Consider the following 72,089-nt stretch of genomic DNA (forward strand, 5'->3'; position numbering starts at 1 on the left):
AAAAATGGGATTGATTCTTTGATTTTTCTTTCTGCTGCTTCATTATTGGTGTATAGAAAAGCAACAGACCTCTGTGCATCGATTTTATATCCTGCAATGTTGCTGAATTCCTGTATCTGTTCTAGAAATTTTTTGGTGGAGGCTTTCAAAACTCTGCTTTTAGAACTATTTCCCATACCACCAGAATGTGGTGTATTTAGTTCTGTTCAATTTCAACATGAAAGGTATCTGATTTTTTGGTACCAAGACATGCTGAGAGACAAATTCTGGGAACAGGTCTTCTCCATAGTATGTTACTTATGAAACACCTTTCTGTAAACTGTTCTGGGAGTGAGGGGAGAGAAGTGAAGAACAGGTAAAAAAGTAAGACAGTTACTTCCTTGAAAGGAGCCCATGATGTCGAGTCCACGATGTTGAGGGAGAGCCAGATATTAACACACACTCACTAATACACATAGAAAGTGATAAATAAAGGAGACAATGGGGAATGGTGCTGAGTGTGAATTGGAACTGGAAGTGTCCCACGTCAAAGGTCATATATGGAGTTACTGATCTTCACTCCTTTTTCCCAGGGTGTGGCAGTTGAGTAACATTAATATGCTATTTTCTTGCCTGTCTACTTTTACTAGTCAGCCATCTTCCTCCTAGCCTGCATGACCTTCGGTACCATCTACTATGCAGTGGAGTTACATGGGGTTCTGAAAGGTTTCTAAATGTGAGGCTTATGGATCACATGCCTGAGAGTCACCTAGGACACCCGTTGAAAATATAGCTTTCTCCTACTCCACCCCAAACACATGAATCACTGGGACTCTAAACCAGTGTTTTAACATGTTCTCTAGATGTTTCTAATGAACACAAGAGTTTACAAACTGCACTAAGAACAGCACCAGACTAAAATCACTAAGCCCTCATTTAGTTCGTATCTAAAATTAAGAGTTGGATTAAATCATCTCCAAGTTAACATCCATCACAAATACTTCATGATTCTAGGTTAAACATTCCTATTGTCCTGTGCATTTCCTTTGGATATTTTGTATATTTTTTCTTGGTTTTTTTTCCTCCAGTGTTTAATTCTGTAAAGCTTTTATTCCCTCTCATTTAGGATGTCTCTTAATTTATGATTATGAAAACAACAGAACAATATGGTTTACTTTGGACATTTGGATAACCTTATATGTAACTGATTTAAGGAATAATGGAAGCACACTGGACTCTGATGGAAGCATTACTCCTGAAAAATTCATTTGGTTTAAACCCAAAACAGTAAATTTTCAAATGCGGAACAGAAGAGGAGTTTGTGCTTATGCTCTATTTATTACTAACCCATCCCTCCAGGACTTGTACTTTATTTGCCCTTTGTCTAAAATATGGGTCCTAAGCACATCATTAATAAATAAGAGATGTTTTTAAAGCAGGTATTTTAAGATGTCTCGTCAGAATTAGCTCTGTTCTTGTTAAGCTACAAGACTACACATTCCACCAGACAGGATACTCAATTTAAACAATTAAAGGTTTTCTGAACAAATGTTTATTAATTGAGCCATAGCATTGCAGTGAAGTCCTTTGCACTTCCTCTTGTCAAACCTACTGAGGATGCAAGGCAGAGCTATTTGGCAGGTGGCCACACTGTAAAGCAGCAGGACATATTTGGCAGATTTATAAGTCGCCAGACTTTTGCCATTTGGCTTGCTAGCACACTTTCTATTTTTTTCCTCTTTCCTTTTTTTGTCCTTCACACAAAAATATGTTTTTCCCCTCAGCAGAACTATAATTCATAGATATAATGAGCATCATGTTAATGATCAGTAATTAAATCAAAACATGACTTTACAAAATTTTTGCAAAGTGCACAGAATTCTTTCAGGAGAATTCTCTCAAGATCGCATAGGGTAAGCTTCAACAAGAAGGTGCGAGTATTGATCTACAAATATTAATTATACATGTCCGCATTCTGTGCACAAACCCCATTTACCTCCAAAACATTTCAATGTTACTTTACGTAAATGCAAATTATATAATTATATCTATGAAGCAACCCAAAATTCCTTTTTCTCGAACCTAAAGGAAATCCAAAGTGAGTTTGACCTTTTCCATCCTTAATATATGTCTTGACTGAATATGACTGTATGTTGGATACCAAAACTGATTTCTTAAGCCCTCTGCCTCATATTGAATAACAAACAAAACAAGAAAAACAAGACTCGGACCTGAAACCTGAGCAGGAAGGGCCCCTGCCTTGGGCCCTATATTTTAAAGACTCTGCATAGTACAAACAGAAAACAAAAATGCGTAAAGGAAAACCTGATGCCTCCGTCACTCAGGATGCAGAGCTCAGTTCCAAAACTTGAGCTACACCTGAAACCCTAAACACCTGCTCTCCTGAATACCACTTCAAGCCCCAGGGCAACACTTCATCACATCTTTCGCTCCGTATCCTCAAAGGTCCGTGAAGTGTGCCATGAAAGATACACACTGCTTCAAAGTACAGAGATGATTCGGAGGCAAACACATTTAGTAAGAAAAAAGACAAATGAATTCACTTACCAAATCCTTCCTCTCAGCATAAATGCAATGAACTTTGCATAATGAAATATTATTTCCCAGGAGTGCTGACAGCATCCTTTTGTGCTTCTTTTGTGTCCCAATTTGTGGTTTTAAGGTAATTGCAGATTAGGTTACTATACACAAAAGTTGCGTGTGGTAACATTTGCAATAATTTAACAATATTAAATAATTCCTATTACCCTTAAATGCGTATATACGTGGTCCGATAACATGCCTAAGGCATAATATTGAGTCTTTATATTGGAAACTAGATGGGTACTGAATGCTTGAATATCTTAACAAAAAATATTTAGCAAGTTTCAATTAACTTTTTTAAATGAATTTTTTAAATAAAATGTAAAATAGTTAAATAATTTTATTAATACATTTCATATGTATAAATTTAAAATGTGCATTGCCTTTAATTTTAATTAGATAAACTTAATATTTTAGAAGAAAAATATACTTTCCTAAAATCATATATGAAGACTACTTTTAATACTTTACATTTACTTTCATTTACATCCTGACTACCATGTATTCAAAGTGTACACTTCTAACCCTTTAGATCATTACTGTCAATACACAAAAACAGCTTAAAAATTTTGATTATAGCAATATAATTAGAACAGAAATGTTCTGAAATAAATACTTTATGTACTTATATTATTACCCATCAAAAAACCTGATTCATAAATAAAATACTTAAACATGTGCAAAACTAATTAAATTCAGTTGTCTTTCATATTTTCTCAACTTTCAATATATAAAAATCAGAGCCTTGAACAAATTCTCTTTTGGTATGAAAGTATATTTGAAAAAGTAGGAGGGTTGAACAAATTTAATCAAAAGTATGATACCTCAGATGATATCTTTTAAATATTTAGATATAGAGTGTGTATTTAATATATTATTTTATTCTTGCTCTTACCTCTCCAATATCGGGGAAGGTCTGTCTAACAATGTAAATGTTTACCACCAATGGATATGGAGTCCCAAATCAAGACCATCTTGTATAAGTGGAATGCTTACCCATGTTTATTATTTCATTCAAAGTAAGTGCATATACCACAGTAGCTTAAAAATTAAATCATGGAGAAAAATCACAACATATAGTACTAGTACAATTTATTCCTTTAGTACATGTTTTATGGCAAACACTCATAAACAGTAGACTTGAATTATTCCTAATAGACACAAATACTATTCAAAATCATGAAATTAGCAGAAAGTTGAAGCTTGGGGCATCTGGATGGCTCAGTTGGCTAAGTGTCTGGTACTTGGTTTCGGCTCAGGTCATGATCTTGGGTCATGGGATCGAATACCTGTGCTCAATGCAGAGTCTGCTTCAGATTCTCTCTACCTCTCCCTCCTGCTTGCTCACTCTCTCTCTAACAAATAACAAAATCCCCCCCCCAAAAAAGTTGGGGCTTAAAAATTATTTTCATAGCATTTGTGTCTGAAAGACTCTTCTCAGTTAACCTCAGTTCCATTTTAGAAATCTTGGTATAGGAAAAGTCAGTTAACTGGTAAATAAAACATTTGTTGGCATGTTTAAATTTCATAAGAAACTCTTATTCCTCCATGTTATTATCTGTCTAATTATGCATGGTCATCTTTTCCTCTACCGTCTTTTTCATGGCAGTTATAACTTCCAAGGCATTAGGTTAATAAAAATTGAGACTTTAAAGTCAGATTGGAAAAAGAACCAGAAAACATCACCAAGCTTTTCACCATAGAACAGCATTCTTACAAAGATATCCCATCATTTCCTCAAAAAATGACTGCATTTGCAATGACTTAACAATCCAGTAGTGGATCCCAACAGATATAAACTGATACAGGCACAACAACCTGAATTGGGTAACTTTAAATCAAAGCAATTTTTTTCAGAAATTAAGAATAAATCCTGATAAACCACAAAAGACCCCAAGTAGCTAAAGAAATCTTAAAAAAGAAGAATACAACTGGAGGTATCACAATCCCAGATTTCAAGATAAAACTGCAAGGATGTAGTAATCAAAACAGTATGGTGCTGGCACAAAAATAGACACATAGGTCAATGGAACAGAATAGAGAGCCCAGAAATAAACCCACACTTATACGGTCAATTAATCTTGAACAAAGGGGGCAAGAATATGCAATGGGAAAAAGAAAGTCTCTTCAAGAAATGGTGTTGGGGAAAACCAAACAGCTACATGTAAAAGAATGAAACTGGACCACTTTCTTACACCATGCACAAAAATAAACTCAAATGGATTAAGGACTTAAATGTGAGACCTGAAACCATAAAAATCGTAGAAGAGAGCACAGGCAGGGAATAATTTCTCTGACATCAACCATAGCTATATTTTTCTAGGTATGTCTCCAGAGGCAAAGGAAACGAAAGGGAAAATAAACTATTGGGGTTACATCAAAATAAAAAGCTTCTGCACAATGAAGGAAACAATCAACAAAACTAAAAAGCAGCCTACTGAATGGAAGAAGATATTTGAAAATGACATATCTGATAAAAGGTTAGTATCCAATATATATAAAGAACTTCTTCAAGTCAGCACCAGAAAAACCCAAATAATCCTATTAAAAAATGCGCAGAAGACATAAACAGACATTTTTGCAAAGAAGATATACAGATGGTCAACAGATACATGAAACGATGTTCAACATCGCTTGTCATTGGGGAAATGCAAATCAGAACCACAATGAGATATTACCTCACACCTGTCAGAATGGCTAACATCAAAAACACAAGTATCAACAAGTGTTGGTGAGGATGTGGAGAAAAAGGAACCCTTGTGCACTGCTGGTAGGAATGCAAACCGGTGCAGCCACTGTGGAAATTTTGAAATTCCTCAAAAATTAAAAAACAGAATTATCATGTTATCTGGTATTCCACTACTGGGTATTTACCTGAAAAACACAAAAACTATAATTCAAAAAGATATATGCACCCCTTTGTTTAGTACAGCATTATTTACAATATCCAAGTTATGGAAGCAGCCCAAGTGTTCATTGATAGATGAATGGGTAAAGAGGAAGTGCGATATATATACAGTGAAATATTACTCAGCCATAAAAAAGAATGAAATCTTGCCATTTGCAGTAACATGACTGTATCTAGAGGGTATAATGCTAAGTGAAATAAGTCAGTCAGAGAAAGACAAATACCATATGATTTCAATCATATGTGGAATCAAAAAATGAAGAAAAATGAAATCAACCAGAAAACACTCTTAAATGTAGAGAACAAACTGATGGTTATCAGAGGGGAGGTTGGTAGGGTGACGGGTCAAATAGGTGAAGGGGATTAAAGAGTACATTTGCCATGATGAACACTGAGTAATGTACGGAATTGTTGAATCACTATATTGTACACCCAAAATTAATATAACACTGTATGTTAACTATGCTGGAATTAAAATTTTTAAAAGAATAAAATATGTGAAAAAAATAAATCCTAATAAAAACAGAGATCTCTGAAAGCCATATTTTAATATGAAATCATGAAAATATCTACAGGCTACCTAAGAACAAGTGATGTGATTACTCAACTCTATGAAAGAACACACACACACACACACACACACACACACACACACACACAAAGGTAGTGTACAGTTGGTTATTTGAAAATAATCTACTATGATTATTCACTCAATCCAACAAATTATTTTTTTTTAAGAGAGATTTTAAAATCTTAGACCAAAGTTAGTGTAATATTCCTGGGTTTTACTTTGTTTTGTATATCACTTCAGTTCATAAGAAAGTAAAAGTTTTAAAAGATATTCTCTTCATCTGTTCACAAGTGTACTTTTGTTCTGGCCCCTCTGTTTCAAAACACCCCGTGAATATATCTGACGTAGGTAAGAGGTTGGTGGCTTTATTTTCTTGATTTGCAAACTCTTTCTTTTCTCTAAATCCCAATATGAATCTGTGACAGTTAATTGCCAGAAAATACTCTCATTTTGCTAATAATCAGATTTTACTATCATTGGAAAGAATAGGAAATGATGTGAACTAAAAAGAGATTTTATCTTAAACATTTTGGAAAATAAAAGAAAACTTCAAATGACATCTTCAGAGAGCTGGAAAAATAATGTCATGTGTTCATCTTGGAAATGTTGATAAGTGTTACATTGTTGAATGAGGATCCTTGATATACTTTATAGTCAACAGATAAATAAAGGTACTAGAACTTCTATCATTATCATTATTATTTTAAAAGTCCTCTTCAAATGACGGCATATAATTTCTATGAATCAAGTAAGTTTTTTCAATATTTATGCATACTTAAATGAATTTTCATGCTATCGTTTATTCTTAAATTTGCTTTGAGAGTTGGTAGTGACTGTAATATACCATAATTCATTCATATGAGCATGTAAGTTTAGCTTTATGATGTATACACACGTGAAGAATGCTCTTTGGGAAAGATAAGTAAAAAGAAAACATTTTACTTCACAGTATCAATATTTTTTCTTCAAATATTTCAAATGAGATTACAATTTTTAAAATGATTAGTGTTTTTCTATAAATGTACAATATTTCCTTTCTAAAATGAACACTACTGGAAATCAGTATGAGGATGGAATGATAATGACATGTTTTATAGAACAAGATAATGTACAGAAATTGGCATAACACTGAGAAATTATATTTCTTTGATGGAATCAAAATTAAGCTTTGTCAGGATAGCTTTTATATCTGCATTTATTTCTTCGGTTATATTCAAAGTCACGATCTACCCACATAGCTCTGCTTATACTGCGTTTGCAATCAATAAGCGCTATTCTTTAACTATCAATAGGCAGATTTTGTAGACTTCCACTTTCATTTCATTTCATTTCACCTCCAAGGTTCTTGGTTGTGTTTTTATATTTAACTGAACATACCTAATATGAACACGAATGGTCTGCAAATTATCTGGCCCTGAAGAGACATATTTATGTTAGTTCAACATCAGAGTCTCACCCAGGCTTATTAGATGAAATTACTGTTCATAAAGAACTTATTATGTTTCTGGGTTTTATCCTACATTAGCCTCAAAAAAAGTGAGTAACGCATCAGAAAACAGGGCCTTCAATTTCCAAGTTTGTACTGATACTTATCATTTTAAAACCAATGATTCTATAGGAAAACACTGACCCAGTTTACCTTCAGTGGAAACGCAGTATGGAGGGACTCACCCCATTGACTTGAACCACACCAAAAAATCAGGGAAGATGTTCTATGAAAGAGCCGGATATCTTCACTTAAAAACAATATTGACAAATTGCAAAGTTACACTGGCCTCCTTTTCCTCAAAGCAGTCTTTGAGATTCCTCACCACTCAGACCAGCATCCACTCCCTCCAGGCGCAGCACTCATCCGAAGGCACTGCTACAGGTAGTTGGAGCAAACCTGGCATAGTGGTCACTGCAGGGAAATTACCTTGTCCCTGTGATGTTCCTACGTGCTTCTATGTGCTCTTTGAATGATTTATCCATAATCAAAGACTGGTTTTCTATAAAATAAGAGTGTAGTGACTTTAATAACTAAAAATGTTCTCTGAAGAACGACAGGAGCCATTAACTGGAGACTTGCTATTCAAAGTGTAATCCCCAGGCCAGCGACATTAGCCTCACTCAGGAGCTGTTACAAGTACAGCGTCTCTGGCCCTGTCCTAGATCTGATGAATCCGAATCTGGGCTTAACAGGATCCCGAGACGATTCATTATGAATATTAAAGTTTGAGAAGCACAGAACTGGAGCAGTTTTCTCAAATTATCTGTGGGTTTTATTAGTGATCTCTTTACAATCTATATTTTTGTGAACTATAATAAAAATAAATTACTAGAATAATGAAATAAAAGATACAAAGGCATACAAACTACTAAAACTATGATTTTTTATTGTACACAGACAAAAGAGCATTCTATCACATTTGTAAGGTGTTTGGTGATAACTTTTCATAAATGTGCAATATCAAGATTGTCACCCACTTTACTGAAAATTGTTGTTTCATTATGCAATCATAACCTATAGGAACTCTAGTCTTTCAAGCTTCTAACTTTTATTTTTGCTTCTCAATTTTATGTGCCATTGGAAACAGGTTGCATACTTTCCCTGAATGCATGCAAGTATTAAAATCATTCAAAAAACAGAAACAAATACATTAGAAGGACAAGAAAGTCCAGGAACCAATTCCCATCTTCAAACAGTTTGGGACCAAACCGCTTCTTATTTTGCAGATGCACAAAGAACGTCTTTCATAGTTTAAACCTTCTTGACAGACATTTTCACCCTCTTGCCTCAGCATGTAATAATAGTAGTCGATAATCAATTTCCATATTATCTCATAATAAAGAAAATAACCTCTAATTTAATGCATCAGACTTTACATAATTCATAATTTTTACTATATTGCTGGGGGCACTGCTTAGTGCTGCTGTTTTTTTGTTTTAATAGCAAGGCTTCCTTGTTGAGGAAAGCGGTGCTTTGCTTGCATCCTAACCTGACTTCCTCAACCTAGATAACTACTCCAGAACATTCTTTTGTCATAGCCAGCATCAGAACACATCACACACCATCAGACCATGTTCCTGCACAAAAATTAAACCCCAAACTACATTCGTTGATAGTGTCATCCTTCAGTTTTCTTCCTTTTATACAGTTCAGAGCTAGCATTCCTTGTCAGCTAGGTCAAAAGAAATCATTCTTCCTATACCTCCTCATGTTCATATTGCACATACATGAAAAGAATGTTAATGATATATGTGCATCTGTCAAGTGCCATAAAAAATATCCTGCTAGTTTTGCTTGTTCTTTGATTGGTCTTCTGTAGAACTAACCAGTTCTTGAAAACATCAAACTATCATGTCGTTGGAAACAGATGCATAATCTTCTCCTCTGCAGGCTTTCCAGTATTTCTAGCAAAGCATCTTTGATCCAGCCTTTCACTGGTGCTTCAGCATTGGAAGATGTCTTCTTCTTAACAACCCAAAGTGCTACTTTACAAAAAGACTGATAATTACTAATATTTATATGTGAAATATGAAACTCCTTCTTCTGCTAGCTTTTGAATTTAATAGTCTTACTGGTAGACTCTTCTTTTTTAAACCTGTGGTCAATGATTTCTACATAAATTACTCTTAACTTTTAATGGTATCTTTACTTCACTAGCCAGTACCTCTTAGTTAATAACCAACTGTGATTTTAATACCCGCCATCAATAATGGCTACAAAGTAGAACTTGCTGTATGAATGATCATAATTCCAATACAAGCAGGACAAACTCCTTTGTTCTTTATTTTTTTGGAATCATCGTTACCATCATTAGCATTTTGTTTACTTCTGTATCCATAGTTATTAACCAAAAATAATCCAGTGGAACTTATTTTGCCTGTATTAATTAGAGATGGAAATAAATAATACATGTTATGTCTGTTATTTAATAATATTAAGTTATAAATTTAATTTGATTAAAAAATAATGATTGGGGGAAGGCGCCTGGGTGGCTCAGTCGGTTAAGTGTCCGACTCTATTTTGGCTCAGGTCTTGATCTGAGGGTTGTGAGATGGAGCCCCCCCCATCAGACTCTGTGCTGGGTGTGAAGCCTGCTTGAGATTCTCTCTTTCCCTCTCCTTCTGTCCCTCCCCTCTCTCTCCCTCCTTAAGAAAGAAAAAAAGGATAATGATTGGAAAATTACAAGTTATAAGAATAAACAAATGCTTATGTTTTCTCTTATCTGTACATGTCTGGGTTACAGTTCACCAACCTGAAAATAGCACATGTTGTAAAGTATTCTTACTGTGCGTGATTCTCACGCGCCTCATGCCGCATATGACACCATATGAGTTTGGCAGTGGTCCAACTGGCTTACACTCTGTTCATAGACAAGTCAGGAGCTTGAATATCACAACAATATTAAGTTGCAGTACAAGTTCCGGAATGCTTATTCTGAACTTCTGTATATATCTCATTGCAGAGCATCAGACACACCATTTGCAAGCTGGTACCATTTGGTGGACCACATTTGACTAACACTGGTCTAGTCTGGCTTTCAGTTTTGTTGGATTTATTTCACGAGGGATCTATTGAGCGCTGCGCCCTGCTATGAGTGGAAGGTAGTTAAAGCATGTATGTATACTGGAGATGCTAAAAGTCTACTTAAGGAGACAAAGAATTAGATGGTATTTTTGTATATGTAATCACGTGGGGTTTTACTTAGAGTATCCAGAGATGCCACACAGCTCAAACAGAGGCTCAGGGAAGCGTTCCTAGAGAAGATAATGCCTGAACTACATCTATTAAAAGATGAATGAGTAGCGATAAAACATGGGAAATTTTTGCATGGAGAGAGAACATCTTAAAGAATAGCATGGCCTAAGTATGTGCTGGAGGAAAGGGTAGGAGGAGTGAGGACACAATGAACACTTTGGTGCTTCTGAAGGGTAAAGTATAAGACAGGTCATGACAAAAGAGGGAACTGCAAGGGCGGGAAGTTCACTTTACAAACCAAGGAGCTGGACCCGTGATGTCCCCTGAGAGATAAAGCAAACTGTTTTCTTATGTGTGCTTTGTTTCATTTATGAACATATGGGAGGCAGGCACAAAACCACCCCATTTCATTGATATCCAATCTACTATGCAACCCTCAGCCATTGTGCAGGAGCTTTTTCTTACGGTCTTTAAATGCTTCTGTTTTTCCTGTCACCCTAAAGTCTCCTTTGTAACTATGACCATGAGTCCTTCATTTCTCAAGAACCGATCATCCACTCAGGTGTTATTCCAGAATGTTGCTTCTCTCCTTCAAACTAAGTCCTTCTCTGATCTATTGCTCTATTCATGAGGCCAAGAGGATGAAAAGAACAGGTTACACTGACATTGGATAATTTTATCACACATAGGCAGATAGCATTTAAAAACAAATACAGACAAATTGCAGGATGCTGAAGGAGGGGTTGGGGACAGGGGTGGGGGGATGGACAAAATGGGCAAAGAGGGTTGGGGGATATGGGCTTCCAGTTATGAAATGAATAAGTCATGGAGATGGAAGTATAGGGAATATAGTCAATGATACTGTAAAACGTTGTATGGTGACAGATGGCAGCTACACTTGTGAGCATAGCAGAAGGTGTAGAGTTGTTAAATCACCATGTTGTACACCTAAAACTAACGTAACATTGTGCGTCATCTGTACTCAAATAATTAAACAAACAAACCTTAAAAATATAGAAAAATATAGTAGGGAGATACAAGTTGAAGGTTACTAGAAAAAGAAACATTGACTTTCTTTCTATATTTTTCATTTAAATATGTTTTTCAACAATAATCAAAATCACTACATTGTTAGTTTGAATTTCCATTCTAACTTCTTTTCATAAGCCTATGGACTTTAAATAGCTGTCTGCTTCTTATGTTCTGACTCTCCTTTCATTTTTTTTTTTGATTCTCCTTTTAAAATTCACTTTGTCCATGAACCCATTCACTTACTGTGAAAATAATTTGATCACTCTGAAGTGCTATTGATTTGCTCTTACTTTATGTCCTTTTTCCATTTCATCAGGATAGGAAACTTGGTGTTACTAATGTGTTTCCAGTTATTAATGTGTTTATCCATGAAGTCACATTACTTAAAGGTGCAAGCATACCTTTTAACACAATATGTTCCCGGAAGCTGTATCAAAAACCAGATTATTTCAAAATGGAACCCACTTTTTTTTATAGAAATACATTTAAATCAAGAGATGTGTTTTTTGTTTTAATTTCCTTCATTTGCTTAGGTATCTGTTTTTGCTGGCTCTAGCTACTCAGAATAAGAGAAATCGAAAATAAATTTATCTTTCATTTTGTGAACATACTTTGGGCAAGTAATATTTTAAAGGCAACCTCTACAATAGTTTTTTAAAATATTTTATTTATTTATTATTTGAGAGAGAGAGAGCAGGGGAAGCAGCAGAGGGAGAGGAATAAGCAGACTCCACGCTAAGCAAGGAGCCCAACACAGTGCTCAACATGGGACTTGATCCCACCACTGTGAGAACATGACCTGAGCCAAAATCAAGAGTCCAACACTTAACTGACTGAGCCACCGAGGTGCCCCCACAATCATTTCACCTTCTAAGGCAATTCTCTTACCTTGAATAAAATTGATGTAAATGCTTGCTATAAAAAAGAAATTGACACATAAAAATACAATTTTATTGACATACAATAGAATAGCTATAACTATTCATTACTTAAATACTTAAAATAATTATTTTGTTTTCTGATTCAGAATCTGGAATAGCTTCTGGACTGGATTTGGGTGTCCCCACCATTTGAGATCATTGTCCAGGGAAGTTTGAATTGTAGTCTTCCTTTTGCTTATACAAATGTCCTCATCAAAAGAAGACACTTTCACAATTGTCCCATAGACCTTAAAACATTTTCAAGGTCCTGAAACAAGTAGTTGGTATTTTTACTGTTGATCTAGTTGACATTTCTTAAAATAAAAAAACAGTTTTTTAAAGTAAGGACAAAGCCAATACTTTCCCCATTTTCTTCCACTATCTTAGGTAACGTTTCTGACCTGAAGTTTCTTGATATCTGCAGGGGTGTGATATCTGCTTAATAACTTTTAATAACTTATTCTGCTTAATAACCATCAGAAATTTTAAGTGCTGTTACCCTATTCATTCTTAGTCACCCTAAGGCCATTTTGAGACATAGTTGACAGTTGTCACTGACCTTAACACTTCATTGGAAAAATTAAAGCTTTATAAATAAGTATTCAATATCCACTCTGTCTTTTCAAAAGAAATTTTAAAATTGCACCCAAAGAATTGTAAAAGCTGGACTAAGTGGTGCTAATTTGTGAGTATTTGCTTGGGGTTGGGAATGCCAAATAGCAAATAAAAGGCACTGTGAGCTGTGGTGTGAATGTTAATTGGTCAGTAAGAAACGAGAGATGTGGTGAAGTTCGAAGTTGTAGGAAATGACCAACCCTAAGCAGCAATCCAGCAAAGTACTGAAAATCACATGCTCCAAATTCACTGTCTGCGGCCTCCACTACTTCTTCCACAGAACTGCTCCGACTCTCTAGCCCAAGAGTAGAGTAAATAAGAGGCAGCAATTGCTTGTGTTGTTTCCAAATTGTTTCCATTTGTATGCAACAGCTAACCATTGCTCAGATTCCTTCATTATAAAAGGAATTCAAATATTTTGGAAAGGATATCAGCGATTTTTATCAACATCGATAATGAGAAATTTGACTTTGTATCCTCTGGAATTCTCTCATTTCTCTTATATTAATTGTGTAATTTGGATTTTTCTAAATTCCCTCTTTACTCTGGGCTTCCCAAAGTGGAGATCATTTTATGTTGTATTGTCCAGGCTCAGAGTCCCCACCCCCCAGTGGCTACATAAATAAGATGCTCAAAAATGTGTGTGGCATTGCTTTCTTTTAAATCCTATTCCATTCCACAGATACAACCCTTTCTATTCCATAACTGCCCATTCCTGTCTTTATTTGATTAATTAATTTATTAATTTATTTGTTTATTTTGGTGTTATTTCCTCCTCCACTCAAAAGTGATGAAAGTTAAAAATAACAAAAACCTACATGCTTTGTTTTTGCAAATAAGCTCACGAATGGAGTTCACATCTTTGATCTATTTCTTTTCTTTGTTCACATCTGTTGTCCATTTTAATAAAAATTCTCTTTCAGGGCTTGAACTGCAACTTTGATCCACCACCATGCTTTTGTCTACTGGTCCTCAGCATGAGGCATCAGGCACCAGAGATTTTCACAGGAGGAAAAGATAGAACATAAATCCCCAGGGACCTTCTGAAGAATGGATTTAATATTTTGATTGTACTTTTCTTTAGAGTACAAGGCTATTTCTAGGGTAGGTCAGACACTTAGAACTGTTTCGAAGAACTACTTGCATTTTGTTCCTATTCAAGAATAGGTAATGGTTAAACCTGATATTAAATGTCCGTGTTTAAAAAAAAAAAAACAAAAACCAACAAAACAAAACAAAACAAAACCTCTGGATTAAGACATCACTGTGATCAGATGACAAAATGATTGCCAAAATTAGTTATTCACGTTCAAGTGTGACATCAATACCATACCAAGTTGGGTGGCCTGCATTTTTGTTTGTTTGCATGTGTATATGAGAACATGAGTTATGAAAGGAGAGAAATTAGTCAATTAGACATTCAAGCAGAGCAATCTACTTGTGGTTTTATAAAGGAAACAGCCACCTAACCAGTTAAAACTTTTACTCTCCAAATAATTGTTAAAGCATTATATAAATATATCTTATGAAGAGACTCTGATTGTGTGCTTTGAAAAGCTATTTAGACTTGGTCCTCCAGCCCCCAACTTGCTGTTCACTTAGAAGATTCTTTTTTCGTTGCATTTCTACCAGCTCCCTTGTGTTTTTATATACTGTATGCTTATATAATTCTCCTTGATAATGTGTCCTTATTAATTTATTTCTAAAACAAGAGAAAATGGCCCCCAAGGTCTTTATTAATCTCTGAGATTTTCTTTCTCATTTATCATAGAATATTAATTCATTTGAATTATATCCCAATCCCTTCCTTTAGTAACAAGAGACTGTCCTAGCAATGTAGTGTTTGTGAGAAATGGAACAGGGGAGGGAAGAAGATATTTGTAGGTAAATTGAAGAAGCAGTTTCATAGGGGATTACTTTTTTTTTTTTTTTTTGAAGGGTTATGTTCAGGGTTTATGTCGAGAGAAATCTAGGGAAGAAGAACCATCAGTTGCTGTGATCTCAGTGCATTGCCCAACGTCTCTTAAAGGTACCCTGAGATAAGCAACCCTATTTCTCCAACACAAAGCAGGATGGGAAGGTACCTCAACGCTGCTCAGTGGAGGAGGATGGAGAAATAAGTCTCCTCAGTTTCTTCTCCACTACCTCCCTTGACTATTTGCCCTCTTAGACAAGGATGAATTGACCCCATTACAGCACTCTTTTTTGGCTGTCGTACTTACTATTTCAAAGCAGAAAATTCTGTGTATAAAGGTAGATTTTTCTGGATTTCTTCATTTCAAAAGAGGATCATGAAAAACACAATTGAGTATAATTATTCCACATTCAGATTTATTCATATGGTTTGGGTATAACATGGTGCTACTGTGAACTTTCCACAAGTTCATTGTGATCTGACCATATTACCTTTACGTGAATGAACATTCTTCTCGCCTTGGCCAGCTCTCTCGCCAATGTGTGCTATTATTCATAGAACCATTACACACATGTATTGAGGAAAACTCATCTCCGTTATCGGAAAATCAACTCAAAACATACATCCTAGTTTAAAAATAGACAGAGTAAGTCCTATTCTTTTAGAAAATCAATTACTAAAAAAAATGAAAGCATCAGTTTAGATATCCTCCTTTTTTTACTTTCTATCATCCTAGAAATTGCCTAAATACATATAGTTGCCTCGAAGAAATTGTGAACCTTAATAAATCCAATTTAGCAGTAATATCATGCGGTCCACGTGTTTAGGTTTAAGTGTAGCCGTGGTATGTTTCTTGCAGCTGGTATATATGAATACTTCAAAGTACTTGGCTCTTGACTGATGAAGATTCCATGTCTTACTGATTTGGTCTCTAGAAAAGTAGGGGATTTGTTATTTTCTATGAGCTAGTGGCATTTGAGAAACACATGTGTAAAAGACTCGCAAAATTTATATACACAGGCAAGTGGGGGCACTTTTATTGATCTCATATGAGGAAGTAGGATCTCTAGGTTGACGTTTTCTGTGGAGTCAGTCATATTATAGAACTCTCTCATTTGCTACCTATAGCATACATGGTAGAAGAGTAAAATAAAATATTTGTTTTTAAAGCCAGATGGAAAATTGTGCTGCCGGAGAATACAATGTCTTCTAGAAACACACAAAAAAGTATAGCAAAGATTTCTATTTTGTTGAAATCATTTTAGAAAGAAAGCAAAGATTTCTATTTTTTTTAAATCTTTTTAGAAGAAAGGAAATTATTTTTTGAGAGATTAGGATTAGTGAGTATTTTTTTTTTCTTTCTTCCTTTTTGCAAAGGAAAAAGAGAAAGCTTGCCTGAGACAAGACTTTACGCTGCCAAATGCTAGCTGCTGAGGGCCCACAGTGAGGTCTAAGCAGAGTTCAAGACTGAAATAAATGTCTAAACACAAGACAAGCATAGTTTCTTTCACCACTGCAATGCTCCATGTATTAATCTGAACGCTGGAGTTCTTTTCTGCATTTTTGGTTTCTGTTTTTATAAAAATAAAAACCCTCAATATAATGAGAGGAATAATTCCTGAAGCCACTAATGTGTTTTTCGGAGTCAGCACACATTAGTCTCATTGGCACTGTTGCCTTCATCGTGTGTGTTTCCACACTCTCAACCCTAAATCTGCAGACTTTAAAGTTTTTTTAATCTTTCAACATACAGAGTAGAAGTTTCATCATTATGTATTTTGCTGCTTGTTTTCAGAAGGCAGTATTTTACAATGCAGTCTCGATTCTCAACTATTTAAGAAGGTCAGTATTGTCCCCTAGGAGTCAGGCCACCAGAGTTCATGATGTCTTTTGGCATCTTTACCTTTTTGAGTTTATATTATGACTCATAGTACTTTGGTAGACATACTCATTCATGCTTTCATAGGAAAACTCATTAGTATCCACTGGATCTTTTATTGCAAATCATTTGTTTGTCTGTGGCATTGATGACAATAATAGCCAATATTCATTGAGAGCTTACTATATACCAGGCGCTCTCCTGTGCTTTATACAAATTTATCTATCACTGTTAGAGTTAGGTGATCTCATCAGATCAAGGATACTGAGGCACAAATGCCTTAGTTAAATAACTTACTTAAGGTCACTGAACTGGTAAATGGTGAAGCCAGAATTCTAATCTAGGAAGTCTGTCTTTAGGGCCCTAACACTTAACTGAGACCCTGTGGACATGGATCAATCCACTGCTGTTATCATTACCCCCGTCACTAGGTACTACTGGCCTTGACAAATGATGGAAGGACCCATAGAAGCCATCGTAGGGTGGTGGTTGATGGGACAACGCTTTTGGGGAGGACACTCTCTATACTGACCCATTGACCTATATCGTGTCATTTCTCACATAGGCTAAATATAGAGATTTAGGAACCAGGGAAAGAAGTGGGGGGGGGGGCACTTTTTACACCTGGAAAAGTGATTCCTGGGAAAATTTCAACTGACAATCCCAAGAAAATGGGCTCTGAGAGATTAGATCTGTACCATCCAATATGGTAACTAATAGTCACATGTGGCTATTTAAGTTCATTTTAATTAAACATAAATAAGATTAAAAATTTAGTTCTTCAGACACACTTCAAATGCTCAATAGCCACATGTGACTAGGGGTTACTTGTTGAGTAGTAAAGATACACTTTTTTTTTTTAAAGATTATTTATTTATTTATATGACAGAGATAGAGACAGCCAGTGAGAGAGGGAACAGAAGCAGGGGGAGTGGGAGAGGAAGAAGCAGGCTTTCAGCAGAGGAGCCTGATGTGGGGCTCGATCCCAGAACGCAGGGATCACACCCAGAGCCGAAGGCAGATGCTTAACAACTGAACCACCCAGGCGCCCCTAAAGATACACTTTCATTGTCATGGAAATGTCTACTGTACAGCACTAGTTTCAGATCTAAAGGTAAAAGGAACAGAGGGTCTGGCAGTGATGGCTGATGCAAGTGTCCAGAGGTGGCTGTTCCAGGGGCACCTTCTTAGCCAGATCGCTGCCAGCTAGACCTCAGCTGTTCCTTTAGCCTAATCATGACAGGTCACTGTCTGTTTTCTAAGCCTGATTCTGGGAGCCACCTACACTCCTTCCAGCAAACTTCTTTTCTGTTTAAGTTAACCGCGGTTGTGTTCCATTAGTTCCCGCAAGAACTTTTCCTAATAGAAGGTCCTTTACTTAGCATTTCCAAAAACTGAAAAACCCACATTTCAGGAAATTCTTGATATTGGGTCTTAACACAGTAACGTAATTGCTCTTGAATGTCAGAAGATAATTACATAGAAAAAAAGCAGGTTTAGGGATAGATTTATGTAGACCTGAGATTGGTGTGACGGTTAATATCTTTCTCTCCTTTGGTCTAGTGAATTTTGGACCCCAGGATCCTTGGGTGGTGGATTGTGGCCGCTACAGGAAGAAAATCAGGGGCTATACGGGGTGTGCTTTGTGAGAGCTCCATGGTTTGCAGGCTTCAAGGACAAACATATAACAAAAATCCTAGAATCCTTGATAAATCTTGTTGAAAGCTACAGCCGGTGCTATAGAGAATTACACAGGTATGTTGTTCTACACCTGGGATGGATGACAAAAGGAAGAATTGTAGCTCCGAAGTAGTAACCGTCAGTAACAGCCAGCTGTGTTCAGTAGAGTGGCCACCTTACAAGGACCATCTGGGTTTAAGCCAGTAGCGTGGCAGATTGATAAGAAGACCAGAGTGAAGAACTGGGCTGGAACCGAGGTCATGTGTGAATCAACAACCTGGGGGAAATGGAAAAAAAAAAATTTGAGAAGCAAACTAAAAACAAAACAAAACAAAACAAAACAAAAAACCCTCAATTTCTTGCAAGGGCCTATAGGGACTCAAAGTCAGCATAATTTGGGTTTTAATGGAAACATAATCTTACAAATTTTCCGAGGCTGAAAAGATGAATGGCATTTGAATTATATAAGGAAGAACATTTTCTTGCCATCCGATGTATTCAACAATAGAATGGGCCGACTTGTGCACTAATCACATACTTACTAAATCACTGGAAGGACTCAGCTAGAAATTTGATAAACTGTCAGACAGGCTGTGGGAAAGATTTCTGTACAGGTGGGATTTCAAAAGCTTCTTCTTACCTAAAGGTTTTGTGAACCTCTGATTCTAAATAGGCTAGCCTGTAAAAACTAATGTGATTTCTGTTGCAAAAGTAGCAAAATTTTCCTTAAAACGCAGGGAAAACCAAGAACATCTATTAAAATACTTGGAATTTTGTGGCTGGGCTTTCCAGTTTAACTCTCTTAATGCCTGGCACTTTCCATTTTCTTCCTATTTCCTTTATATGTAAAACAAACTATAATTTTGCATGAAATGGAAGCCATTAAATTGTTTAAGTCGTAAGGTAAATGATTCTTAATACTATTAGGATTTTAATCAGAATATGGTGAACAAATCTTGGGAAATCCTAACTCTGTTTGCTACAAAGATTAAAACATTTCTCTGTAGAAAAACAATCCTATAACTCGTTCTGATTTCTTCGGTGTTCTGCATATTTATGTTTCCAAGAACATTTCAGTCAGGGCCTGAGCAACTTGGGGAAATAGAATTATGGCTGAGTTTTCCAGGACATTCACATGTGCGACCAACTCTGTGGATATGCTTGGAATCTGTTCCTGGCCCAGGATCAGATACATACATAAACTCCTCATAAACTCATACCACATTTTCATACTATCTGCTTCCAAGACTAATTCTTCACAAATGCTGGAAGCCTGCTTTATGTTTTACTCATTTATTAATGGCCCACATAATCTGTAATTTTTCATACCTTTGGAGACTTCAGGTCTACCTTAATCTCTGCTTGTTCTGTTTTTCATATTTGTTTTTTTTTTCTTTTAAGTTGCCTGCTCTCCCAGTATAGACTATAAAGGAGTATCAAAATAAACAATCTTAAATGTTACCAACTTTTTTCACAAACTCATTCAGTAAACATGCATTTTAAAAACCCATTGTCTGTAGATGTATGTGATTTGCCAAACAGTAAGTTACACCACGTGATATTGCCTGCCCTGTGGTACACATTCCTACTTCTAATTTGTATGCGTTCCTATTTCCTATGAGTTTTGTACTTTGCTCAACAAGTAGATTGGAAGGTCTTAGAGGACAATGTTACCATTTCCTATATAGTCTGATAATGTCTTGAACATACTAGATATGCAATAATATTTTGATTTTATTTTTAATTATAAATATTTTTATATTAAACATGACAAAAGTCAACAAAAAGAAAGCATCCATGAACTATAATATTAGCTAATAACTCGAGGACTATGTGACAGTCACTTTTAACTGCTTTGCATGAATTAACTTATTTAATCCTCACAACAACCCTTTGACGTGGGTATTATTATTATTTCTCCTTCACCCATGAGCAAAATGAGACACAAATAGTTACGTAGTTGGCACAGTGGCACACAATACATAAATGGTGAACTCAAAATTTGAACTCAGATCTGGTGGCCCCAGAGCCCGGACTGTCCACCACAAATGTGTGCTGTCTCCAAAGATAGAGAATAAGTTGAAAGACTTAGAAAATGCAAGTTTTCTTTCTTTTCATTAAATCTTCCTTTGGGAAGATCAGTAATCAAGGTGACAAGGAATCTGGATGCGTACCTTCCCCTCTAACACCAGCACCAAATGAGCATCCTCTACTCCAGTACACGGGGAGACGGCATCACATGGAGGACCGCCCTGCACCTGTCCTAATAATAGCTTGAAAGGTAGGGAAAGAATATGGGCTGCTGAACCCTATTTATTACACCTGAAAGAACATAGTTCTACATGCCACAAAAATAAGCACAAATTCCCTCTAAACATTTCTTCCTGGAGGTTTTCCAGTGATAAGAATCTTGCCTCAAAACTTTAGGATTGCTTTATATTTCTGCCTTAACTTGAGATAAAATTATACTGAGATAAGATCATAGATCAGTCTGGTTTCCTCCCATACACAGTTCTGTGTGTATCTGAGACATGTTCATTCAGTCATTTATTTCTTCAATAAACTATTATTTGACTACCTTTCTATGCCAGACACTCTACATGATTGGGGCTATAAAGACAAGACAAAATTCCTGCCCCACATGGAACTCACATTTTGATCACAAGATAGATAATTGACATCCAATTGCATAGGGAGGGGGAAAAACAGCCTCTCTTAAACAAGTGAAATAGATCCTGTTCCTACAAACGTTCACGCATTCGTTCAAACATGTATTCGTTCGAGAAGCATCTACAAAGACTATAATATGTACCGGGTGCTGTGCGAATGGTAATTTTCTTCATAGAACATGTCCCAGAACTGAACATATCTTCCCAGACACACTTGACTATCGTAGAGTAGCACAGAGCTGTTTGTCTACCTGGTTCCAAACCCGAGGGTCAATTTATATTGAACCGTACTTGATATTGTGCCCTCATCCCATATGAGGAATACTATGATAAACACTTCTGCAAAACCTGTCCCCAGATTTCCATAAGGATATTTCCATGAAAGCCTTTCTGGGGATGCCTGGGAGAAACCCTCTGGCTGCATATAAGGCACAGTGGTGCCTCTTGTAGATACCTAGTTTGCTTTAATAACATGGACGTTACATCTAGCATAAGTGATTCGTGTCCTAGCTTGCTGATGGAAAATATAAATCATTATTTAGGAGTCCCTCCTCACCAAACCTTACTCAACTCTCCCTACTGGTCTGCCCAAGCATGCATACAGGTCATATATGTCAGGCATGTTCTATGTACATTTCCTTTTATTGTTCTGTGCTGATTTCCCCTTTGCTTTAATTTTTATTGATTTTTTGCACTTATTTTATCTCGTAATAATGTATACTTCTTTGTGAATTACTTATATCTTGTTAAAAGTGAGATTTGGAGGAGAGATAATAACTTGGTATCTAGACGACAATGACAATGAGAGAGAGAGCAGATTCTTTAACATTCCTTAAATTTGATAATATGCTTCCATCACTGCTGACTAAAATGTCACCTGCTTCTAGTTTTCTGTCATCACTGTCCTCTACTTTCATGTGTTCTTTACCACTAAGCCACTACACACCTAAACTACATTAGGTCCCTTTGATTTCCCCTCTTGTGCGTGCCCCTCGTAAACTCCCTTTTCTCTCTAGCCCCCTTTCCTCGGTCCCTGTCCAGAATCTATGGCTGGATTAAGGCCATCATTCATCCCAATATTCCTGCGGCAAATTCCGATTGGGGTGTCTGTCCCATTTACAGTGATTTGCATAGTGACTGTTTCTATGATATACCCGCTCTCTCCTTTGGTGGAAAGGGTCCCACCCTATTGTATATGTGTTTGAATAGCAGATGCCAATTTCTTGCTTGACCTTAGCTCCCTGGTCACAGTATTCGACTAGAAGTACTGCATAACACTCAGAAAGGCATTTGGCTGCAAGTAACCAAAACTGTTTAATAGTAGCTTAAGGAAACCAAGTTTGTTTTTCTCACACAACAAGAATGCTGGAGGTACGTAGTAGCTCCATTAATTATAGTGGCTCAAAAAATTAAGACCTATAGTTATGGCAATTCCCTTGGCATTTCCACATAAATAGCAATTCATGGTCACTAGTTGGCTACTATGGCTCAAAGCATTATATCTGTTCTAAGGCTAAGAAGAAAAGCAGGAGGAAAGCGGCCCCCTTTCAAGTCCAACCCCTTTCACCAAAAGAGCCAATGGGGGGGGGCAGGCAATGAGTTTTTAGAAACTCCTACAACACAAGAATCACATTGGAATGAAATAGGTTTTGAAGATACCTCCAGCGGCAACAAAATAAAATAAAATAAAATAAAATAAAATAAAATAATAAGATTGAAAAAACAGAATAAGATTGTAACGCTTAGCTTAAACTAATTGCATGATGCTGGGCCCACTACATCCCTAACAAACTGAGGGTTCTGTTATCAATTAAGAAGCAGAAACTAGGTATTGGATAGGCAGGTGAGCCCCAAGCCTGTCAACATCCCATCCTGTGGCCTCAGTGATTTTTCTGTCGATGAGCACATGACCCAAACCCAGCCAACGGAGTCCTTACACAAGATTTTTGAAACTCTCTAACAAGACAGCTGCCTCTAGTCACAGATCAAGCCTAATAAAGAAACTTGTATGGGAGAAGGAAGCTGACATAAAGAAAAGTAAAGGCAAGAGTTAGAGAAAATCCAAGTGGCACTCGGCACTGATCCTTATGGAGCCACCGGTAAGGGCGGTTTACCCATCTCCCTTGGGTATAGGATCCAGTCAATTCTCTGTGATGTTCAAACTAGATCGTTAAATTTCTGTCCCTTGCGACCAAAGACATCCAACTCACCCACTTTTTTTTTTAAATAATCTTTTTTTTTTTTAAAGATTTTATTTATTTATTCGACAGAGAGATAGAGACAGCCAGCGAGAGAAGGAACACAAGCAGGGGGAGTGGGAGAGGAAGAAGCAGGCTCACAGCAGAAGAGCCTGATGTGGGGCTCGATCCCAGAACGCCAGGATCACGCCCTGAGCCAAAGGCAGACGCTTAACCGCTGTGTCACCCAGGTGCCCCAACTCACCCACTTCTTAACATCTTTCCCTGCTTCGGTCAGTGTAGCACTGAGCTCTTCGAACTGGTTTTCTCAACCATAAATCTAGTGACTCCACCTATTTAAAATTTGTAATGTTTTCCCATCACCCACAAGATGAAGTTCAAACATTTTGTTTGTAAAGCTTTTTGCAACCTGCCTAAACACAACTCACCAATCTATGCTTTGGCCATGTCAATCTTTTAATATTCCTAAAACATGCCTTCATTGCCAGGCCATTGTCTCCTTTATCTGAGATGTCTTTCCCCACACGGTCCAACTAGATAACTCCAATTAATTCCTCAGGGCCCAACTCAGCGTAACCTGCCTCTAGAGCTTCTACTGACCTGTCGAAGTCCACCCACACCTAAACATATGCACACACCTGCAAAAGTCTCACTCTGCCTTTTCTCAGCTCCAACAGTCCCTTTTACATATCTTTATTATAATGTGGGTTGCATTGTAGTATAATTCCTTCCATCTCTGAGTGAGTCTTGCAAGGGCAGGGACTGGGAAAATTCAATGAGTGTTTGTTTAATTGAAATAAGTGAAATATTTGCACAAGTGGAGGAAGAAAAGAACTCCGAAAATCATCTGAATTTTTCACACATTTGGCTTGTATTCAATTACATTCCTCAGTGCTTTGTTTGTTGAACTGTTATTATAGTCACCTCCCATCTTGTAATAATGTTACTGATACTTTATAATTTGAAGAATATGTCTGTGCATAATAATATGTTTATGTACAATAAACCTGGTATTGTGTTTTAGCTCAGTTTTACAGATGTAAAATATTTTGATGATTGGCTTCTATAATTGGAAGCTATCCTCCCATACTTATGTGTGGCTTTAAGAATTATCACTTCTATATTTCTACAACATGTATTGATAATATATGGAACAGGATAGAATTTAGAATAGAGTGGGACACCCACTAGGACCCTTATATAAACTTGACATTGATCTACGACCAAAGGTCGTTGTGCCTAATTATCATTTTTTTAATAATTGAGGCATAATTGACATAGTCTCATTTTTTATCTTACTGTGAATCCATTTAACTAGAGTTTTATCCAAGCCACAGTTCTTAATCTTGTTCTCAAGAAACCAGTAATTTTGAAATGAGATTGAAAATACATGAATAAATATGCTTATTTTAGAGATGAAGAAACCTAGCTTCTGAAAAACCGTGTGACTTGTGAAACTTATAGAACTGATAAATAGAAGAATCAGGTCAGTTTTTTTATTCTAAATCCAATGATTGCTTTTATTATACAACAACCACCTCAATGGAAACTCTATCAAGTGTCCTACTGAAATAAAACACTGTACCTGTAGCATTTTTTTATCTACTACTCAACCAAGCTCATTTAAATAGGAAATGGTGTTTCTTTGGTATGATTTGTTCTCAACGAACCCATGGAATTTCTGAACAATCATGGCTTCTTTTTCTATATGCTTACCAACCATCTGTTAATAATCTAGTTTAATCCTAAATGTCTCTTCTGGTTATCCAAGACGTCTCTCGTCAAATTGTTTGCTCAGCTTCTTATAACCCTCAAAACTATAAGACTTCTGTAGATTTTTCACTTTTGGAAACATTTTTATTCAGGAGTTACATAATCCAAGAAGGCTGAATATGACTAAGGAAAGATCAGTGAACAAGCTTAACAACCATAATTCTTCTTTCTTTTTTAATCTGGAAAATATTCCCTTCTCAGCTATTATCATGAGTAGTTTCAGCATTACTATATAAAAAGAGCTAACAGGCAAAAATCCATTTTGGAAGAAGAGGACTACATGTTTGTCTTGAATTTGCATGCATAGCAAGCTCACTGTTTGTTTTGATTTAGATTTTTATGCATTTGGTATGTTTGGAGGGTATGTTATGGAGATTGGGGTAGGGAACTAAAGCACTGCCCCCAGCTACCTTTGGTGTTGTCACTGGATCCAGGCCAGTTACTTCACATGCCTGAATTCCTATCTCATCCAAGTGACATGCTTGCTTTGCAGTCAATAGGACCAAGGACTGAACAGAAGCCTGCTAATTGTCCAGACCACTCGTGTCTGGTTGCCAGTTGGCAGTTGCCCCTGGAACAGTAGTACATTGCTTAGTGAGAGAAGTCATTGTAGACCAACCTGAGACATTTCCATCCCCCAAGGGGAGCACAGCAGAAGGACTCAAAGACTTTGCCAACCAGAAGTCTGAAGACTTAATTTCTCCAGAGAGGAGCAGCCTGCTGTGCAAGCCAATAAAATCACAAACCAAGAAATCCAGACTATAAAATACCTCTTCATAAAATTCACACTGCAATGGAGGAAAGGACTAGATCTATCCTCAAATCTCCTTACTTTGATTGCCAATGAAAGAAGAAGAAGAAGAAGAAGAAGAAGAAGAAGAAGAAGAAGAAGAAGAAGAAGAAAGTAAAGAAAAGAAGAGAAAAGAAAAGAAGAGGAAGAAGAGGAAGAAGGAGAAGAAAAAGAGAAGAAGAAGGAGGAAGAAGAGGAAGTGGAGGAGGAGGAGGGGGAGGACAAGGAGGAAAGAAGAAGGGGAGGGTAAGGGGAAGCAGAAGAGGAGAAGAAGAAGAAGAAGAAGAAGAAGAAGAAGAAGAAGAAGAAGAAGAAGAAGAAGAAGAAGAAGAAGAAGAAGAAGAAGAAGAAGAAAGAAGAGAAGGAAGAGGAAGAACAGGAGGAGGGGGGAGCAGCAGCAGTTTTACAAGGTAGACTGAAAAAATTAACAATTAGTTTTTAATGAGAAGTTCCCTGGAGAGCAAATAAATGGTATATCCAGCTCTGGTACATATTATACTTCTTTCCTGAGTTTGCCTCTAAGCCACACAACTATACATTTTATAGACACACACACACACACATCTACAACCTTGATTTAGTGAGGAACACAACTTAAACATAGGAACCCTGTTTCTCGGCTGTCAGGGCAATGGGGCCAAAGATTACCACTCAGTCTAAACCAACCTCCTCAACTTATGAGCTTAAAGGGATTTCCTTCACTTGTTATTGTCAGGGCCAACTCTGGGGGTAAGGTCCTAGGCAAGTATTGTTCTGCGTGCCCATTCATAATGAGATCAAGTTAACATAGTATTTTGAATGTTGGAATTCCTTTCTCTTGAAAAGGAATATAGATACAAAAGTCACCCCTAAAATGGGGACAGTGAAGACCTGGGAAGGAGAAAGACTCAGCATCATGGCTTTGTCTTAATTTGATGATGTTAGGATGAAGTGGGTAGGCCGGTTTCGTTGTCTATATGTAGATCCCAAGTACTTTGTCTCTTGGTAAGCCAACTCCCTTCTGCCTTAGAAGCAGTCTCTCAAACACCCATGTAGGGGTGCCCTTAAAATGGTAATTTCATAATCTAGGGGCACACCCAGCCATGACTTTTAAAACTCATTTAAAATAATCAGCTATTTCCATACTTTTCCTTGACTTAGAAATTACATTATTTGATTGAATTTATTGGTCGCTGAAAGGAACAGTACACCAGCCATTGTTAACTTGTTTCTAATAAAATTTTTAAGTTAATCATTTTCACATTTTCTTGTTTTGTCTTTATTTTCTGAAATCGTTCCTATAGTGAAACGCTATCGAACTCAAGTATTCATAGAAATAGGTTAAAATATTTTATTTCCTGGATAATTACCAACAAGAATGCTATTAGCCTGTGTTGAAGGGAAGCTGTATCCGCAGTGTTAAGCCAAGACTGTTTTCAGAGGCCGGGGGCTTTTCTTAATGTGAAAACTAAAGAATTAGCATTTAAGACCTTAGAGAAGACTTTCAACTCTCAAAACATCCTTTTTTTGTCTGCCCGGTAGGTTTACCCACAGAGTTAAACACTTGGAAAAACATTTTGCAAAGAAAAATGTGAAATGCTTGTTCACGGGAAATCTTTACTCCACCCAGGAAAAGATAAATGTACTTAAGAACTACTCTTTAAGAGTGAGATGTTTATCGAAATAAGGGAGGCTAATTGTCAAAAATGATGAGAAACAAATGTGAAAAGCCCTGCGTTTGGAACTCTGGCTACATGGAGCACTTAAACAAGCAAATGCTGTGTTTCAAACGAAGAGGCATAGTTTAAGAAGTTGCCAGTTTCTGAGAAAAGTGTTCAGTGTAAGAGTGAAAAAAAGAACATGGCTGCCAAGGAACATGGAAGAAGAAAGAAGAAACAGGGGCGCTGAAGTTCACTTCTCCGAGCACTGGAGCACTGCTTCCACAGCAGATTAGCTTTTTGATAATATTCAGGGACATCCCAGACTAGTCCTGCTGGGGGTATGTTCTAGAGGGGCTGATAAGTGAGAGCCGCTGGAGATAAGACAAAATTCTCTGAGGAGATGAGATGTATACCACTGCTTGTCCAAGTTCTCAATCTTTCCAAGGGTTTGGTATTCGTATCCAGAGTGTCTAGAATAGGGTTTCTCACACTTGGCACTACTGACATTTGGGGAGATGAATTCCTTACTGAGAGAAGACTGTTCTGTACATCGTCGGATGTTCAGCAGCAACGGGCAACGCTCACCTTGGGGCACAACATGCCGGTAGCAGCTCCCACCCTGCGGAGACAACCAAACAGGTCTCTCCCTGGAGAGGGAGGGGGTGTAGGAAATTACCACTGATTAGAATCTGCCGCTCTAGAGGATAAAACATTGATTAGGGTTCTCAGATCAACTCTGTATGGCGCATTTGCAAATGCATTCAGCAAAGGTGCAAAATTCATGAGGACAAAATAACCCTGGTTCCCACTGGGAAAAGGTCAGTAAGTTGAGGATCCATCTATTCTTGTCAGGGAGTAAGGATTGCTTCTGGCGCCTCCACGGGTTTTGTTCCAGGCTGCATCGCTTGCCTCTGGGGTGGCCAAGAACTTGTTATCTGACTTTCCTAAGCCTCGGTTTTCCTCGTTGCAAGATGGATCGTTGTAAGGATAAAATAAGAAGCCTATTTTAATACTCCCACGCGGAAATCATTTAATAAATCACCGTCTGTTATTGCATGGCACAATTCATATTCAGATTCAGGTCTGTCATCTTTTTTTTCTTTTTTTAACCACGAACCCAATCAGCATTGACATATCTCATTAACTGGAACAAGTTTAAATAATCATACAGAAGACCTACAAATAATTGGAGCTCTTTCCAGCTTGTATTGCCACTTGCCTTTAGTCACCATCTTGGATGCCTATTAGTCACTTGTCGCCGTGCTGTCGGCCCGCAGTTTCTGTTTTCAGTGGGAGTGCCCAGTGAAATAGCCAACATCAGCTTCACTGCAGTTTGACAAACCACAGTTTCAATAAACACACCGTGTGCTGAGCTGTGTGCATGTAGGAATGGGTGAATGTTGACCAAGAATATCCTATTTGGGGGTCCACCCGGGCATAATGCAGTCACAATATTCCTGCAATCACGGAGGGACTCCGATTGCTCAAAGCTTCACTTGAAACAGAAATACACCCACACAGGAGAGAGGATGAGGACTCCCAGCAGGTAGGAGCAGACAATGATTTAAATGACAAGAAGAAACAGGCGCATCTGAGGGGCCTTCTGCTCCTTTTTGCTGAAATTTTTCCAAAGACCACACTTCTCAGGACTGTGCAAGGGGACCAATGATTATTATGAGAAACAAAATATTCTTCTTTACAAAAGCTTTCCGAAGGGATTAGGATGTTTATGACACTTGGACAATAGGTAAGCTCGTGTAAATTCCAGCACAGCATGGAGAAGTGATCAAGTTTACAACCTGTGGTCTGGACGTAGGGCAAACATGCCAAATAGCTCCCCAAGAGTGGCATTATCCGGAGAGCTCTTTGGGGGATTCTACAAGGGAAAGATGATTCCTCTACAATCACCTCCATCTGGGAGGGTCTCTCCTTTAACCAGCTGTGCAACCTCAGGAAGCCTCCCCCAGGAAGATGTCTGGGGTCTTGACCTTGGCGTGACCAGCTAAACCCAGAAGCAACTGCTATTCCCACCCCCTTTCCAGCCTCATCTCCGACTCTGTATGTTGGTGCCTGTTCATTTGTACGGGCAAGATCTCCATAGGAGCAAGACACAGAAGTACAGCTCACACCACCCTAGGCCAAAGACCAATTTATTGACTCAATGAAAGAGAGTTGACTCAAGAAAAGAAGACTGTCAATCAGATGAGAGTGTGCAAGCCCAAACCCTGTACCACGGGCGAGTGCAGGGTGAGCATTTCTCAGAAGGGGGAGACTGCCCCTCTGAGCACACAAACCCAAAGTCGTCTACTCCTACGTTCGGTTACTTCCCACGGGGCATTTTGATGTATAGCAGTGTCGCTGCTTTGCACCAGGCCCACTGCCTGCTTTTGTAATAAATAAAGTTTTATTGCATACGACCAGGCACATGCATTTATGTGTGATCTATGGCTATCTTGGCCCCGCAATGGCAGAATTAAATAGTTGCTAGAAAGACTGTGGTGCCGACAGAGCCTGCATCCACTGTCTGACTCTTGGCAGGAAAAATGGGCTCACCCCTGCTTTAAATACTTCTCTCAGAGATTATCTAGATTTAAAATCTGGCTTAAGGAGATCCAGAACGGTTACAGGTTTGACAAACCTTTCTAGTCCTGAAATGTTTTCTTTGAAAGAAAATTGGTTATGTATTTATCCCTGTACTTACCCTGAGACATTTCTACCCGCTTTTTAAAGGCTAAAAATATGAGGCCACATATTTACATTTTTAAACTTGTCTTGCATTATGTAGTTTGGATAATTTATGAACCCCAAATAACTAGGCTTGCCATCATCCTAAATGTGTAAGGGTCACGTGTAGTGCTGTTATGATTTCCTACTTCAACTGCTTTTTCCTCTTCAAATAACCAACTAATTTCAAATGATAAACAGATAAGAAAGATCCTTTCATATATTTAAATCTCTTTCAAAGTCCACAAAGTCTGAACAAGATTTGATGGAAGTAAATGCCTTTATTCTTGCTGATTTAATTATTAATGATTAAAATAATCTTATTTTTCCCAGGCTTGACTCAGACACTCTGGGACTTGTCTACAACTCAAGATTTCAAAAAAGACTGGTGCTAAAGGCTCTGTAAGGGACTTCCTTTTAGCCTTCATTTTCTCTCCGTAATTGCTAAAATTGCCTGGTAATCGAACTGGACTATTAGTTCGTGAGAAGGCTCTTATGGGTTTCCTAATGAGCTAGATAGGCCATGCCCTATTTCCTCTGACTTGTTCTCATATTCTATGACTTAATGAGAAAACAGAGGGAGGGAAAAAAATACAAAATAAAATTACAAAATAAATAAATAAAATTAAATCAAATAGGAAGAACATTCTACCCTTTTTTTGCCTCTAAAAATTTTCATGGGGCTGCCTGGCTGGCTCAGTCAGTAAGACATGTTATTCTTGATCACGGGATTGTAAGTTCAAGCCCCATAGTGGGTATAAAGATTACTTAGAAAATTAAATCTCAAAAATTTTCTTAATGCTCTAGTTTAGGTTATTAATGACTTTTAAACAATGGTAAATTTAACATAATGGGAACATAGTGTAGAGAATAATTATTTCCAACTAGGCGGGAGGCAACGTGTCTAGAAAATGTTTCCCAGACAACATGCATTGGAATTCAATCTTAAAACATCTGATATGTGTGAAAGGGTGCTGATGAGGGCTCCGGTTTACTGTACTTAGAGGAGAGATAATAGCGTGAACAAAAGCAAAGAGATGTATGTACATCTTTTAATCACTTTACCATATTGCATTGAGATTACTTGTTCATGGGTCTGCCTTTCCCACCAAATTTTAAGTTCCTAAGAAGGAGCCACATCTTCTTCATCATCTGTGCTACCAGAGCTTCACAGGTAGATGCCCCTTGGATTTAGCAATGAATTGGTCATGTGATCCAATCTGTGTCTTCTGTGACTTATTTCAGTTGTAATTTGTTTTCCAAAATTAAGCTTTAAAACATCTGTAAATTGTAATCCCTGCCTAAATCTTACCAGTTTACCAAGACCCTCTATTTATCCTCTCGGATACTGTTTCCTAATCTACCAGTTGGGAACAACGGTGGGGTAGGTGGCCAGGGAAGAGCTATGATACATCACAGAGATCAAGATAAACCAGACAACACATATCAAGACAATATATACACCCTAACTCCATGTTGGACCCAAGAGATAATTAATTTGGCTTCATTTCTTCTCTCTTAAAATGAAGGTCAGTAATGGTGATTTCTACATGCTTAGTACTAACATAGAAATTTCTAAAACTATGTCCCAAGGATCTATTTCCCCTGGGAGCTCTTCTAAAAGTATTCTATAGTTGAATGCATTTGGGAATGTTGGTAATATAGTCCTCTCCTGGCCAGTTACAGGCCACATCGGCATAGTAAAGTCTAAAGTAAGTCCTACAGTAAACAAGTTTAGTTATTTATCTCAATGTCCTTGAAACTTATTTGACCACAGATGTCTTCCCCATGATACTAGCATCTATCAAGACAATTTATGAACTCAGATCTAAAGAGGACATTCTTGGCTCACCACTGTCATTCTATCACCCACCTCACAAATATTCTTGCCCTTATACACATCTTATTGCATAAGTAGACATTGCAGGAAGGTAGTATTTTTTTTTTATTGTTCTTTGTTTGTTTTGTTTTGGATCTGAATAGCTGTTGTACTAAGTCATGTGTCCTGTTTTCTTAAGCATGACTTAAATAGTCCTCCTTCTATTAATACTGAGCGTTTTTTTTTTAATCAAAGCAAAGTAATTAAAGACTATGTTATTTTAAGGCTTATACTTTTCTCTCTTTTTTAAAATCTGCACTATTTGGGTTTATGTATTTATTTTTAATGCAAAGAAAAAGAAAAGTTTCAGGAAAATCTCCTTAGTGACTCACGCCACCCATGGCTATCTGGGCTCCTCATTTCTACCCCCTGCCACTATCCCTGAAACCAAGCCAACACTGTTATCATTTGTCATTCAACACCAGCTAATGTGTCTGTGTGACGTTCAGTCCCTCTTTCATCAGTGTTTCACTTTTTACTTATTTTGCTTTCGCTATTAACCATTAGTCCCAGCCTGAGGATATTTTCATCTTGCAAAAAATATATGTAATAACGATACCTCTCCTCTCACTTTGTGAAATTAGAGAACATAGAAATATCTGTTTCATAAGCTTAAAACTCTAGTTAAAAAAATGCTAGAAGGCTTTTATAAAAAGTAGTAAAAGACAAGAGTAGATTAGCACAAAATACACAAATACATTTTTAAAAATTTGGAAAATATTTTCACCTTCCCTGCTAGTTTCCCACACTAGATTCTAAGTTCCTCAGCACTGAAATAACATCCAACTTATCTTTTTACCCCCAGGGCTTAGTGTTGTGTCTTGCACATAGTAAGATCCCAAATATTATTTATTGAACTGAACTGAATTTATGTCTTTAAAGACTTAATTTTTCCAGTGGAACTTGTTTCCAAAAACACCTGGATCTTTGAAAAGTTATGAATTCTAATTTCATATCAACTTTCTGAGTCTTTACATGAGCAGAATCTGAATAAATCAGTAGGAAAAACAAAGACCAAAACAGTGGCCCAATGTCCTGAAACTCAAACCATTCTTAATACTTAAACACTCAAGGAAAAATAAAACATATTTTACATTTGTGTTAGAAATTCTCTTAGTTTGATGATTCACATCTTGATTATTCAGAATTTACAACTGTGTGTTATCTTGCTTTTCTCAGCTTCAGGACAAAGGGGTAGGAAAGAGAGAAAGAAAGAGAAAAGAGATGGGGAGAGAGGGAAGGAAGGAGGGGGAAAGGGAAGGAGGGAGGAATGACTGAACAAAGGAACAAAGGAATGAAGGAAGGAAAAGATGCTATTATTAAGGATGCTTGTTTATTTCAAACAACTTTGACAGTTTGTTCTCCGAGTGAGTCTAAATTAAGTTTAATTCCTATCATTCTTCCTCAAGCTTCAGTATTGTACTGCCACCCTCAAAAGGGACAATTTTGGTGATGAACTTACCTTTACCATCAATCCATTATCAATAAAATTCAACAGTGAACCCTAAAATAAATGTCAAAAAAAGAATATCAGTGAATTTTAAAAATCTTTCACTTATATTTGCTTCTGCATTTATTTCTATTGAACTTTTACAAGCTTGTTGTTCACAAGCAAAAAGATCCACACCTGACATTTGCTCACAGCCTAAATATTGTGAGTATGAGGCTAAGTGGTTCTGCACAGGCTCTTTTCAGTTGAACTTCTGCCCTATGTGCCAAGGGAAGGTCCAAAATTCCCATTACTTCTCTCTAAACAATTATGGTAAAACCATCTTTTGCATGGGACTCCATGATATCATTTTGCCTCCACATAGCAAAAACATTATTTATTTATGTGATAAGACCACTCCTATTATTTTCCACACTACTCTGAAACAATAAGTACCCAATTGCACTTTTATGGTGTCCAATCAAAAATCTCAATTCCTTATATAACTTAAGAACATTTCTGTCATTAAAACTGGCAAAAGAAATCCATCTCAATGGCTATCTTAAGACAAATGTTGTTTTGACGTTAAACTGGACAAAAATCATTAAGAATTAAATACTAACTCAGCATTGATACAATAGGAACACAAATAGAGACCCAGGTCTATACAGCAGCTTCAGGTGATCTGGCCCACAATACATATATGTTGTTTAATTCAGTGAAATGAAAACACAAAATAAGAAAAAATTCTCATAGAACTAGCACACACTGAAGAAAATACCAGAATATTTCAATTTGAAAAAAAATGCTGTCATAGATCTATTGTCTTAAACATTAAATTTATTTTTAATTTTTTAAATTTTTTAAAAATAATGACCCTTAGATATTTTTGGACATTTCAATTATCAAAGAAACTCTTGATTAAACTGGTTTTATTTTCCAAGGTAGAAATGGTAGAATTTTGTTGTTGTTGTTTTTGGTTTATTTTTAGAAGTTTTTATAAAGTAATTTTTTAATTAAAGGAGTATTTTCCCCTTAAAATTTTGTTTATTTTGAAATTTTAGTTTATCAATACTCTCCATTTGCCAAGTCTTCCCCCCCCCCCCACTTGCCAAGTCTTGTAATTCAGTTTCTAAGTAGTAAAATAATCCCTCCAAGACCTGATAACAAGGGAGTTCTTTGTAACACTTGGAACATTCTATAATTATTTTGTATTTCTCCTAACAGTTTTTTTTTTAAATCAGTTTGTAACTAATAGGATCTTTCTTTTCTTTCTTTCTTTCTTTCTTTCTTTCTTTCTTTCTTTCTTTCTTTCTTTCTTTTTCTTTCTTTTTCTCTTTCTTTCTTCCTTTCTTTCTTCTTTCTTTCTTTCTTTCTTTCTTTCTTTCTTTCTTTCTTTCTTTCTTTCTTTCTTTCTTTCTATGTGTGTGTGACTAAAAATTTTCCTCTAAGTCATATTCCCTGACTTTATATTGCTGACCATTTCCTTTTTTTTTTTCCAAGTTGGATTTTCACTAGGTGGTATAATCATTCTTTCAGGATACTATCACTTTATCTAAATATGCCATCGTTCAAAATGTCTATGTCCATAAAGGATTGAAAGTAGAACAAAGTATCAATGTGCAGTAAAAGAACTAGGCAAGTATTTGGAATCTGTTTTTTCTTTGCAGAAAAAGCAAGTTTGCTTTCCAGAACACCACCCAGATAGTACCAAATCACATTAACTAACCATATGGACACATTCCAGAAAACCAATTTCAGAGTCACTGGGTTTTCTGACTTTGAACAAGATAATGTCATTTCTATTGACACGATTTACTGAAATTCAAATTTAATGCAACCTGAACTATGGTCATTACCCATAACTACCTAGAGTTATTTCACATTAGGAGATCTAGCATAATTTCTGTTTTTCTCTGATATGACCAACTTTCCTTTCTGGGATGTTAATTTATATGAAATGGTACATTTAGAAATAAATATGAAAGTATCCTTGAGGCATGAAAAATTTGCTCCTCTTGAAGAGTTTCTGATTTGGTAGTACTTGGTTGGTTTGTTTTCTTTTTATTCCGAGTTAACACAAATCAGCAGTTTGTAATGCCCTAATTGCAACCAAGACAAAAAAAGTCAATGCCAACAATACCAATAAAGCTACTTGAAGAAAATCGTTAAGTACTAGGCTAACTGTTAATGGTGATGATAATCATAATAATGATATTTTATACCTCTACAATGCGTTTCCTCTGAGCATCTCAGAGGACTTTATTGATAAATACTTTGATTTTACCCAGATAAATCACGTTTTCATTTGTATACACTTCTGTAAAGTTGCTTCAAATATCGGCATTAATCAAAAATGCAGAATCCCTCAATTTTAACATTTCAACCATTTATACACTTAGCTTAAAGAATACCTGTGCACTTTCTGATGTTCTAGAAACAGCTTGCTTCCTGAGAATTGATTACAGGTGTTATCAGAGTTAAACATCTATTATTGTAAGAGGTACCAGAATAAACATAGATATTTACATCTCTTCTATAGGTCAGGAATAGAAATTCTAATGACCTAGAAAAGCAAATCTTTCAGAAATTTGTTCTGATCTCAAGAAAACTTAGGCATTCTGTTGTTCTTCCAACTTGAATATTTGAATAGCAGAACTCTTTGTATTTTTTAAAATACATACACACACAAACTCCTTGGGTTCAAACGGTGGTCTGACATATTGTAAGATACCCCAGATGTGAGAGTACTCTAGGCATAATAGTTCTTCCTTTACTTTGCGTGGACTTTTCCAGGGTTGGTGCCGTGGTGTACCCCAGATAGAAAAGGACAGCCTCGCCTAAGGGATACATTTTGCTCTGTGGCGAAAGCATAAGTTAGCTAATGGTCTTCCGAGAGAATGCATTCTCAGGCTCCCCAGGTTCACCCATGAGCAATCCAAAACATTTGGCTTGGTCATTTAGCCAATGCCATGTAAACAACAATAAACCCCATTACCCAGTAGGATTACTGAAAGGACTAAAAGGGTTAAAGATTGAGGAAGTTCCTAACATGATGCCAGGCATTCATGATGCTTATGAACCAAGGGAACAATCCCACTGAAAATTAAATTAAAACCAAACAAAGCAAAGCAAAACAGAAAACAGACTGAAATATGAAGAGAAAATTCAATTGCCGTCTTATGGCTAGATCTCTTAACCTGGGGTCCAGGAATGGCCACCTGTCTAGACAGGTTTCAGGTGATTTATAAGCACAATTGGAGGCAAAGATGTACATGGGAATTTTTCTAACGTCTTTCCCTCTTATTAGAGACTCCGAAGAGTCCCTGACTCAACAGAGTTCAGAAACTATTGCCTTACAGTGATAATAGTGTTGTCAATAGCAGTGACAGCATGACAGAAAAACCCCTGCCTCCTTCGCTACCCACCATGCCCTCACAAATTCACTAAAGAAAAAACAAACAGGTTTACAAATTACAGTATTTGATAATTTATGTCTGGTTGCTGCTCATTTCCTGATGATTTTATTTATAAAGGAAGATGTGCACCCCATGAACCCTGTACCATAGCTCTTCCATTATCTGGACGCACTGTTCTCTTTCTCCTTTTCTTTCTCCTTATCCTTCATATCCACAAATCCCATTTCACTGATTTCTGGATAAACAGAAATTAAAATGTTGACGTGTAACTAGATGGAGCTGCACAGTGTTCGTGAATCCCAGTCACTGGGGTTTGCGGAGCAGCTTAGAGTTTTAAAGTACTTACTGTGAGTTAGGGTATGATTTATTTCCATTTTGTAGATCAGAAAATGGGGTTCTGAGGGGTTAAATGGCTTGTCCAATTTTAGTCAGCTAGTGCAGGCTAGAGCCAGGGCCCAAGCCTCAGAGACCCGACTTAAAATCCTATATTCCATCTACTGAGACTGCTATTCCCAAAGGAATGCAGCCTAGCCCTCTTTTCCCCCAATACTCCATAAAAAAAGCATTCCAAAATCAAATGCATCTCAATTAATATGGCTCTGTATTGGAAGATACAGAAGATCTCAAAGACAACAGCAACAACAAAACAACTGTTTAACTTTCTTACCGCAGACTTGACCTGAAGACCCAGTAAAGAACAAAATATCCAAGGATGCCAAATTATCAAGCTGTGTCTTTGAAAGTAACCCTCAGGATGAAGAGTTGGGGCAGGAAGAAACTTTTTATTCCGTTTTCCCTAACAACCTTCCCAAAACAGTATTTTGAATGAAGCAGCCATCAAAAGGAATTTTCTCTTATCTACCTGCTTTAGTTTATCAGTTTTCAGGCAACTCTGACCCAGATCTACAGCCCCTCCCTTACTGTCAATCCTCTCCCTACTGTCGTTCTCCCCAAGGCTATTTTTCTACTACAACCAAGCAGGCTATATTTTTTTGCCAGATCAATCTTTCTAAAACACAGGCCAGGTGACATCAGTCCCCCACTCAAAAACGGTTTACTGCTGGTGACCTACTACGGAATACTATTGAGGGCTTCTATAATCTGGACTCAAGTCACCTTCTTCATGTTGTTTTTCTAACCTGCTACATTGAAGGTGATAAATATGTGGCACATTTATCATCATGAACCCCCCCAGGCACATGTATTCATTCAAAGATTAGTTGTTGATTCCCCACGGTGTGCATGGACTCTGTTCAGCTCCAGGAATCTCATAGGCATATGGTTCCTGACCTCATAGAGCTGATGACTAAGTGGAGAAGACAGGCAATAAACAAGAAACTAAATGAACTGTGATAGCACTCTAAGGAAACAAAATTGCTGCTGAATACAGAAATGGGGATGGGGCTTGTGGAAGGCCGGAAGTGATCTAGTTAAATATGATAGTTGGAGAAGACATAGCTGAAGATGCAACATTCGAATAAGAGGTGGTCATCCTTGGAAAAGAGCATTCCAGATTGAGGGACAAGCAAGTGTGAAGAGCCTGAGGTGGGAAAGAGCTTGCGGAACTTTAAAGAGGCCTGCTTGAATGGAGACCAATGGACCAGGACTGTAGCCTCCAATGAGGCAAAGTCTACATCACGGAGGTCCTTAGACCCATGGACAGAACTAGTTGTTTTACCCAGTGTAATGAGAAACCAACAAATTGTTTTAAGCAGAGAAGTGCCACAATCTGATTAATATTTTTTTTTAACCAAGGAGACATTAATAACCAAGATAAGCCTCTGCCTTCAAAGGGAACTTAAAATAATAATAATGCTGAAAAGCAAAAGCACTAAATTATAGAAGGAAAAAAAAAGAGAGGCTGTTGTACAAATATGTGTTTACTTCAGATTTTTTACTAACAAAAAATAAGACTAGAACATTTTAGAAGATCCATTTTAGGGTTGGAACAACTTAAAGTCTATCCAGCCTCGAAGTAGGATCTGGCATATTCTGTATGAAAACAAGGTGAAAGTCAGAGCTTTTAGTCACAACTTCAACTCTTTGGGCCCACGGCCATTGCAGAAGTCTGGGGGTAGGGGCAGAAATAGAGCGTAAATACATTATACAGAATACATTACACACCAAGCTTAGCCTGAATTTCAGAGCATGAAAACACATGGCATTCCTAAGTATACTCCTTATCTAAAATTAGCTGACATCTAAGGAAATCTAACATCTAAGAAAAGTCAGCAGAACCCCTGAAATACCAAAAAGAGCAAGCCCATAGCATTCCCACCAATTCTGAGTAAGATCTGCCAGAGCTAAGATCAAATCCTTTGTATGTTTACAGCCTGTCTCACATTAGAGATATTTTTTTTTTGCCAAATCTGATGTAATATTTCTTTTTTCGTTTTTCTTTTCTTTCTTTCTTTTTTTTTTTCTTTTTTTTTTTTGACAAAAATGTGCAGTCAACCCTAGGCAAAAAGTGTGGAAATAGATTTCAAACAAATGTGTTACAGAAGCCGACTAAACCCTAGGCGGGAGGCAGCACGGCTACCTGGAGAGTCGGGCCCTGTGATCAGACCACGGGGACCCTTTGGGGTTGCAGTCGACTTGCTTCCAGTTGGGCCTGAATTGTCCTCTCACCGAAGACACAGCACGAGGTGCCTAACCCATCTCCAAGACCGCTGCGTAGGCCGATGTCAGCCTCGCTGGCCTAGCTGCCTGGATTCGACACGCTTTTTACTGTGTACCCTCTAGTTCCTGCGGCTCTAAATCAATAACTTCTGTCTTGTGACTGCAGCTTCCCTTAAAAACAGAGGAGCCGGGCTAGAAAGAGAAAGAGCTGTTCTGAATCCCGACATGCTCTCGCTCCCCCGTAGAACATCCAGCCGGGGGGGCGGGGGGGCGTGAATGATGGGACACGAGGAAACTGAAAAAGCACATCTCCTGACGGCACTTACAGGAGTCCCAAAACCCAGGGACCCAGAGCCCCCAGCTCACCGTTTGTGGACTCTCTCCCGGCCCCGCCCCGCCCCTGAGGGAGTCACGGGCCACACAGGGATGCTGCTGTGTTTCTGGGGCTTTCTTCGCCGATGCTAACAGAGGATGTCACCCCGCCTTCACTTCTGTAACCTTTCTTTGATTAAATTCTCAGGTAGCTTTAGCAACTCCGAGCTGCGGCCAATTGGGTTTGAAGACACGACAAACAAGCTTCTACAGCCGCCGCCGTATTGAAAGAAATGATGTCCTACCAGGTCCGGGGGGCTCTTTGGAGCAGCCTTACGAGGCTTGATGAACCGTCTGGAGTCCGCGTTGGTGTTTACAGCTCTTGGTGAAAATATCACGCACCCAGCACAGTTTGCTGGGAATCGTGCTCAGTGACTACTTGAGGCACAAGTCATTAAAGTGACACTCGGAGGAAATCCGCTTAAAATTTGATTCCACATTTTTATGATAGGGTAAAGAATGTTTTCTAGCTTTTGAATAGCTATATTCCTTTCAATTCTGTCATCTTGGCCTGATACACCCAGTGGCTCAGCGTCGGCCGGGGAGTTCCAGGCGGCAGCGGCTATACCTGGGGCTTCGGAGCGATCCATCAGACGGGCGCATCCTACCCGAGCAACGATGCTGCTGCTCGAAGGTACGAAACCGCGAAACACCATCAGAGGCTTGGCTTCCTTAGGAAGCCACAGAAAGATGGGCGAAGCAAACAGAATCACGGAAATGCAATGTCATCAAGAGCTAATGGGATTAGGAAAACAGATACGTTAGGTAATCAAAATAAATTAATTAATTTAAAAATGTCCTTTGTTGAAAATTCTTCAGCCTGTGTTTTAAGAATATAATCATTTATTTCTTTTGTAATAATAACTTGGCAAAATAGAAGGCTTTATATTTCCAAAATTCTTTATCTGGAGCCAGGCTACTGAGGCTGAATCCTGGCTCTGTCACTTTTTAGTTGTTAAAATTAGGCAACAAAATTCACTATATCTGAGTTTCTTCTATAAACCGGAGGGGGAAGGGGGCAATTTTAAGAATCTCATAGAACTGAAGGGAGGGTTAAATGAGTTAACATACGTAGAAAGCTAGAACACCAAGGGGCCCACCACAGAAAGAGCCAAATAATTTTCAGACGCTATTACTATTACTCTTGCTGTGATTTGTTGCCGTCATCATCATCTTCATCTTCGTCATCAGCATCTGTGTCTTCTTAGTGAATTCCCACAACAAAACAGTGCGGAGCTGTGGGCAACGTGTTCTGTTATATAAATAAAAGAAACTAAGTCCCTTAACAGAATGAATGAATGAATGAATGAATGAATATTTAAGTATTTACATATTTTTAAAGAATAAGATTTTCCGACTAATTACAGCAGAGTCATGACTGGAATCCTGAGCTCTTTCCGCCAACAACATCAGAACTTGCTGCAGAGAGTGGATGCTGACATCACTTCAGTGTTGCGTCACTATACCCTTGTGGCATTTTCTTAAGTCATTGGTTGCAAACTCCACATCCCCTGCTGAGTATCTATTTTCTCCTCACCTTCTCTTGAAGGCATTAGGTGTTACAGGATCAAGTCGCAGCCTGTAATTTCTCCTGACCCCTAGATACTACTCCACACTTCTTTTATTCATACTCACCTCTTTTAAATTACAAAGCAGTTGATACACAAATAAATTTCTCCCTATTTTCTAGGGACAACTTCCTCCTCCTCCTCCTCCTCCTTCTCCCTCCCTCCTCTTCCTCCTCCTTCTATCTCCTCTTCCTCTTCTTCCTCCTCTTCCTCTGTCTCTCTTGCTCCTTCCCTCCCACCATCTTTCTCTAGATTTCTGTTCCATCAGTCATTCCCCTTTTCTAAAGTACTTTCAGATCATTTCTTTTTTTTAAATTCTAAACAAGGAAAGATCTTCCCTTTCATGTCAAATCTTTACTTTCCATACTGACTTTTCATTAATGGTCCACAATCTCTCTCCACTCACTCCTGTATCCTATAATCTAGCACATATGTTTGCCCAGCTTATTGGGATTTCTTGCTTCAAAGCCACCAGGAAACCACTTATTATTGTATTTGGTACCCTTTTTTCAGCCCCTAAGTCCCTTTATCTCTCAAGCGGTGACATCAGAGGCCCCATCTCTCACTGCACGCTCTCCGTTGGAGCTCACTACATCTATTCTCCTCACAACCATTCCTCACGCTCTGTCTCCACTAATAGTCATCTCTGTTTTCTCACCTGACTTTTTTCCCAATTAAAAAAAAAAACATTTTATTTTTTATTTTTATTTTTTTTAAAGATTTTATTTATTTATTTGACAGAGATAGAGACAGCCAGCGAGAGAGGGAACACAAGCAGGGGGAGTGGGAGAGGAAGAAGCAGGCTCATAGTGGAGGAGCCTGATGTGGGGCTCGATCCCATAACGCCGGGATCACACCCTGAGCTGAAGGCAGACGCTTAACGACTGTGCCACCCAGGTGCCCCCCCCCAAAACAACATTTTAGAAAGATCTGTCTTCAAGCCCCATTCACTCTCCCTCCTTTATTTACTTATCTGTATTATGGATCTATAGTTTAAACTCTGTCTTCTCACTAAAACCTGTTCACCTCTTAATGATTTCCCTATTTCTTGTCCTGATCCTGGATAACTCTCAAGAGATTGGAAGTTAAAATGGCCTGGGATTTCATCTGAGCTCTGCCATTTACTATATCATTCAGGAGAAGATCTTAACTTCTCAGAACTTCGGCACACCATCCATAAAATGAGGCTTGGGAAGAGGAAATTAAAAGTACATATGGTGCCGTCCCCTAAAGGGGATCATGAGAAGCTACTCGCTGCCCACTCCTGACTCCCACCCCACCACACACACATCCCTCCCCCACATGAGGATTCCAGCACTGAAATCAGCACCAGACTGGAGTCCTTCCCCAGCCCCGTCTCCCATATGTAACCCATCAAGTTCTCCTGATTTAGTGCCTCCTTCCTGTGGGTTTTCTTTCCACATCCAGAGCACATCCCTCATGGCTCACTGCTGGCTTCTCACCACAGCCTTCTTCTCAGTTTCACCGCCTCCAATTTCTCTCAGGCTTCAATCCACTCTGGACAATGGCACCCGATTAATATTCCAAACCACTGCTCAAAACAATTACTTTCCCAAGGCAACCCAGCTAATAAGTAGGACACAGATTTGAGCCCGGACAGTCTATTCTGGAGTCTATACTCATAACTACAAGCCTGTACGGTCTCCATATCAATGTTTGGTCCTAAAATTCAACATCCTTCATGATCTGACCCCCAAGACCTTCCCACGCTTTCTTTCTGCCACACCTCAACACCGGTGTTTGATTTACCTGCACTTCCTAACATAAGCTTTCTTTATCCTTTAGGGTTCTTTCAGCTATGAGTCACAAAATACTAACTCAAGGCTTTAAACAGATAGGGGGTTTACAATCTCATGTAACAAGCCAAAAGGTAGACTATTTCCAGAAGTATTTAATTTTACAGCTGAACAGTAAATCTAAGACTCAGATTCCCTCCATCTTCCTTCCACTTTGCTACGTTCAACGTGATCTCATATGAGCTCCCTTTGTGGTTGCAAGATGGCACCACAGTTCTAGAAAGCACATATAGATACAATATCCAACGAAAGAAAGGACAGTAACTCCACCATAGTTTGAGTGAAGAATCTTTTCCCAAACCCTATCTTTCCCACCAGACCTCCCTTGACATCTCATTGGCCAGAGTTTTAACACTATCACCAAACAATTTGTAAACAAAGCACCATGAAGCCAGACAGATGCAGCAGCTTCCAACATCTTTGAGATATGTCCACAGTGAAGATTACATCATACACCCCAACTCACTACATGCATAAATACATTTCATAATGCATATATAAAATGCAACTGGAAGCTTTATAAAATAAAATTCATCCTTACTGAGCGACACATTCAGATACTTTCTATTCCATTTTATTCTCTATACTACTCCATTCCATTAATAAAAACAAACAAACAAAACACCAAATTGGTTTTGTAACTCCCTAATAGACTGCTACTGGCACTTTGGAAAACGCTGGCTTGTACTAATGAGAATTTACTCAAGTATTGCTGGAGACAGGTGAACTCAAGAATATTATCAGGTCAGTATGGTGAAAGGGGAAATGACTGTTTTAAAGACGGCTAATACTTTCTCGTTTTTGTGTGTCTTAGTTTATGCATTCACCATTCATCCATGTGTATGACACCCCTCACTCAACACTCATTTGCTAAAATTGGGATGTTTCAAACTTGGGATATTTCAACTTGCTGCTGGAAAGGCTGGAGTTTTTATTTATAACTTTAAAAAGACTGACATTCCTCAGTAGTTTATAAGTCACAGAAAATAAATCAAGTATTTTTTTTTAATTTCAAGATCTAGTTGCTTTTGATGATACAAGTAGGGTAAAAGGTCATGGGAGTTCAATTAATTTACTTTAAAATGCTCCTTTTAAATGGTGTCCAAAGAATAAATCACCAAAGACTAATCAGGAAAAACTGAGTCTCTCCCTCATGTTTGGAATGTCTCAGGATCTGAGAACAGCTGGCCCCATCTCTGTTCTCTCTTCTCCTGATTCATCTGTTCATGATCCCAGTGAGAGGTCACCCTGGGGCCCTAAATAATATGAGCCTGCGCACAGAGACCGCCACTTTCTTCCTGCCACTATCCTACCCTTAAGAACTTTGCCAAGCTCAGCAAAGGCTTTCAAGAAACTGGGCTTTGCACCCAGTCCTGCTTTTCACCCACTGAGCCCGGCTCTTCACAGACCTATGATCATTTCTATTTTTACAGTAACGCATTGGTGTATCCAAAGTGCCTGAGCACCTGATAGGAACGAAGCATGGTGTGAGGCTGCAGGGAACCCCCCACCAATAAGTCATAGTGCCTATTCTTAAGTGACTTGGAATCTAATGCAGGATATAATCCTGCAAACAGCTATTGAAACAGAAATTTCATAGTGGAGGTTTCCAAGAAGGAATACTGACTAATATTTGGTGAGTGCCCACTAAGTGCCAGATGCTGAGTGCTAGATCATTTATGTGAATGACTCCCATCAAAAAGCCATCATTCTCTCGCGGTATCATCATCTCCCTTTTTGCAGGTGAGGAAACTGAGGCCAGAGAGCCCCAGTAACTTTTCCCATGGGATATAGTTCCTAAGCAGTAGAGCCCAAAAGCAGAAAGAGATCCTTTGGACTCCAAAGTTTATTGTTTTCTCTATCATTTTCTCTGAGTCCACAAGCAAAAGAAAATTTTATCCAGATGAAAGGAAGACATATTTGAAATATACCTTTTTTTTAAAAGATTTTATTTATTTATTTATTTGACAGAGTGAGAGACAGCCAGCAAGAGAGGGAACACAAGCAGGGGGAGTGGGAGAGGAAGAAGCAAGCTTCCAGCAGTGGAGCCTGATGTGGGGCTTGATCCCAGAACGCTGGGATCACACCCTGGGCAAAGGCAGACGCTTAACGACTGAGCCACCCAGGCACCCCTGAAATATACCTTTGAAAAAGAAGGATGTGTTTCCCAATGATAAGGGGCAGAGTAGGGTGCTGGGTGTAGATGGCAGTCCTTTGATGAGTTGTGCAGGCTGGCAAGGGCAAGCTGGGTTCAGGAGATGCTAAACAGTATGGTTTGGTTGCCACTTGAGGGGTGTTTAGGGGGACAAAAGAAAGCAAATCTAGAAAAGGTGCTAAATTCCAATTCCTCCAGTTTTTATAATTCAGTAGAGATTTCTAAAGGAGAAAGGCCATTCTGCAACTTGTCTATTAGATTGTAAGTCAGGGCGGGGGGCTGGGGGCATGCTGGAATCGCGTGAGCAGAGGCGACCCTCTCAGAGCAGGAGATATTCTGGTCCTTCATGAGCCTCACAGTGCAACTCAGTGCTTTGCAGCTAGGAGGTCTGCAGTTTACCCCAAATGAATGAATGACAGACAAACAAAGGAGGGTTTCCTGCTCTCTCTTGCCATGTTGCTTAAGAAATGGGTCAGGGTGAGCTGTTGGACGGTGGGTTGAAGGACGGGAACTGACAGGGCAGAGCTCAGGATTAGCTTGACTTTTCCCTCTGTACCAGCCTCCAGATGAGGGAACTAAACAGCATGGCCGTTCGTTGGTTCAAATATCATTACTTCTCCAGTTATGCAGAAATGATGTGCTGGGGGGCAGAAAGTATTCAAGAGAGAACAGATGAAATGTAGAAGAGACAAATGTCCTAAAGGATTTGCAGCAGGATCTCCATAGCCAACAACGCCATGGTTCATACTACCAGACAGCCAAACCACATTTTTTTACACACCAGTCTGGTATTTTACTTTAGCTGAAGGAAGAAAGCAACCTAAAATTCTAACTGTAGGTTACTTACTGTCGTGTGGGTTAGGTGACAGGGAGGTGACATGGGGTGGCAACTTAGCAGCACATTCTGGGTGCAGCTTTGTGCAAAAGCTCAGCTTCAAAGGCTTTGCAGGTTGTTAATATATAAACTCCAAGCAGGAAGAGGCTAAAACATGTTGCAGAACTGTTTTGCAAGATTAGTTTGCTTGGCCTTACAGCCAGATAAAAATGGGCCCCCTTGAAGCAACAGTCACAGCCTGAGCAAGTAAAGCCAAAGCTGTGGGGGTGGGGAGGCAAGAAGGGACACCAAAGGGGAGCCAAGAGATGGAGAGATACTCAAACTTAGAGACACACCTGCTTCTGATACAGCGAAGGCTTTGAGTTCTTAATCAATGGTCAGGAGTCACAGTCACACCAAACAGGAAGTTGTTGGTGACAGTTCTTTTTGGTGCTTGATGGCACTTTCCATTGGCTTTTATATGCCAATCACAGTGCAGTATGAAGGTGGGCTAGCCATATTTAAAGTAGCAGAGGTTAGGTGGAAAATCCCAGAGATTCTCACGAGAGTGTTACCCAATAATGAGTAAACACAGATGTTTGATACGGTGGCTTTGGATGAGGGTCACAAGGTCTGTGACTCTGATATCATGATTAGGACAACTCTTCAGATGCACCATGTTGAGTATTTGGGGCTTAATCCTGCAGCAGTGCCCTTTTAAGGAACAGTTAAATCTGGAAGAGCATCGTAAGAGCCAGTAGATGACCCTTCTGTGGAGTTACCATGTCACCACAACTATCACATGCTTAGTTGCAGAGAAGTAAAATATCAATTTCAACCCGCAGTGAGGAAAAACATTCATTTTGTAAAAGCCAGTTAGAGTCTTCTGTGGATTTTAAAGTGAATGTGTATTGCTTTGTTTATTAAGATGCAATGTGTGTGAACTGCCATATACGTTCATAAAACATAATGAGATATTTTCATTAACATCAAAAAATGAAACAAATATAAAAAAAATGTTTTGAAACCAAAAAAAATCCAGTGTCAGAGGCTAAGTGTACCAATGTGATAAATAAATGCTCTTCCCTTTCTTTCTTCTCATTTTCTCATAAAATCTTAAAAATGATTTTGATCTTTAAGCTGCAGACCTACACTAAACTCTGGGGAACACAACGTAACAGATAGCCTCTTCCCACCTCTGTTTCTCTCTCTTTCTCTCTCTACTTGACTTCATAACTACATACACAAATGCATTCCCAGGCACAATAAAATGAAACATAACAAAAAAGCTGATTTCTTAAAAAAATCTTAATTCTAAAATTAAGAATTTGATATGCTTCCAAATTATGTCTATACAAAAATGTTTGTTGTTGTTTTTTTTTTAATTTGGTTTTGTTTCTAGATAGGAAAAGTTTGGGATATTTATTAAATGTTGGATGAAACTCATTGTTCTTCATTTGTGAACCCAGGAATGCTAGATTGAGGCATTTGGTGAGACTCTTTCTTTCATCATTAACCTGATTTGTCAAGTCTTCGGTAGTCTGTCCTAGGCTATATTTAAGTGAGGAAATCCTGCCGCTAAATGGGATGATCTTTTGACTTTGGTAAAAATAAAGTGAGATGAAAATTTTCCCCTGTAGGCTGAGTTCCCTTGATGCCTAGTTGCAGTGTCTTGCTTCTGGACTGTGGTTTCTGGGTAATGACTCTTAACAGAAGGACGGTAAAGGTCGAAACAGAGGCCACTATGGGAAGGCTCTGTAGTGTCTGAACTTCAAAAAGGATACTATTCTGGATGAATTGGTAGATCTGCCTTACTTCATAGGTGAGGAAACTCCAGCCCCAAACACTTAAGAGATTTTGCCCACAGGCATTATCAGTAGCAAATCCAGCAAATCCAGTTAAGAGGGCACATGTTGGGATGAGCACTGGGTGTTAAACGCAACTAATGAATCGTTGAACACTCCATCAAAAACTAATGATGTACTATATGCTCGCTAATTGAACATAATAATAATAATAAAATTATTCAGTATCACATAAAAAAAAAAAAACCACCTAACTCCTGCTTCACAATTCAAGGTTCTGTCACTTATGTCACTATGAGGCAGAAAAACAAAGTAAAATTTGTCATTGTAAAATAATGGAACTCTCATCTGAAAAAGGTAGAGAAATTTGCAATAGAGCAGATACACTTCACTGTGTCGTCATCAGGCACCCTGTTTGTGGGGAGCTTCTCTGATTGTCTGGAAGCCCCTTCCCCACCCATCCCCACCTCTGCCCTCAGGTGCTGCTCTTCCTCCCCTCTGCAGTGGTGTTTCTCAGTTCTTTATATACTTACACAGGGTTTTGCAGTTGTATGTTTGTAAGCCTATTTTCTCCACTAGATGTTAAATTCATCAAGAACATAATCATTTAAAAAATAAATTTGTTAAATGAATAGTGAATAAAGAATATATATATATATATGTATATTTCTATTTCAAAACCACAAGGATAATAATGAAGTCTAAGTATTATGCTATAACATATGTTAAATACTTCACGTAGGGCATTTAACCTTGTCAAGTTGTGTATTAGTAGCTCAATGACATCTATTGAATACCTACTCACTCTTCTCCTGGAGCTGTCAAAAAGCGTTATAATCCTTCCACATGCTAATGGTTTCAGTTTAAGCGTTCATTGATTAAGAAGAGATAAATGGATGGATGGATTTTCAGATGCCGATTTCACAACTCTACAATCTCCCAGGAGACCCTAGTGCGCACGCTGGAAATCTCATGGTTTAGATTGTTCCAATACCTAAATGAGACTTTGATCCATCATGAAAGTCACTACAATGGAGCAAAGCGCCACAACATGAACAAATAGCAGAGGTCTGAGAGCAAGAGAAAACGAGACAAGAAGGGAAAACAAAAAACAAAAAATCATTCCTACTTCCTACTTTAAAATATCCTTCCTACTTTAAAATATCTCCACCAATTCATAGGTTATTGCCAGCATGGAGTTATTTCACCGCCTTCAACCCCTTTGTCACAAAGAGATCCCATGTTGCTAGGCTGCATAAGAGAGAAGACATACACACTCACTCTTGCACATATGCACACACTCATACGTATTCACATGCGTGTGCGCACACACCCACCCCAGAGTAGCTCAAGAAGGCTATGTGAAAGAAAAAATAGACAATCTCTGATTATGTTTCTTATGAGCCTGTAGAATTCCAAGTAGATTTCTTGCACTTCTTTATTTTTTTTTAGCCTGTTTTATTAGCTAAGACTCTTCTAGTTTCAAGTGATGGAAATCTAACCTGAATGGTTTAAACAAACAAGAAACTAAACAAAGGTAGATGTAAAGAATTTATTGGCTTACTGAAAAGTTCAAGGGCAGAGTAGCTTCATGCAAGACTGGATCCAGAAACTAAAAAAAAAAAAAAGAGAGAAAAAAAAAGAAAAAGAAAAAGTCACTAAGACTCAATTTTTCCCTATCTCTGGTTTTCTCCGAAGTGGGAATTACCGTCACCAAGGCTCTCTCCTCATGATGTAAAGAAGGTTAGCTGAAGCTCGAGAAAAAAACTACAGCAGCAAATGAGGCTCTTTTTCCCAGTGGTTCCCACAAAATCCCATGACTGGCAACAGGCTTAGGTGCTCTAAGTCTGATCCACTCACTGTGGCCAAGAGGATAAGATGTGTTGATGGGACAGGTGTGGTTTACATGTGGGGATGACCAGCCATTCTGTTTTCTTGAGACCAAGTCCCGTGCCCCAGAAAACCCTTGGGTAAATCAGGATGGTTGGTCTTCCAGGTTTCCTGCAGTACTGAGGATGGGATTATTTCCAAACTACGGGCATTGAGAGTGTGCGTAATAGCAGGGGTTGAGTGTTAGGCAGGGGAAATGTTCCCTATGCCCACATATGAACTGTAGAGCTGTGCTGAGCAACACAGCACCCACACGTACCCACTGACCACCTGCAGTGTTGTAGTCTACATTGTAGCTGAAAACGGGTCTGAACTGAGAAGCCCGTTAAGTGTAAAATGCACACTGGATTTTAAAAACTTAGTATGAGGGGCGCCTGGGTGGCACAGCGGTTGGGCGTCTGCCTTCGGATCAGGGCGTGATCCTGGCGTTATGGGATCGAGCCCCACATCAGGCTCCTCTGCTATGAGCCTGCTTCTTCCTCTCCCACTCCCCCTGTTTGTGTTCCCTCTCTCTCTCGCTGGCTGTTTCTATCTCTGTCGAATAAATAAATAAAATCTTTAAAAAAGAATTTATAAGCTACAAAAAATTAAAAATAAATAAATAAATAAATAAATAAATAAAAACTTAGTATGAGAGAAAGAATGCAAGGTATCTTATTAGTAATTTTGTTAATTAATAATATTAATTTACTTGTTGAAATGGCAATGCTCTAGGTATGTTGAGTTAAAATATACTATTTTTTTTTTTACTTTTTTAATGTGGCTATTAGAAAAATTAAAATTACACACGTGGCTCACATTGTATTTCCGTTGCCTGGCAATGCTATAGGTTTTAACAAGGTAATAATGTATTTATGTTACATGTAAGTGGGGTCATATTTAAAAAGATGCTTTGAATGTATGGCATCGTTTTTTTTAAGATTGATTCATTTATTTGACAGAGGGAGAGCATAAGCAGGGGGGAGGGGTAGAGGGAGAGGGAGAGAGAGAATCTCAAGCAGACTCCCTGCTGAACACGGAGTGCAATGGGGCTCGATCTCAGGACCCTGATATCATGACCTGAAGATGAAATTAAGAGTTGGCCGCTGGGACGCCTGGGTAATTCAGTCGGTTAAGCATCTGCCTTCTGCTCAGGTCATTCTCCCCCCTGCTCCCTGCTTGTGCTCTCTCTCACTCTCTCTCTTTCTCTCTCAAATAAATAATATCTAAAAAAAAAAAAAAAAAAAAGAGTCAGCAGCCTAACTGAGCCACCCAGGTGCCCCTGAATGTATGGCATCTTAAACAACAAATGATAAATTAGAGAACATCAGGCCCCAAACAAATTCAAGACCAAATGTATTCATTCACTGCTTCCTGTCCTCATCTGTGCCAGGATCAGCCTTGAGTCCAGGGACTTCAGTCCCAAATAAGAAGAGAGGTCTGTCCTTCAATAGCCCAGAGACCAGAATGGAAGAGACTGGGGGAGAAAATTGTAATACAAAATAAAGTTGTGAGTGATACAATAAACTGTCCACGGTCTGTATTGATTTAATTAATTCTATTATCCAAGTAAGTTTTGTGTATTCAATCCATACTCTACATTTTCTCCTTTTATTGCACGCCCAGTTCCCTGAGACTAGGAAAAGTGCACTGATAAGTTGCATACAACCAATCGCTTTGGTTTCAGGGCTCCCTTTTTACTTGAAGATCAAATGTTTCTTCCTCTCTTAGTTACTCTTACCAGAAGCAGGTTAGCCCCGTGAAAGCTAATGGGCCTAGGTTCCAAATATTGCCAATGTTGCTCACCAGCTCCCTTACCGCTGAAAGTGGTTAACCACTCTGTGCCTCATTTTCCACCAACAGCATTGAGGAACAGGATCCTAAGTGACTCTCGAACACACGAACACACACACACACACACACACACACACACACACACACATCTTTGTTTGCAATTTACCTTATTATTGTTAATCATCTGAAAATACCGAATGCTTACAAACACTCCAACTTACTGTAATTGGACTCCTTCAATATAACTATTTTCAGTCACAGGGAGGGTTCTGCATACTAGCAATTGGGTTCTCTCTAAACATCCTTGAGAATGTTTATTTGAAAAGATTACCTTGTTTTCCTTCAGGATTAAGTCATGGTCACTGCAGAGAGAGATGATTTGGAAAGATGACAAGCAGTTTTTGATAGTTCCTCAAAGACTGCCCTTGTTCAATGAATATACCCACAGAAAAACAAAATGCATTCTAGCCCACACACGTTAGAGACATTTTTCAAACACCTAGATTAGAGAAGATAGGTATTACAAATAACATATTTGTTGGGGAGAGTGAAGAAATCACAAACTTGCTTGGATAAACACTATTAAATGCATACTTAACCAGTGGATTGCGACAGTTCCCCTCTGGCCCTCACTGACAAGCTTGACTCCAGCTGTAAATTCGATTGCAAAACTTCCTTGTCAGAGAACTCACCCTGTTAGGAGGACTCAACCCTGGCTTTGAATCTGCAAGGACAGAAAAATCAATGTGACAGCAAAGCAGTTGCTTGTGTCAGGCCTAACCAAGGAGAGAAAGAGCTTTAAATTAATCATCATTTAGGGTTACTAGCGAGCTGGTGAGCGGGTGCAAAGGCACAGTCCTCTGGAGTCTCTGCAAAAAGGGAAAAAAAGAGCCTGGAGCGCTCTGCTTAGGCTACCCACAGATACTGCCCTCTGTTATAAACAGAAATCAGTGTTTATGGTGGAAGTCGATCTTGTGTAAACAGATAAAATGCATCAAAATCAAAAAACGAGCGTTTGGTTGAAGCAATTATGCCCAGTATCTCTCCATGTGTAGGGTAAAGATAAGTGGAAGTTCCATCTTCTCTCCTAGAACCTGTGAACTGAGTTCCATGAAGCAGAGAGGATTTTAGATGATATGTTAAATTTTGATTCCCCACGAAAGCAAAAGACTGGTGTGAGCTTCTTATCTCAAGAGAGGTCAAGCATCACCTTCTAGAAGTGCCTTTGTTCATTCCTCACCTACCTTGGACAACCGGAGCATCGAACTAAGAAAAAGTAATTTGTGCGAAGCTTATTTTCAGTGGCGCTCAAAGCTGTCACAAAAGACCTACTAAGGTTCCGTTCAGCTGCTACCGTCAGATGGCACCTGTGAGGCAGTAAACTTCCTCCTGGTGGTGGTGAGCTCTGCCTTGGCTGTCAATCTGTCGGCTAAACAAGGCTACTTCGATTAAGAGATGTCCGCCTCCATTTCCGATTGAAGTAGTTGGGTCTGCATTGGAGGGAAAGATATTCTGGTCAGCTGACTTCAGACTGACTTTGTTCCCGTACCAGGAACCACACCTTGTTAGCTCCACAAGTATCAGCCCATCCAGGCTAACGGAGGAAAAATGCACCCCCTCTAATGAACTGCTGGCCACGGTGGTGGGCAAGCGTGGGATTCGGTGATGGAGATGGGCGGCGTCCGGGCTAGAGACATGTCCAGAGATAGAAGGGAACTTGGTCTGTCGCCCTTCGGGTAAACCTCAGTCTGGGATTAGAGGCCAAGTCAGTGAACCAGGTTCATTTGTTTCCACAACCCTCTCTAGCTAACGGGACCAGGATTTTGCAGAGCTTTAGAAAATCACTAGTCTCCACTATCTAGCCACGGTTGTTTGTCATGATGATATAGTGGTTATTTCTCAGTTCTTTACTCTATAAATGGAGAGACACCCACGGAAGACCCAATAGCATCAGAGCCTATTTTAAAAATGTTCCCTTGGCTTCATCTTCTAGTGTCATCTCTATCATCATAAAACTATCATGGGGCACAAGAAGTTCCCCCAAGCACCATAGGAGAGAATGGTACAGGAGCCGTTCCTGCCCACTAGGGCTGGTGACAGAAACCACAGGGCACTTCATCTATGCAAGTGTAATCAGTACATATAAACAACAGAATACAAATGCCAAATCCATAGAAAGGAGAAAATACCAGCATCTACAGAAAATAGAGTTGTACCTAATTAAAATATACGTATTTTTTAATCAGTGAAATTTTGCAATTGAAAAGAAAAGGTTTGCACGACTGTGCTGCTTCTTACCTTCAGGGGTCCGGAAGCTGAACTAGAGAAGCTAACAAGTGGTTGATTTCAGGATGGACTCTTGCAGGCAGCATTGGGTAACAAGCAGCTTTCAAAAATAAAACCATTCTATCATCTATCTATCTATCTATCTATCTATCTATCTATCTACAGAAGAGTTACAGCCATCAGTGAAGTCTTCTTTGAAAATCAAGAGCAGGACACCTGGGTGCCTCAGTCGGTTAAGCATTCAGAGATCCTGAGATCCTGAGATCGAGTCCCACATCGGGCTCCTTGCTAAGCAGGAAGCCTGCTTCTCTCTTTGCCTGCTTCTCCCCTGCTTGTGCTCTCTCTCTCTCTCTGACAAATAAATAAAGTCTTTAAAAAAAAAAGAAAGAAAGAAAATCAAGAGCAGGCTTCATATGTACCAAGGGAAATTACTAGGAAAGTTTGTAGGCGCTCCCTCTCTAGAGATCTTTATGAATAGGATAACTTTTCAACTGTTTTGTGTGGTTTTCCTTGAAAGCAAAAAATAGGTAAAGAAATCCTTTCAAAATCCTCTATAGTTTTCTCATTCATGGGTTATTTTCTAGTCATCCCATCCATTGGCCTTTTCTGCATCTTGCAGTCAATTTTTGAGAAAGGACAATCAGGGAGGATGAAGCAAATAGGGTGGGGTTGCCTGATAGGATAGTAACAATAGAACAGTTAATAAATATTCAATGCTTTACATATTCCAAGAGATACTTAGTACTCCACTTGAGTTTTCAAAAGGCAAAAAAAAAAAAAAAAATGTTGCAATCTTCCTGTCTAGACCAAATCAGCAGCCAACTTTATAAAGAACTTTCCATGTGCCAAATCCTCTACAGAGCATTTTGTATGAATGATCCTACTCAACCTAACAGCAACACTGTGAAATTAACATTTTATTGTTCCCATTTTACAGAGGACAAAAGAGAGTTTTGGAAAGATTGTCTTACAAAACTAACAGCACTAGGATATATTGGAACCAATATTCTGTGTATCAGTACACAAATTGATTCTTTTACAGTCTGGAGGTCAGAAATCTGAAATCAGTCTCAGTGGGGTAAAATCAAAGGGTAGGCTGGGCTGGCTCCTTCTGGAGGCTCTAGGGGAGAATCTGTTTCTTTGTCTTTTCCAGAATGGGTGCTGCCCTCATTCCTTGGCTCAGGGCCCTACATCACATCATCTTTTCTCTCCTCACCCTGCATCACACTGCCTTCTCCTTCTTTATCAAATTGCTTTCTGCTTCCCTCTTATGAGGACATTTGTGATTACACTTAGATTCTATTCTACCCAGATAATCCAGGATAATCTCTCCACCGCAAGATCCTCAACTTAATTACATCTGCAAAATCACTTTTACCATATAGGGGTGGCATGCCTAGATTCCAGGGATTAGGACCTGGATTTCTCTGGGGGCTGCTATCCAGCCCACCACAATGAGCATTCGAACTATCTTCCACTCTCTGAAACACTATATAGTATCTTCTTCCCAGATGAGTAATTCTGAACAAACTGAGTGACTGATCTGCAGTAAGTGGGTGGGTATCTCCTATAAACAAAAAAGGTTAAGTTAAGTAATTTTTATGGATCATAGCACAATATAGTGGCAAGAGACCTTGACTTGCAATCAAGAAATGGAGTTCTTAACGCTTAATTAGTCATGCAAGCTCAGACCAAGCCCTACATCTCTTGGAATCGGGGACCAAAAAAGGATCTAAACGTGTGCCAACTCTGATCAAATCTCTTCAAGCTTCAGTGGGAAATGTTGAACCCAGTTATCAGTGCCTGCCCTACTCAGTCTCTGGAGTTCCTTTTAACTCTGACTGTGTATGATCAATGATGTTTGATCTATCAATCACTGCCTAACAAATTATCCTAAAATGTAGTGGCTTTAAACAACAAACATTTATTATCTAAAAACTTGGATGGGTCTGGTATTTGGGAGGGGCTTAGCTGGTGGCTCAGGAGGCTGGAGTCAGGATTCCTGCTGAGGCTGCTGCCCTCAGAAGGCTTGCCCAGGGCTGGAGGGTCTGCCCCCAAGATGGCTCCCTCACATGGCTGTTCCCAGGAGGCTTCAGTTCCTTGCCTGCGTGGGGCAATCCATAGGCTACTTGAGTAACCTTAAGACACAGTGATTGACTTTCCCCAGAGCAAATAAGCCAAGAGAGAACAAAACAGATGCCCCAATACATTTTATGATCTCACCTTAGAAGTGGCATACCATCATTCCCTCTGCGTTCTGTTGGTTACACAAACCTACACTCACTCAGTGAGGGTGAGGATTATACCAGGGCAAGGATACCAGGAAGTGGGGCTAAGGCCATGAAAGTTCAACGACCTATGTGGACTCGTGCTTCCACAATGGGACATTCATGTTCATGTCTATCTAGAGGCCTCATCAGCATGTGGAAACCCGTATTACATAATACTTTGTGATGGTTGAGTGGCTTTGTGGCTTTGAGAAGGGTATTAACATCATAAAACATATTTTTAAGAAGATAGCTCTGATGGCAAAGCAGAGGGTGAACTAATGTGTGGCCCTACTGCCTGCCAGTAATGACACTCCAGGCTATAATAAAAATGTTTAGCCTGGCCTTGCAAATTTCTTGTGTCCCCAGCCTCTTCTGCCCATGTGTTTTGTTTCTAGCCACTGTGACATTCTCATTATATTCTGAACAGGAAAGTTTCTCCAGACCATGCCTTAAATAGCCTTCCTAGTTCAAATGCCATACTCTCCCTGAAGCCTTCCCCTCGTCCTGAGACAAAGCAAGTATCTCTTTCTAGCATTTTCACAGCACTTTATTCACCTCTCTGTTACAGTATGTATCACGCTTTCCTTTCAATAATCTGATTATGTTTTTCTCCCCAGATATTGGGTGTATCCCTTGAGGGTAGGGACGGAGACCTCACACTATGGTCAGGATATCAGAGCAATCAACAAATATTTTTTGATTTAATGAATAGACTCATTTCAATAAATCATCTTTCTAATACACTTAGTGAGCACCAACTAAGTGATAGGCATTGTGCTAGGTGCTAAGTCATGCAATAATGATCAGCATGGGCAAGGCCCTACCCTAAGGATGCAGAGAGAGGATCCACCAGTGGTAGGCTTGCCAGTGATTGTGTCCTTGTTGCTTCTCTTCCCCACTGCATTTTCAACTTTCCTACCGCATCCTGCCTTTTCCAATGTTCCCTTCCCTTCTGACTCCTTCCTAAGCATGCCACTGCACACAGGGGCACTGCTTGGTCTCTCTAACAAATATCATGGCCAAACAGTTGGCTACTCCAGGGCCCAGGCCAGGGTGGTTATGATGTCTATATTGCTGGCAAAGCCCTGTGTATATGAAAATCTGTTCCTGTTTCTCAATTAACACTTAGGAAAAAAGAGAGAGAGAGAGAGGAAGGATAAAACAAGCATTCTCATGTCTGTAGGGCTAAAAATTTTCCATCTTTTCCTAACTTTACTATCTCAAATGAGTTGAATGCTCAGACTTGTTCTCTTTTAGAAGGTTGGTTAGAGTAGCAGCCATTGTATCCATGACCACCTAGAATATAAACCCCATGACTGTGGAAACAGCTGTCTCTTCTTTTCCTTCTAAATTCACAGCTCCTTGAATGTTGTTGGGCACATAGTGTGTGTTCACTGAACGTTTGTTAAATGCGTTCCTCAAAGCCAGGATATCTTATCATGCTAAGTTTATAAACGACCTGTATTCTTTCCCATTACAAATGGCTAGGTGGCCTCAGTCACAGCATTTAGTCTGAGTTTCCTTTCCTATAAAAGAGGGACATCAAGTTTCCTCTCTTACACGAGGATGTTTTGAATATTAGAGAAAATGCTTATAAAGCACATAGTTTATTGTCTTTCCAGAATATAAACTGAGTGAATGATTTGATGCTGAATCTGGAATCCTTCTTATTCCTCTGAACATGTAGGTTTGAGAAATGCCTATCTCTATCTGTAATCCACTAAGTAGAATGGCTTTCTTATAAGTCAGGCTCTTGATTACTTTTGAAACACAGCATATATTGAATCAATATTTATTAAATACTTATAATAAAACTGTAGTTATGCTAGGCACCAGAAATAAAAAAAAAAACCTATAATACAGCCCTTTATCTACTGAACTTTATTCTTGGATAAGGAGAATAGACAATATAATAAAAAAATTACAGAATAATATGAGATGTGCTAAGACTGAAATAGGCATATAGGAAGAGCACCTGACTCAGCCTGGGCCAAAGGGAGGGTAGGCAAGGTTTTCCAGAGGATCTTAGTTACAAAGGAGTTAGACAGAGGGAGAAAGAACTTAGCCAGAGAGGGAAAGGAAAGCAGGATGTTGTTCTGAGTGGACGGAGCAAACTGAGCGAAGCCACGGGGAGAAGAAACGTCATGGTCCATTAAGAGAGTACAGGAAAGGGGCGCCTGGGTGGCTCAGTTGGTTAAGCATCCAACTCTTGATTTCTGCTCAGATCATGGTCTCAGGGTCGGGAGACTGAGTCTGCAAAGGGCTTTGCGCTCAGTGGGGCGTCTGCTGGAGATTCTCTCTCTCCATCTCCCTCTGCTCCTCACCTCACTTGTGCTCTCTTTCTCTAAAATAAATAAATAAATAAATAAATAAATAAATAAATAAATAAATAAATAAATAAATATTTTTTAAAAAAGAGAGTTTAGGAGATAACATTGTGGTGAGGACACGGAACGAGAGACAAAATCAGGTCAAGGGCTGAAGCTGTACAGTGATGCACAAAAGTCAGATCTGACTTGGTTTGTCTTTGTCTGACTTTGTATGTCATACTATGGATTCTGGACTATGTTCTTATGGTTTATGGGGAGCCCATGAATAATTTTAAGCTGAAAAACTGATAAATTGGACTTCACCAAAATTTAGAATATTTTCACCGCATCAAAGTTACAGACATTTGCACTTCATTTTTGAAAATAAAAAAAAACAAGCCACAGACCAAAAGAAAATATTTGCAAATTATGTGTTTGATTAAGGACTTGTACCCGGAATATGTAAAGAATGCTTACAAGTCAGTAATAAGAAGACAAACATCCCAATTAAAAATGGGCAAAAGATTTTGAGTCATGTCACCAAAGAAGAAATGCAAAGAGTTGATTAAGCACATGAAAAGATGTTAAACATCATTCGTCAATATGAAAATGCAAATTAAAACCATAATGACATGCCACTTCACATCTACTAGCATCACTATAATCAGAAAGACAAACAGTACCAAATGCTGGTGATGATGTGGAGGAAGGAGAACCCTCATATATTGTTGGTGGGAATGTAAAATGGCACAGACACTTTGGAAAACATTTGATAGTTTCTTAAAAATCTAAACATAAACTCACTATGTAACAAAGCAATTCAATTCTCAGGAACCTATGCAAGACAAACAAAAGCATATGTCCACACAAAGACATGCAAGTGAATGTTCATAGTGGCCTTATTCATAATGGCCCCAAACTGAAAACAATTTAAATGTTTTGGTCACCTGGGTGGCTCAGTTGGTTAAGCATCTGCCTTCAGCCCAGGTCATGATCTCTGCATCCTGGAACGGAGCCTTGCCTTGGGCTCCTTGCTCAGAGAAGAGTCTGCTTCTCCCTCTGCCTCTCCCCACGCTCATGCCCTCTCTCTCTCTCAAAGAAATAAATAAAATCTTTAAAAAAAATGTTTATCAACTAGTAAGTGGATTTTTTAAATGTGACATACCCATAAAATGGAATATTATTCAGCAATCAAAGGCTGGTACAACTGATACATGCTATAGCATAGATGAATCCCAAAAAGAAGACACAAGAGGCATAACTACTGTAAAACTCATTTATATGAAATGTCCAGGAAAAGCAAAGTTGTAGAGAGAAAAGGCAAATCAATGTTTGCTTGCGGTTAGAGATAGAAGCGGATGACCTATATAAGATCACAAGGGAAATTTTAAGGGTAATGGAAATGTTTAAAACTGAAATATAGTAATGGTTGCACTGCTATATAAATTTAAAAATCTTTGAATTCTGTATTTACTCTAGGCGAATGTTATAGTATGTAAACTATACTCCCACAAAGCTGATTTTTTTTTAAACAAATCATTACATTAGAAGGTATATGGTCATAAACTACTTCGTAAGCAAGAGGTCTGATTATTATAAAGATAGCCTCAGCATTTAAAAACTCTGACCTATTTTTTAGTTACTTTTCATCTGGACCCAATCAAAGTAATAGAAAGTTGATTTAGTTAGATTCCCCTAAACATGAACACATCTTAAACGTGGAAGGGAAAAAAAAGCGAGTCAGCTCTCACATGACCCGAATTTGTTGGCCCATCTCTGAAAATGAGTCACAAAGGCAGTTTCTTCGTTGCTTATGAAAATGTTTGAGGAAAAACTATGTGCTTGCTGTAGCATAATTGACCACAGTAATTATAGTGCATGCAAATTTATGTTGTATTTATAAGACTGCTGGATTTGGTAGTGGGAGATGGGGGGAGTCAGTGCTTGAAATCTAAGTCTTTAATCCACAAAAAGCCATGCTTTTTTTTTTTTTTGGCTCAAACTGGCAATTATGGGTTGTAGAAGTATTTGTGCTTGTTCAGATGTTCCATAACCAAGAATTTGAAGATGTCCATTTTCTAAGTAAATCCAGTACTGAGGAGGAAAAGTATTAAATTGTCAGATCTAAGAGTTGTATCTATTTTTATAATTCACCACATCACTAGTAATGGGGTGAAGACAAGCTCATCTTTTAAGAGAGACCAATTCTGTCCAGAAGTTATTTAAGAAAAAGGTATGATTCGGATTCTTGGAGGAAACAAAACATTGCACTTATAGTTTGGACTCCATCACTAAAGCATTCGTGACGGTCTCAGAGCAGCTGTTAGCCTACATATAGGTCAACAATTTGGTTTCAAACAATAATAATAGCACAAAGACTGCGTGAGTTCCCGCAGAGCAACAGAGTGATCCCATCTCTTAAGCAACTGCTACTTAAACTGATAATTTTGCCATTTGGTCAAAAGCAGTAAGGCACCAAAACCATTATTTCAACCCAGGTTAGGATTACAGGATCATAAAGACATTTACTCTGCTGGGCATCGTCTATACATTATAATATCAAGATTAAAAAGACCAGCTTTCAAGTTTGATATCCTGCAATCATTTTGAGACAAGATCATTTCAATTAAGCTTATTTAATAGATTATTACAGTGAAAGCAAATTGTCCTTACATATGAGAACTTCCTATATGCCAAATGTTTAATTTTATTTCTGTTCCTCCAAGTAGGTGAAGAACATAAAGAAAAAGAAGTGTTTAACCATATGTCTAGATCACCTAGTAGCTTGTGCCTAGTGTCTGTGGTAATGTTGGAAGAGGAGAATTTTGTTTTCTTAAACAGTGGTGAAAGGAGCCATGATCGTATCAAAGTCCCTCATTTCTGTCTGTTTTCCTCCAATCCAGAACCACACTGAGCAACCAAAGGAGCTTGGTTCACATTTTAAATGGCAAAACTCCGAGCTCAGAAGATTTGTCAGAACCAGAACCTACGTTCAGCTACTATCTCGTCCCATTTGCAACTCAGTGATGGCGCTCCTATTGGCACTGAAACATTCAGACCTACACATGACCCAGAACCAGTCACCGCTCAGGCAGGAAGTACATCAAGGGCACTTGGCTTCAGCCACCGCACCACTATCTACGCTTCTGTCAGGTTCGGTACTGTACCTACATGGGCCTCTGGGTGGAGTCCTCCCAGTAATCCGAAGCTCGCTGGCTTGAAACATTTTGAATTCCCATCACAACATGCGTTTTTCAGGCTTTCTGGATATATTTAGACCTCTGACCTCTCACTTTTTCTAGTCCCCTGAACCCTACATCTCTGTACTATTTCTTCATGCCTGGCATTTGTCCAGTGACCTCATAGTCTCCGGCTGTCGCTAGACCCATCCAGGCCATGGCACCGAGGAACAGGAACCTCTGGCACCGCAACTAGGCATTGAATCGTCGTATGGCACCGTGGCCTTCCGTACAGCCAGTTGTAATTTGGTAACATGAGGCTTTAAATCTAAATTCATAAGTCTCCTTTTCTCAATGTAACAAACATTTCTTAAAAACCTACCCTCTGTGAGGTATTCCGTGAAAATTACTGCCTACCCATAATTCCCCAAATTCATACCACTCCCCACTCACACCCCAAGATTTTTCTGGTTTCAAACTGGACCTGGGGAAGAGTTAGCAGTGAGGGAAACAGCTGACCCTGAATGCTTTATTCCCTGAAGCGTGAACCCAAAGTTTTTCTTTGACTTATGAATCTTAGTCATGATGACAATATCCTTTGAAGTCATTTTCCTTGAAATGTTAGTAAGAGGCATTTTTCTATCCTCCTCACAGGGGTTTTGTGTAAATTAATGCTGCTTCTGGAGTACTTCAAACGAAGTATAAATGCACAAAGTATACCAGAGTCTCTCTCCATCATGTTTACTTCCAAGGCATCGAGACAGCACTGTCTAACAGAAATAGAATGTGAGCTGCATGTGTAATTTTTAATCTTCTAGTGGCACCATTTAAGAAAGTAAAAAGAAACACAGGTGAAGTAAATTTTGATAACATGTTTTTATCTAGTCCTTCTTATCCAAAATATTATTTCCACTGTCTTTAAAATCTCGCGTGCTCTTTACACTTACAGCACATCTCCATTCAGAAGAGCCGCATTGCCAGGGCTCGGTAGTCCCATGTGGCTAATGGCTGCCCCATTAAACAGCACAGGTCCAGATGGTCAGTTAGTGAAAGCCATCCAGAACAGAACTACAGACTTAGAAAAATTCTTTTGAATTGTTCAGCTTTTGTAATGGATTGAAACTTGCCCAATGGCCATGATATTAGATTTTGCTTAAAGGTAAGCTATAAATCAGAAATAATGTTTTTGATTTGTCCAAGCTTGCAAAGTTACAAAATTGATAAACTTGGTCCAAGGACTTGCTTAGATCTTGTCTAAATGTAAAAGGCTTTCCATCACAGGTCTGGCTGGGAGAATTTAAGGTGTCACAGTTAATTGGGTAAGATTGTTGATGTTAGACAATTCGACCTTTTGAACTGAGCTCTCTCAAATGCACCAAAATGAGTTATGATGAGAATCCCTATATCAGCATCAGAAAACAAGTTAACAGGGTTATTCAAGTTCGACTCCGTCCTTTGCCTATCTTGTGGTATGTCTAGTGGCACTGGGCCCTTGGAAGGTCAGAGACACAGACATGGAGCCTGAAGGACTGGTCTACAATCTCGTGATAATTAAATTTGAAGACATGAAGTTGCTGACCCTGAAAAGAGAAGCCTCCCTCCATTGAGAAAGAGTATCTAGTCTCTTCCTGTGTGAGAATGTTTTGCTTCAATGTAAACAAACTAAAGAGTTGAAAAATGAGGTGCAAAAATATCCTCTTCGGGGTAAACAACAAATCAGTTAGAATATGATTTTCCTGGAATGTGTTGTGAATTCCAAAGGCAGGCTCACACTTGTCAAAGAACAGGCAATTCTTCTGATGGACGAAATAACCTCAAGACTTAGTTGGGTACATTCATGCATTAAGCTTCACAAATCCAAATCTGTGCTTACATTTTTCATATTTTTTAACATATCCAGATATTTTCTGGCCTGTAAGTAAGGAAAATACTGAGACATAGCTAGTATTTTTTGCAAAGAACAACTCGGATCTGAAGACCATTAGAACCAACCTTCTTCGGTAGCTTCACTGAATATTACGGTCACTTTCTAGGACGGACCCTTGATACCCATTTTGTTTTTCCTTTTGCAACACCAGAAATCCAACATATTGACTAAAGAAATAAACGTTTCCCAGACTAGTAGCACAATTACAAGAGGGTATGACGGATTAAGCTACTAAATATCCAGCCAGGTAGAAATATATCCCCTGTTCCTGATATTTCTATCTGGAAAAGTCTTCATTCATGTGACCCTTTGAGTTTCTTGCCAGGCTGGGACTAGGGCAAAGCTAGTGAGTCACTCACCTTGGGAGGTGCCAAAAAACTCAATAATCAAAAAACATATTTTAATGCAAAAATTTTTTAAATCAAAATGAAAGCAAAAGGAAGGGCACCTGTAATGAACAAAATATCAAACTGTTCCATCAAGGCAGAGTCTGGCCCTGCCCTTGCTTCACCCCAGTCCCAGCCCTGTTCAGTCCTCTATTTGGGAGGAAGAGTGAGTGCTCTGTCTGTGAGTTTGACAGATGGAACTGAGCAGGCTCTTCCTTCAACATCCGCCAGGCTGCCCTGCTTCTCTGTGACATCAGCATTAACCAGGTGGGCCCCCATGAGCAAGTGCCTGCTGTACCACTGAGGGCCCAGATCCTATACGCTGCCCACTGTGCCCAGCCATGTGGTCCTCTCGAAACTGCTCACATGGTTGCAGCAGACTCCTTTGAGTAAGTATTCACCTTTGCCACATTCTATTGATTAGACACCGGTCATATTCAAGAGGAGGAGATCACACAAGGGCACGGATCACTGAGGGTCACCCTAAGGCATCTTTGCTATAGTAACCAACCATGTTCTAGAGAAACCAAAAAGAGGTTCAGTGAAGCTTAAAAGCACACTTAGGTCATACGACAAGTACAGAGGCAGTTCTGGGTTAAGGTCTGTTCTGCCTAAGGTTCCACAGATGTCCCACTAGGCCAGCATTTTCTAAAATATCTTCAGTAGAACCCCGATTCTACAAGATGATATTTGAGGTATTTGCAGAAGGGGAGTTTGGTATTCAAAGAGGTTTAGAGAATGCTGAAATCACTAAAGTTAAACAGGATTCTGAAATAAAGAACTCTAGCACTTTTATTGTAAATCTCAGGGAAGACAGGGAGGCTGCAGCTTTCCCAGATTAGAGCTGGAAGCTTTTTGTGCATAAAACAACAACAATAATAATAGCTAACCACCACTGAGCACGTTCCCCGATGCAGGTGCTCTTCTAAACACAGTTGTAAGAAGGTAATGCTGGAGGGGCTGCCAGAGCTCTGTGTGTGTGTGTGTGTGTGTGTGTGTGTGTGTGTGTGTGTGTGTGTCTATGTCAGTCTGTCTGTGTCTGTGTGCACACACATACACTCCCAGATGTGTAGTTCAGGGGCAAAATTTGGGTGATGCAGCTTCTCCCTCTCCCCCCACGTCCAAACTTCTAATTTCTCATCAATGTCTGCAACAAAGGAGTCTAGAAGATACAGCAGCAAGTTTAAAAGAGGATAAAAAGAGGGAGCTTAAAGTCGAGAGAACACACTACCCCACACATCTTCCGACAGATGTTCTATCATTTAAACAACTACTAAATGGTTCAGATCCAAATCTCTTGATTCCAAGTCCAGCACTTTGCCAATTGTGATGTGGCATCGTATGCCAAAGAAAATGAATGGCTGGTTTGTTAATCACACATTCCCTAGCAATATTTGTATCTGAAAATTTATCTGGTACTAAATGGGATAGATCAGAACTGGCAGCTTGATGGTATTCTTCCCGAAGCTACCAAAACCATTTTATTTTTTCATTGTGTTACAGTCTCTGCCTTTCTTCCTGACTTCCTTCGCCTGGTTATCCACTCCCAGAGATTTGCTTTCTTGAAGAAAGGATCAAGGATGTTGCTTGCTGGCAGCCAGGAAGTGGCTGTCACCCTCCATCAAAGGTCAGCACAGAGCTACAGCCAGCGCCATGGGAAGGGGCCCCCTAGCAAGGAAGCGAGATCGTGCATTTCTCCAAGGCCATGTGACAACCAAAAATCTTCCAGAGCCGAGCAAGAGTAAATATTCCAGGAATGGCTTTGCGGTTGATTGTACTGTTCCCACAAGGTCTGAAGGGAATTTTAAGGAACCTGCCCAAATTCTGCCTGTCTACATAAAAACGATTAATCTAATCCTTTGTTTCTTCATTTCTGCATCAAGACCAATGTCTAAATGAGAACAAAATTGGGCAGTTAGGAGAACTGCAAATGGAATCAACTGAGATTTAACCAATTATTGAATAAAACTTAATATTTAATACTACACATTTGTAAAATTATTTTTAGTTTTTTGAAAACAAACAAGAAAATTCTCAGAAAGCTTCCAGGAATAATCTTTCACAGACCTGATGTGTGTCTGATAACAGTTTACAGTGTTAATCTGATCTTTTTTTTAATTGTTTTTCTTTGTTTCCAAATCTCCTTGCACTAGATCATATTTTCTTTAGTTACTGCTTTTACTCTGTACTGGATTGTTTGCGATTCTTAAGTTAATGGAAGGAATTCTGTGCATGAAATGGTACAAACGAAGGTCAGATATCTGGGGCCAGAATGTCAGCAGGAGCCCATGTTCTGGCCTGCTAGGGGTAAATCACCACTGGTCACAAAAAAGAGAAAGTAATTGAGAATTGGTTTTCTGTTTTCCTGCAGGAAGAGAATGGTGTTTTTCACATGTACATTACCACTTAAGAAAAAAACAATACAAGTAGCAGTTTGCAATTTCCCAAAACACCGGATTGTCCTTCTTTATCTCCATTTTAAAAGCAAAAGCCCTTTTTCTATGACTGGTTAATGCCTGAGCTTCTGTCTTCTTTCTCATGATGAAAGAAGATTTCTTTGCAACATGCGTTTATATAGTTGGAAGACTAGTTAGTATTCTAAACTTCAGTCTTCTTGCTTTCCTTTACCACCCACTAATGAGAATTATTCTTGAATAATTTAGGCCAGAAAACAAGATTCTACTCAAGCTTAGGGAAGGGTAATTCTAGTTAGCACAAAGGTCAGAGAATGAATTTAAGATGTTACTATATTAAGCCATGAAAAAATCAGGAAAAGCCACAGCTTTTTCTATGGGAACTGAGCTATCGTGTTTGGTAACGGAAGCCATCCTCAATGAAGAGGTTGGACCATCAAACAGCAGTGAGTCCTGGAAAGGATGAGGACAGCATTAGTAGGAATTAAAAGACAATATATCATGTAATCCTTTAGACCTGGGGTCAGCAAACCTTTGTAAAAAGCCAAATAATAGATACTTTGAGCTTTGTAGACCACATTCAGTCTCTGTAGCACGGCCTTTGTTTTTCTTACAACACTTTAAGATGTAAAAGCCATTTTTAACTCAGACTGTACACGAACAAGCCGGCTGTATACCAGATTTAGCCCAAAGGCTGTAAATTTGCCAATCCCTGCTTTAGTCAATTTATATCCATTAAAATCAATTCTTTTTTTTAAACATAGATTTAGAAGTCAAGACTCCTGTTTGTTTAAAAGTAGCTCAATAAGGCGATGGTTCAAATGTGATAAAAATTTTATGTTGTAAAAATGTAATCCAAGGTATCAAGTCAAAGGGATGACTTACTTGTCAGTTTTTCTTTTCTTTTTCTATCTCAAAAAGAAGAACGTAGACTTAAGAAAATTATTGTAGTGTCTAATTAAAGTTATGTAGCTTCAAAAATAGAAAATGTTCTTCTTTATTTGTCTAAAATTCAAGAAATATGTATTGAAAGACAGTAGTTACCTCAGATAGCCTTAGATGGCTAATTCTGTATTTCCCATAAACACCAGAATAATGTTAATTCTTGGTTTGGTTATGAAAAAGGAGAAGGAGGAACAGAATGAGAAAAATGTGTATATAATATTATAACCACTAAATTAACAAGCATAAACACCAGTAATTAATAACAATTCCGCTGACTGGGTTAGTTTAAAAAGCACAAGTGAAGGCAAAAACTTATCTTTTTCATTGGAAAAAGTAGTCAAACAAAAACGATTTCCTTCCTTAAGATGAGTCTCATAAGAATCCAATGAAACTAAGAGTTGTCCTCTATTTGGGGTGGGGTGGAAGCCACACTTGGGAATACAGAGCTAACCGTCTTTCTCTGTAATTGCCTCACAGTACTTTAATGTCAGAGAGGAATACTGCTACATTTTACGTTTTACATTACGCCCACCTCCAACGTCAAATTACTTTGAAGTCTTTACGCGAATTTTGAGTTCTATCTTACAATACACGCACATGATTTTTTTTAACCAGATTCTTCTTTTTAAAGATTTTATTTGCTCATGAGAGAGAGATAGAGAGCATAAGCAGAGGGAGGGGCAGGGGGAGAGGCAGACTCCTCGCTGAGTGGCCAGCACAACATGGGGCTCGATCCCGGGACCCTGAGATCATGACCTGAGCTGAAGGCAGATGCTTAACTGACTGAGCCACAGTTTTGTATCAGAGAATGGGAGATTGGTTAAATTTCTACAGACACTATTCAAATTTGCAATGTCTACCTTAGAGTTTCATCTGCATTCTTGACCCACACCCTTAGAGTAACACTGTTCCCGTGTTGACTTGCCCGGAGCTAACAGAAAGGAACTGAAGAATTTCCACTGCTTAAATTCACCTTTCTGCCACAGCGACTGAGTCTCCCTTTAGGGACTCCCAGTTCTGAGCTAAGACTTCTGGAAAGGACAAAAAAGAGGACAAAGTCTAGAGCATGGGGACAGGGCAAATACTTAGGATTACAGAAGGCTTTCTGGAATGTGTTTAAGTCAAGATTTGCATAAATCAGAGCATATTTAAATGTACCAGAATACCAGAGTACCTACTTGAGGCCCCTGGGTGGCTCAGTCGTTAAGCGTCTGCCTTTGGCTCAGGGCGTGATCCCCTCGTTCTGGGATCGAGCCCCGCGTCGGGCTCCTCTGCTAGGAGCCTGCTTCTTCCTCTCCCACTCCCTTGCTTGTGTTCCCTCTCTCGCTGCCTGTCTCTCTGTCAAATAAATAAATAAATAAAATCTTAAAAAAAAAAAAGAATACTGCTACTTGAAAGAAACTAAAAGTCTTCTGGTAAAAAATTACTTTTTAACACAGATTTTTATCTATCCATTTTGCTTACAATACTAAATCACCTATGTCAGATTATACTGTAACAATGATGGGAATAGTATTGCCCCCATGTTACAGAAAACTGAACCTCCGAAAGGACAAGTGAATAACTTCCCAAAGTCCCAGGGCTAGCACATAATAGTGACCGACTTGAACCCAGGCCGTTTGACTCCACAGCCCTCTGTAACACCCTCTCGACGATGCCATTCTGACACAGAACTACATTAAAATCAAAACACTTCCTAGTATTTCAGTAACTCCTTACTGTTCTGCTTTATGCTGAAATTAACACTACTTCTAAGTAATAACCCCATCTCTGATTACTATTATATTGCCAGCTGAAATATTATACTATAAAGAGGAAAGGAAATGAGTCCCCCTAGCTCTTCGCTTCCTATGGATCCTTTGCGCCTGATAGAATCTGAAGCATCAGTCCATTAGCTTGTACTTAATAGCAAGTCGTTCGGGGCCTGCACAGCCCCTGGCGATTTCTCCAGCCACCCTCTGTGCTTCCATTTGGTAATGTTCACCTGCTCCCCCTCATTAATATGCAGACATCCAGTGATTTCAGCTTATTCCCAAAGCCTTGTCTTGACATGAAGTCATCTTTTCTGTCCATGTGCTGCTTTGAGTGGCCATTATCTGAATTCTGAAATGTCCTGTAGCAACATAGATATTTCTGAGAAATAGAAATAGCTCATAACCCTGACAACAGAAACAAAAGGAGTAATTGCCCAATACAACCTTGAGCCCCCTTAATCGGCTGGTTAAACCCCCAGCTCACCATGAGGCCTTGCTCTGACGTAGCCTGTCATAAAAGCATGATTTTCCTGGACTCTGGTCGTAGAAAATGTCTGGCTAATGTGGCTCACGCTACCCGAATTGTTTTCCTTATATTTAACTCCAGGTCGGCTTTGTTAGAGGTGTCCTCAGCCAGACCAGCGGTCATTTTTTCTTGCTACATAAGCATGACCAAGTTAACGCGCTGCCCCATCGTGACCTTGCAGCTCTTCTAACAAAAACTTCACTCTGCAAACTACCAGGATGTGGCAAAAAGGCGATCTGAGCTTCCTGCTTCTTCATGCTTTGGATATGTGACCTTTCCCGTCTGAAGTTCACGGGGGGTCAGGGATAAAGTTCTGATTCCGGTATGCGTCATTTCTGGTGTGTAGATACCAGGCACGTAAGCAAGTTTTGAACAAGAGGGTGGGTGACTTTTAAACTTTGAAGAAAATATTTTTATTGACCTTTTTTAAAGGTGTGTGAAAAAGTCTTTGCCCTCAGGTGCACTCTGTCAATATTTGATGAGCATCTCGTCTCCTTGGTATGGTTATAAGAAACAATATTGAAGTGCCACATTCTTCGGTTTCAAAGCATACTGCACACAAATGTGTAACAGTGCCATTTGCTTATTGCTGAGAAGTGACAGCATAGAATTAGGATAATTGTCCATAGAGTCGAAGCAGAAGATCCTTAATCACAATTTTCTACATTTATCGAAGATAATGTTGTGCTGTTGGCCTGATTCATGGTTGAGTTGCCTCCAAGTCTATGTTTCATTTCATATCAGACGAGGAGAAATGTCTACCCCAGCCCCAGAACCACCCCTTAACACCATCCCTTTAACGCATCTTTTTAACTCCACCCGTTTAACACCATTTACCTTGGGTCTTACAAAGTGTTCACATAAAGTCTTACTTTTAAATGTCACACTAGATAAACCGCAAAGTACTCAATATGGAGAGGCAGCCCAGGACATGTGCATAACAATCAAGGGATCCAAAAAGAAGAGTTTTTAAAATCAAGATCTGAGTCGAGTTAATTTCTTCCAACTGGTAAATTGCACCCGTTATAAAACAGAGACATTAAGATCGTGTTGTGAGGATTAATGAGATCGCATTGGTTAAGTGCTCTAAGCCCTTCGGAGATAGATTCCATCATTTCACCACCTGGGTGCATGATAAAAAAAAGAAAAAAAAATAGTTTTCTTTGCGGCATGAAGTATAGAGTCAGCAATAGCCAGCAGCCTTTATTAATCTTCTTTCTTTTTTTTTTTAAAGATTTTATTTATTTATTTGACAGAGATAGAGACAGCCAGCGAGAGAGGGAACACAAGCAGGGGGAGTGGGAGAGGAAGAAGCAGGGTCATAGCAGAGGAGTCTGATGTGGGGCTCGATCCCATAACGCCGGGATCACGCCCTGAGCCGAAGGCAGACGCCCAACCGCTGCGCCACCCAGGCGCCCCTAATCTTCTTTCTTTTATCTCTTTAGTAACTAATGCTATTGGAGGAGGGCGTGTTATGAACCAAGGCTAAAAGTGAGATAAAGGCAGAGAGCTGCTTCCTATAATTTTTATCCAATACATTAATCTGATAGCCAAATTTTACCAAATTCGCTTGCCAGCCTATATGACAGAGCAAAATGAGCAGGTTTAAGACAAGAGCAAATTGGATTCAAATTCTGGTTCCGTTGGAGAGATAACTCTTTAAATTTCAATTTCTATATCCATTAAATGCAATGACATGCTTCCTTCTAATAATTACAATCGAAGTAATTGAGACCTATGCTTTTACTGAGAACAAGTGAAACTTGCTGAACAAATTATTTATGATAATAATAATAATAATAATTGCTTCTTAAAACATCAAAGAGATAATAAGATACTGAGGAATTACCGAACCGAAGTCTGAAAGACAGGATTCCAAAGAAGTAAAGCCACTTTTGTTCTGAAGTCATTTGCTGATCTAGAAAAAATAAAATAAAATAGTAGCAAAACTGAGCTGAGTTTTGACAGTCAT

The 72,089-nt window shown here is 38.8% G+C and overlaps 1 long non-coding RNA gene across 1 annotated transcript; it reads right to left on the minus strand.

Moving 5' to 3' along the window:
- Window positions 1-17,793: 17,793 nt before the first annotated feature.
- LOC123792968 (uncharacterized) lies at window positions 17,794-53,688 on the minus strand. Its single transcript, XR_006779830.2, has 3 exons — window positions 53,366-53,688; window positions 33,923-33,964; window positions 17,794-19,064 (listed from the first exon to the last, which is right to left on the minus strand). It is a non-coding gene; the product is annotated as an uncharacterized LOC123792968 (long non-coding RNA).
- Between the last annotated feature and the right edge of the window lie 18,401 nt (window positions 53,689-72,089).

This window comes from Ursus americanus, chromosome 11 (genome assembly GCF_024610735.1).
Source record: "Ursus americanus isolate L20-20 chromosome 11, mUrsAme1.1.p, whole genome shotgun sequence".
Taxonomy (NCBI): domain Eukaryota; kingdom Metazoa; phylum Chordata; class Mammalia; order Carnivora; family Ursidae; genus Ursus; species Ursus americanus.